Source organism: Conger conger, chromosome 6, assembly GCF_963514075.1.
Source record: "Conger conger chromosome 6, fConCon1.1, whole genome shotgun sequence".
NCBI lineage: Eukaryota > Metazoa > Chordata > Actinopteri > Anguilliformes > Congridae > Conger > Conger conger.
This window is the reverse complement of record NC_083765.1, coordinates 47,868,001-47,940,089: the sequence shown is the minus strand read 5'-3', so window position 1 is coordinate 47,940,089 and position 72,089 is coordinate 47,868,001. Positions and strand designations below refer to the sequence as shown.

Genomic DNA, 72,089 nt, shown 5'->3' with positions numbered 1-72,089 from the left:
ACATTCAGTAAAAATAGAAATATAATATTATTTGAAAAGGTTTCACAACAGCATGTTTTTGTCAGGTAAAACACAGCATTATGCCAAAAAATGTAAATACTTTTTTTTCTGCCAGGTCTCAAGAGGCAAATGTTTTTGCTCACTTTCAGGTGAAAAATGACACTGTCAGGCTGCAGTGTCAGTGGCTCAGTCAATATCTGGAAGCCGCCGGGTTCCTGTTTTTCTGACTCCGAGCTGTTCATTGCTGTCACTGCTTTCAGTCGCTAGCAGGTGGCTGACACATGTCGAAAAAATCCATTACCAATTCTGGGCGACATCTGTAGCTGCAAGGTATGAACATGTCAAATCAAGTTCAGAGATGGCAAGATTCGATTTTCAGTCTCAAATTGAGTTGCGGGCAGCAACAATAGTAATACTGAACATGAGAGAGATTCAGAGTTCAGATATTTGTCTTACTTTGTGTGGGGCTGGCAAGATTATGGAGTCAACTTTAAATACAAACTGAAAACTCACGTATTGTATTCTATCTGCAAGAAAGAAGTGACATAAGTTACTTATATTACTCTATATTCCATTATATTATCTAGGATATTGCTCCAATGAACAGGAATGAATTAATGCGAATTCTCCTGAAATTCATAACGAGGGCCATGCCTAATACATGCTCCAAAGATATATTTGTGTCATTCATTTACCACACTTCTCTACATTCCTTATGCTTCTTGCACAGTCTGCATCCAGATACTGTCACACAAAGAGATCCACTTGAAGAACATGGTCCTGAATCCACAGTTCTGATCAAAGTTAGCTTGTCACTGTGCATCTGGGTGACACTGTACTGTTGGCATATGCAAACAGAGAGCTGCGGAGTATTCATTTTGCTGAGTGCGTGGCCTTGTTTGGAGAAGCCTCCAGTGCTGTCACCACGCATGTTCCCGAATTTGTCGGCACAGCTGGGATTTACTGGCTCTCATGGGTGAGGAGCCTCGCCCAAGGGAACCTGCGGAATGCTGAGGACAGCCACAACAGCACAGCGTGTCTCTTCTTAGCACATATGTTCCCTTTTGGGGCCTGATTGACTAAGACCTTTCGCAAAGCCTTTCAGCAAATGCGAAAATAAGAACACAAGCAATGAGTGGTCCAATGTAAATACCATGGCCAATCATTGGTCATGTTCTTGGTTTTGTTATGATGCATTGTGCTTTGCTAATGTTTCTTTGACACATGCACACACGCACGCACACACACACACACACACACACACACACACACACACAAGCACTCAGAGGCTCTGGTGAAACACTTGATAACTTCCTCACACTTTTCCCTTGGACTACAGATACACTCAATGACCACTTCATTAGGTAGGCCACTACACAAGCTTGTTCATGCAAATATTTAATCAGCCAATCATGTGGCAGCAACTAAATGCATAGAAGCATGCTGACATGGTCAGGAGGTTCAGCTGTTGTTCAGACCAAATGTCAGAATTGGGAAGAAATGTGACCTAAGTGACTTTGACCATGGAATGATTGTTGGTGCCAGACAGGATGGTTTGAGTATCATAAACTGCTGATCTCCTGGGATTTCACACACAACAGTCTGTATAGTTAGCCGAGAATGATGTGAAAAACAAAAAACATCCAGTGAGCAGCAGTTCTGCGGGCAGAAACGCGTTGTTAATGAGAGAGGTCAGAGGAGAAAGGCTAGACTGGTCGAAGCTGACAGGAAGGTGACAGTAATGGCATTTGGCAGACACTTACCCAGAGCGACCTACAGTTGATTAGAATAAGCAGGAGACAATCCTCTCCTGGAGCAATGCAGGGTTAAGGGCCTTGCTCAAGGGCCCAACGGCTGTGCGGATCTTATTGTGCCTACACAGGGGATCGAACCACCGACCTTGCAGGTCCCAGTCCTGTACCTTAACCACTACACTACAGGCTGCCCTACAACAGTGGCATACAGAAGAGCATCTCTGAACACACAACGGATTTAAGTGGATAGGCTACAGCAGCAGAAGTTGAAACAAAAAAAGTGAAAAAAAAAAGTATTAAATACCTAATAAAGTGCTTGAGTGTGTACCCTATTTTATTTATAGGTTCCACTCATATCAGATCTATATTTTCAGTGACACTTAATGATAAGGAAGGTAGAGGATAAGGAAGATTTGCAAGGATTAATATTTTTATTGCTATTTTGAAACAGGTCAGCAGTGTGCTATGTCTTCCATTGACACCCAGGTGTGTCACTTGCACACAAAACATCACAAGATATATGTATACATTGTTAACCCTGAATGTCAAGGATGAAATATATTCCATTATACAGGGGCTGAAGAAATTCTGCTATATGCTTAATGTGACTTCAAACAGCAGCAGCATAGCATAGAAAGTGAACTGAATAAAGTTTGAGAGTGCACCACTTTATACCTGTTTGATGGGTCTGCTGGGTAAACTTGCTGGGCATTGGAGGTTCATTTATATTCAGGAGAGGCAACCCAGGGCTACTACTTTATGGCTCAGAAGCGAGAACATTGTAGATGTATTTTTTTCTTCTACTTTTCCATAAATAAATAACTTACAAATAAATGTTATTAAATGTAATCTCACAAGAAATATATCCAACTAAGTTTTTACCTCCAAAATCAAAGGCTGCTCCTCGGTGGTGGTAGGTTGCCATGTCCTACAAATTCAATAGCATGAATAAGCTGACCATTTTCAGATAGGGTCCTTCTGATCCAGATTCCACAAGATCAGGATTACAGAATCTAGGTTTGCAGTCTTTGGATCTGTCTCTATCTGTTAGTCAAAATAATCCAACATGTCATTAAGACTAATAGACATGAGTGAAAATGTTGGAAAATCATGTTGGTAAATCAGTTTGGATATTACGCCTATTCATCTGCATTAGTAGACAATGCACAGGCCAATGTCAGTCTATCAGAATGTATTGTCTCCCTGGATAATGAAATTAATTCCGAAACACCAATAGAAATAACATCAACTCTTTTGTCTGCATAAGGTTGTTATTGCTCAAAATACCCTAGTTAAAATAATGGTTCACTACAGTATGTCTCATTGACAGTCCAGCTGGTCATTCTGGGTGCTGGGGTAGCATTTTCTGAGGACGTTCTGAGGAAGGACTGCAAAGTTTTTTTGCAGCTACCCATTATTTCAGAATAAATAACAGAATGTATTTTCAAATAACAACAATGGAAAGAATTTACACATTTATATTTTTCTGGCGTTCTTCTTGAAAATATTTCATTGTCCTTTTTCAATAGATATTGTTTTGGAAGGGTTTGTGTTGCTATCAATGTGCAATTGTAGGATAAAACAAGTAATTAGAGATGTGTCCCACATGTCCCTAGGTCAACTTTGAATCCACCCTTTCAGTGGGATCAAAATTATCCTGATTTTCAGTTTCAATACTATAATCTACACTTTAGAGTTTTTAAATGCCCCACAATAGCATCTGATCTAGAGTATAGATAGGATTATATTACAAAAGCCTTATCCCAATGTTTACCATCAGGATCACAGCTTGTAGTTTTGAAATACGTATCCAATTACTGAAATCTTATCCAAAAACATTTTGAAATACTGAGGTCAGGAAAAAGATGAGGCTGGAAGAAAGGAGAAGGGCAGTGAAAAGGAGCATGAAAAAGTAATAAGATGTCTTGAGGGAATGATTGTCCTGATATAAATTTCTCACTTTCATTTTCATGGTTTGGACACCTGAATCCATTTGTTTCATAAACAAATGCACAATCACATGAAACATTAGTCAAGATAATGACCTTGCGTAAAATCCAACCACGGTAAAATGCATAGATACGCAATACTTACATTTACAAGGCACATAGTATTGGTGAAAGAGTTGGATTACCCCAGTGTTTCCCAACTCCAGTCCTCGGGACCCACATGCCAGAAGGTTTTTGTTGTAACCAGTAACTCACACACCTGATTTAATGATTGAACCAATCAAACCACAAAAATGCCCTTGATTAATTAAATCAGGTGTGTGAGCTACTAACAAAAACCTTCTGGCAAGTGGGTCCCGAGGACTGGAGTTGGGAAACACTGGATTACCCTAAAGAGGACTTGGTAAATCCAGTTTTCCATGAAAATGTAAGTTTATTTAAAGGACTGTTTCATTTTGATGTACTATACCTGTAATTTAATGGTAAACTACAGGTGCTTGGTCACAGCATAGAACTAGATTCCAAATGAGTGTATATAATATGATTACAATAAGTGTGTATTTAAGTGCATACCTGCATTTCCTTTGGCCCTGTACAGTGATGTACTCACTGTATGTTTTTTGTTTTTCGCACCATTTTTCTGCAAACTTGTTGTGTGGTGTGTGAAAATCCCACTAGATCAGCAGTGAGATACTCAAACCACCCTGTCTGCCACCAACAATCATTCCATGGGCAAAGTCACTTAGATCACATTTCTTCCCAATTCTGACATATGGTATGAACAACAGCTGAACCTCTTGACCACATCTGCATGTTTTTATGCATTAGTTGCTGCCACATGATTGGAAGATTATATATATATTTATATTTTACATTTTCTTGGATACAGTTGTGTTCAAGCAGTACAACGTCAGTAACCTGATGAACCACTGTTATTAGTAGCAGTGATATTTCTGCATGGCAGAAATACTTGTCAATGCAGTAGTGTAATAGAAAAACAACAGACCCAACTGTCGTTGCACGTTGCTTGTTCTGAGTAATTAACTCACTCATTGAAAGGGGTATGTTCAATATAATAGCAGTGTGGAGTTTAATTAGAGAATTAATTAATTCTGTGAAAAACCAGGTGTCATTAATTGTCCTTTATTAAAGAAGAAGGGAAGCAAATGTTTCACACATTGTTATAAAATATATTTCCTTCTGAATTGCTAAGTAAAATGGCCTGTTCCAAACATTGTTCAGAGGAAGAACATCATTTGATTAAAAAGTTGATTGGAGAGGAGAAAACGTATAAAGAAATTATAGGATGCTCAGCTAAAATGATTTCAAATGCTTTAAAATGGCAACAACAACCTGAAACAAGCAAAAAAAAACAAGCAACTACTGTCAGAATGGCAAAGATTCAGCCATTCATCAGCTCCAGAAAGATCAAAGATATTTGCATTAACAAGGTGTGATACAAAAGTCTACCTAATACCATGGCAGTGACCATAAGTGACCAAACCCGCTGCAGTATACAGCTTTACTTTCAAGTAATACTGTATATTACTTTATGTCAGAAAAACAAAAATCAAACTGAAATCCCTGAGTTAAATGTTCTACTCAATAAATAGCTATGTGTCCTCTCTAGAGTCTATAGCACATATTTGCATAATGCTTGCCAAGTTTGTGAAATGGAAAGTCTATTCCATTGTGCAATGCACAAATACAGACAGATTAAATTAATAAATTATGAGAAAAGAAAGCCCCCCCAGTGTAGATACCACAATGCCTCGGCCCAGTTCTTGGGCTATGGTGGACTCAGAATGGAGTACAGAAGACACTCACTTCACATAGAATAAATGTAATATGAATAGGGCTGGGTATCGTTCAAAAAAATTTGATACCGGTACCGATACCGGTACCTGAGTTTCGATACCGGTACCAAAACGATACTTTTTTCGATACCTATGTAAATAAAAGCACATTTCGTAATGCAATAGCCTGAAAATGTTTTTACTATTATGCAAGTCTTTTTACATTAGTTTTTCTAAATAGAAAGAGTCCAAATGTTATTCATTTTAAGTGTGAAATGTTTATTGTTTCTTTTTCACTTGAACAACTATTAAACTACTAAATTAACTATTAAATATTTAATTAGAACTGCAAAACATGCACAAGTGCAAGTGCAGAAGTACTTGTAAATAAACAAAGTATGTGCATTTATGCAGTTTAAAAATAAAAAAGGCAATAGAAAGTACTTTTAAATTAAATAAAACCAATGTGCAAAATGCAATGTTAAATAGAAAATAAAATTACTATAAAATGGATATTGTAAAACCAAAACAGTGAAGTAAAAACAGGAAGAAGCTTTAGCACGATTAAATGCTTCATTAAATTGGAAGTGTTGCCTGTCTTGGCAGCTACTTTCTTATTGCAAATATTGCATTTTACGACGTCTTCCGTTTTTGTGAAATGTAGCTAGACCTTGGACCGTTGTTGTGACATTTTTTCACTCCGTTAAGTTTACCTCAGATGCGGTCCCGTGATTAGCTGAAGTGTCGCATGGACGCATTTGTTTTTTCACCCTCAGTCAGTCGCTACCTAGCGATCCAATCAGCGGCCACGTTCGATTTTAGAACAGATATGGTGATTGGATGAGAGACGAATTAAAACCTCATGGCAACAAAGGGCAACCAATCAGCAAGCCGGATCAACGAGCATTAGGGGAGTGTCTTTTCCTTGTTTTAAATGCCACAGACACACATGGTTTTCACCTCGCGTATCCGAGAATACACTCTCTCGTGCATTGCTCGATGCGAATGGTTGGCAAATGCTGAACGCTGGGGCAGACCGAGTGCTACGACGTGTATTGTGCTTATTTGTGTCACTTTATGGGGTCATAAATGGGGTCGATACCCCCGTGAGTCAAAGTGACCCGTCGACGATTCACTTTCGCCCTCTACTGGTTCAAGATATATACTTTACATATAAAAAAAAAAGTTAAGTACCGAAAGTTGGCACCGAATGTTTTGACATATTTCGGTGCTCGGTAGTAGCGAAGTGATTCGGCCAAACAAGTACCGACCTTCGATACCCAGCCCTAAATATGAATGCATTTTCTTTTGTGGAGGCCCTCAGCTTCCAAAAATATACAGCTCACAAGAGCCATAGTTGTTCACAGCAATGTAATCACAGTGTGTACTTGGCTATAATGTGAACGTCAGTGAACTTAGTGTGCACATACTGTAGATGTGAATACGGTGTATGGTACGGTACGATATGTATGTTTTGTTAATTTCAGCATAAAGTAGCTGTCTCTGTCAGGTGAAATGGCTTTTGTGAGGTTGAGGTAGTTCAGTGTCCATTATTAATACTTGTCACAATGTTAATTATGCAATGTTTTTCTCTTGTTATCTTTGTTGAAACAGAACAGCACTTAGTACCTCAGATTTTGTAATTGTGTGCCCTTGGCGGATGCATGAATAATTTCACTTAATAATGAATATTGTGATGATGATATTGTGCCTTCAATGACCTCAAAGCTATTTTATTTTAAATAATCTCTGTTGACTAGCCTCTACCTCCTACAGACACCCAGAAATTATCATTGGCAGTCTGCACTCTGCACATTGGGCACTGCTCTCTGTGTTCCGTGTCTTAACTGTTATACAGGCGGCTTGTAAACCAGAGGGGTCCAATCTTATCGGAAAAGGGGTGGTGTGGGTGCCAGTTTCTGTACTAGCCCAACACAATGACACATGATTCTACTTATCAATGCTTTGGTTGAGGATCACAATTAGTTGAATCACATCATAATCTCAGACAAAAACCTGCACTCACACTGGCCGATTCCAGATAATATTGGACAATGTTGAAAACAGAGCTACGTTATCACTTGGGTGCCCACTTCCCTTATCCACAGGAAAGCAAATGGCGGGATGTTATTATTGTTATTATTATTATTATTATTATTATTATTTTTATTTTATTTTTTCTTTCCAGGGTAAGTGCTGTTTCTGTGCTGTTCCTGTGGTGATATGGTCAGTGCAGGCTACCCACAGAGCAGATTGACTGACTCCCATTCACAGAGAAATAACACTGATTTACATGCAGGCAGGAAGGAGGGCAATCCACAACATACTAGTAGTAAATAAAACAATCCAATAAAAACTACCTGAAAGAAAATTGCTTTGAACATAGAATACTTTATTATAATATCAAACATACTACCAAACACATAACTTGTCAATAAAAATACCTTTATACAATACCTTTATCATCTGATGGCTGTTCAGGAAGGTGTAGTGCAATGGTGGCCATCCCAGAGCAGTTATTCCTGAGAGGATTCCCACATAAACCGAAATGGATCCACCCATAGCCCCAAAAGACTCGGGGCTATTGTTTCCCAGCTTTCAGGGTTATTTCACTTCCATTGGAACTGAGGGGGGCTAACTGCTGTACAGCACACAATGTGGGTGATTTGTGCAAATAGAAATGAGAGACCAAAAGGGAAGATGGCAGCAAGCTGATGTCACAGAAGGTGGGGGAAATCACGCTCGAGACCAAGTTGATTGCTTTGACGTTAAACAGGACCTTACATCCACTTATATTCTCTTGTTTCCTGGTAAGTCTGGCCAGATCCACTAAGCCTCTCCAAAGCACAAGTTGGGGATTCCATCTCAGCTATCTAAAGTGGCCTATGCCAATCCATTTTCTGTTGCCTTTTTGCTGGATGTCAGCTAACTTGTTTTCAGAATTCAGACAAAAGACAGATTTTTCTTTTTGGTCTTATATCCACATCTCCCAGCAGGACCTTGGCATCCTGTTTGTGGGCCTCGGTTAAGCCTGGCATCAGATGCACCTTGCCCAATTTCAGTCAAGCGACTATGATGGCCATCTCATGACCTCAATTACCTCACACTCAAACTAAGGCCTCAGCCACAGTCTGCCTACTACAATCCCAGGAAAGATCAATAGTGTGAATTAGATCCCAAAGAAAGCATGGCTTAGTATAGGTATGCTTTTCTATAGGTGGACAGCAGATACTCTTCTCAGGTGATAGATACAGTAAACACTGCAAATCTAGCAGCAGGCATGAAACATGCAGGGCATATATATATGTTTTTTTAATGCAGGTCAAGTGTTTTAAACAATAGCAAAATTATGATGATTTTGATTATGACAGCTGCTACACCTTGTTTCAGGACAATTTTAACTCTACAACACATCCACATTATTCAGGGCAGATAATATAGCTAATGTTCTACGCAGAGAACGCTTTACAGCTGGGTACTTAAGCTAAAGTAATACAGGTTAAGTACCCTGCTCAAGGGTGTAGCGCCGGAAGTCTTGACAACCTCTGGATTCACAACTCGCTCCTTAACCAACAAGACACACTGACAATCTGTGCCAGATTTAGCTCATCGGGCATCCATTTTGTGGCCACTCTGACCTTTCTGTGAATACACTTGGGGGCGACATGACTCAGGCAGTAAGAGCAGTCGTCTGGCAGTCGGAGGGTTGCCGGTTCGATCCCCCGCCCGGGCTGTGTCGAAGTGTCCCTGAGCAAGACACCTAACCCCTTAATGCTCCTGACGAGCTGGTCGGTGCCTTGCATGGCAGCCAATCACCGCTGGTGTGTGAGTGTGTGTATGAATGGGTGAATGAGAAGCATCAATTGTATAGCACTTTGGATAAAGGTGCTATATAAATGCCAACCATTTTATTTTACCATTTACACTTCCCTGAAGGTGTGGAGATGCGAAGGCCAGCTTTGTCTTCTTCCTCAGGTGACTAATCATGAACATGATGATGCAGTATATGATCACGAGAGCAGTGCTGGCTTCATTTAATTAATTGATTGATGTGAATAAACCTTCCACCAACCTGGAATATCAAATAGATTGACAGGGCACGCTCAACCCCCACCACACCCCCTGAAAGCAAGGTTTTCAAAATTAACATACAGTAAATCCTCAAATTGTGTCCGGGATTCTATTTGAAGCCTGGCCTCGGATAATAGCGGGGGGCGTGGCCGATTCGGACAAATAAAAGCCGGCCCCCAAATACAAGCCGGGGAAATATTGCCTACCAGTAGGGCTATCAGTCCATGAGCACTAGAAGACATTGTTTCGATTTAACTCAATGAAATAAAAGAGCTCTTCTTAATATTTTATATTGTTGGTTGGTTTAATACTGTCGCCAATGAAAAGTCGTTGTCCTACACCATGGGTCTCCAGCACATTGCTCTCAAGCTACCAGTCGCTTGCCGCCCCCTTCTAAGTAGCTTGCCAAAGGCTGAAGTATACATTTAAACACAATTGTTGCCGCGAGGCATTTCAGCCTACGAATTTAATAAGATGTAAATCAGGCAAAATTTTAAATTAACTCAATTTAGGCTACTTGGCTACGCATAAGGTTTCCATGTATTTACAGCACAGCGCACGTTCAATGAATGAATGAAATCGGCTGCCTAAACAGACGGGTGGAAATCCCGACACTCTTTCAACTACATAAAACTTAACAGTGAACCATCAAATACCCCCCAGATTTCAATGCCCATCAGTCCCAACATTTAGCAATAGAATCAAACACTCCAAAAGTAAATTAAATCCCAAACCAAAGCGAAAATCTTTTGATAGCCTACCGGTATGCTGCTCCAAACGAAACGCATGTCTCACAATAAAACGCACTTTAGGAAAACAAGATCCTTAACTTGCTGTTATCTCCGCTAATTTGTTATTGTTCATGAAGGCGTGTCTGGCAAGTTGTTATTTTATGGATTCTGGACTTGCATGTGATTTATTGTGTTATTATAAGGAACAACATGCAGTACTTACATTGTGTATAAGTAAAGGTACAGCCCAAGAGCTATCCATCAATAACATCCTTGAATCATAGTTTTCACGTGCCCACAATATAATCAGAATGAGAAACATTACATTTAATCATAGTATCATAGCAACAGATAAAGAAGTTGAATTACACTCCAATGGAATTCAGGAGAAGAGGGAGATACAAGTCTGGGTGCTCAGCATAGCTTGGTCAACTTCCAAGTAACCAAGGCTAGAACAACCATGTATAAACTTTGTGTAATGTCTGACCTGAGCCTTTACCCATTTTATTTTGGTTGGTCAACCCATTTATTCCAGAGCACAGATGAAATGAGGTCAGTGATATATATCACAACCTTAAAAGCTCAATTACTATCTCACATCTCATGGAAGTAATCTGGCATCAAGATCATTGAAATCACTATGCTAAGGTAATTAATTAGCATAATTTAACATTGGCAGGTACTCAAAGCGAACAGATTGGTCTGTCAAAAACCTGGGCAAGATGGAGCTGAGTCACTCAAGGCTTCATAAAGGCATAGGTTCCTTCTTCAGGGACCTGAGGAAGCAGCAGTAACATTGAGTCTCTTCATGGACCACACGGTAAGGCACACATTACCTGCAGTCAATCCAAAGGCACCTGGGAGGACAGTAAGTCACAGGCAGGAAACAGTGGCTTTGGGAAAGGCTGGCTTATGGCAAAAAAGTATGTGTTTCCATTTTACAATTTCAAAATACAATTTCAATGTATCAAAAACAAATAATGACCTACATACAATCCAGCTTGCATACAATAAGAAACTCTTGTACACACGTGTATACAAGCAAGCACACAGATCCTTGGAACCTGGTCATGTTTTCCAGAATATTCCTTTCTTCAACGATAATTGAATATGTCCTCCAGAGGAGGGGCTCCCTCTAAGCAGCCTGAGGTAATGGAGATCAAAGATGCCACGTTGACAGGCTGCTTCTTCATCCATAATTCAGAGAAGCACTCAGTGCTGTTACTGTTGTGCGCACACACACACACACACACACACCTCATGGTAATACGACACTTATGAGTGAATCTGAATCTGATTTAGCAACCTTTTTAGTGACCCGAGCATTATTCTAAAATGAGGTCCTCATCTGCATCTATCATTCAATACCTGTGAGTATCTGCATTCAATGAGGCAGAAAATCTATATTTCAGGTGACAAACAAGATTCCAACTAAGACCAAGTGTGGCTGAGACTGGAATAGAAACAGCACTGAACGACTTGAACTGAAGGCAATGTTTAGTAGAGACTTCCTGCTTTCTAGATATTTCTTTTATTCTCTCATTCTTTTTGAAGTGAAAGCAAAACAGCAGAGGTTGGAGGAAGAGCATTTACGGTGACTCTGAGATTCATCCAGTGATCTCTCAGGGTGGGCCACTGCTGTCCTCTTACCAATTGTTTACTTATCACATTCTTATGCCTTTGAAGACAGAATGTTGCCATGGCACTGAGGACCAGCTGTCGTCATTGCACTAAGGACGTGCAAATAGCATGGCACTGAAAACCAGCAGTTGTCGTGGCACTGAGGACGAGCAAATAGCATGGCACTGAGGACCAGCTGCCATCATGGCACTGAGGATGAGCCATCGCCATGGCACTGAGGACCAGCTGTCATCATTGCACTAAGGACAAGCAAATAGCATGGTACAGAGGACAAGACATCACCTTGGCACTGAGGACCAGCCGTGTGGACTTAATGCCCTACCTGCATTGTCCCATGTTCTGGACATGGTTCATAATGGAATTCAATTATACACCCCCCTCCCACAGGAGAAGGTGTGGGCTGGCTAATCGTTTTTATACACATGCACACACACACACACACACACACACACACACACACACACACACACACAGTCCATTTAGTTTCATTTTCACTGCACAGCCAAGGTTTCCAGAGTGCTTCCCTCAAGGCCTCTGTTTTCCCATGTCCCTTGAGGGTTTTAACTAAACTTAATTTAGTTTTAACTAAATGCATCAATGAAGCAATAAAGAAAAAACACACAAAAGATTGCTAGATCAAACTATGTGGACTCTTCAATTTCAATAATGTATTCTTTATTTGGTTCCCTTTATTTACCAGTGCTGTACTGTGCTGCCACCTAGTGAATAATCCATGAAGCCTAAAGCCTAAACTTGAAACGCTGTGAACCACAGAATAATGCAGAAAAACTGTGCTGGCGTGGAGTCTAACAGAGAGACAAGTGGATCATAAAGATGCAAGCAGGAGGAAGAGAGATACAAATACAGAAAGCAATACAGCAGGAGAGCAGAGGAGGCCAGTAAGTGGAGTGGTGTGGGAGATACTGCAGTACATGTGTGAAAGCGACAAAAATGTACAAATAAAAATAAAAGAAAATAAAGGAAAAAAGCATTCAAGGAGATATACTGTACTCTCTTGGCTACAATTAACACATTTTTTTTATTCATTAATCATTCATAAATTTCAGCTAAATTCATGAATTGAAATGGAGGTAGGCTATAGTCTCCAAATATTGCCTTAACTCATAGTAGAATAATAAAGGAGATGGGAAGACTTTGATCTGTTGTCAAATAATGAGGGCAGCAAGTGGTGAAAAGCCAACCACAATGCAGAATTATTGATGGTTTGAAGGCCGTCCCTGAGCGTGATCGTAAAGACACGTCATCCCGCAATTGGCATAAACAACTCTTTTTTTACCGTATTTTTGGCCGAGGGGAAGTATTCTGGAATTTAAGGCCATATAATGGACAAACAAATGCATCACCAGCTTAGTTACAGATGGTGTGGGGATTGTTAACGCTGAATACATTTTCTGAAATTAATTTTCAAACCATCTGAAAGACACGTGAAGCATGCGTTTTATTCTGGTTATTAAACCCACTAAAAAAATTATGTTGCTTTATGTACGATCTTTCATTTCTTCTCGTTAGGCAAGTTAACCTCCCGTCCAGTAGAGGTCAGCTGCACGTTTGTAGAATGTATTATTATATTTAGTTTGAATTTGCTCTGCGTGTAAACTGAACTCTATAGTTGGTCTAAATAGGAAATGACGTTAGATTCTGTTTACATATATACCGGAGACGAAATCATATTTTTGAGATATAATTCTGGTTTAAGATCATTCATAAACATGGGTGGCTATGGTGTAATGGCCGACGAGGAAACTATTGATTATTCCGTGCACGAAGCATGGAATGAAGCGACGAACGTGTACCTTCTCGTAATCTTGGTCAGCTTTGGTTTGCTGATGTACGCTAGAAAGTGAGTGGACATACTAGTTAGCTCGCTAGCTACTAGCAAAACGTTATCTCGTTACATCTAACATTGCTGACGCAGTGTAATGCAGACAGCAAACACTTTAATACATGTACATCTTTTTACAGGAATAAGAGGAAGATAATGCGTATTTTCACACTGCCTCCCTCTGTGGGTTCATCACCGGAACCAAACTTCTATGACAGTCTGCAGAAAGTGCGGTTACGCCAGCAATTGGAAATGTACAGTATCGGTGAGTAGACCGTAAGGAATACCTCTTGACACCATTATGCACTTTGTTAATCTGTAATGTTAAGTAAACTTGCAGTACTGAAACGGAGATAATGTCTCGCTTTTTCAGAGAACGTGGCCACGCATATACTTCTGTAACGTCATGTGACAATTGAGTAGGTTATTGTACCGATACTTTTTTGCCTCTTCATGCAGCGAGGAAATTCGACCAACAGCAACAGCAGCAGCAGCAGGGTAAGCCAGACAGCGTGCAGCTAACCATGGAGTGAACCGAAGCGACATTTCTGAAGACATCCATCATTCCCTTTTTATATTAGGCCATTTCATTCGTACGACCCTCATTAGCTAGTTATACGTTTTTGATTATATTATGCATCGTGAACTAGGGTACCTAGTTTTCTTGAATGAAACATGTGCCGCACAGTTAATGGCTTATCCATCTCTTTTTCACTGGAACACATTGATAATGTTCTGGCGTTTGGAAAATGACATGCCTGAAGCAAGACTGTTTGTAGTGACGCCACCTTTAAGGACATTTTATATGTCTAATGATAAATTGCCCTTGCGGAAAGGCGACATTCTTTATTAGAAAAAATGTTGTAACAATGAGAAATGATTGCACTGTATACATGGACAATATCGGAGTTGCCAAGGTTACAGAGTCTCCAGGTCCAGCATGGAAGCTGCTTTCCTCCTCTGTGACGTCATTATGCTGAGCTGGAAAATGGGGAGAGGAAGGAAATGATTTTGGGTGAACCGTTTACACCTGTGTAAATATGTTTAATAAAGCTCTCCATACACAAAAATGCCTCAGCAATGCTTTCTGGGTAACCACATCCATTTTTCAAAAACACTTGATGACAAGATTAAATATTCAAACAAAGGAATACAAGCTTCCTTGCAAAGAACATGATAGGGACATGTTTGTGTCTGCCTCTCAAATTGCACTGTGCTTGGTATTTAAAGCTTGTAGGCACATCGTACTGGACTTGAATTTAAACTTTGGCAAGAATATCATGCTCAGGTGCTGTTTGTTTCTTAGTTTGGCTGTGCTTATAACGTGCAAAGTAGTGGGTGTGGAATGGCATCTGGCCATTTACCTGCTGCGATGCAGCGGAAGCCTTCTGTTCTGCCTGGCTCAACCGTCTTTGTAGGCGGAGGTTCTTCTCCTGGTGCTCTGCCATTTGTCTCTCGTACTGTTTGAGCCCAAGTTTTTTTAAAGACCCATTTGATGAAGCTGTACATGCATATCCACCATCTCACGTATGCTAAGTGTGTGTGCTTTAGTGGCAAGAGCAGTTTTACCTCCACAATCTTTTCATGATCTCCCTCCAGCTGTGCCTCCAGTTCCTGAGAGCGCTGCTTCTGCCTCACCAGCTCAGACCTGAAATCAGTCTCTTATCATTCCAAGCACAAGACATTCACATATTTTTTCAGAAAAACTAAATAGTTATTTATTTTCTTAAGCACAATTTAATTGTCTAGTGTAAATATCCACAGTTGGCTAAATTAAGCGTTTTATCCAGAAGATATTACGAATAAAAAAAAATAAAAAAAGATTATCAAATAGGCCCTGGTCCTTATCTATGTTGTGCAGGTAGCAATTTAAATTATTCTTCCCTCTAGGGTCTTTCAGCGCACTTATCCCTGGTTATGGGTATGCAACACAGCATCTGCCAAATGCCATTAATGTAATGTAATGTAATGTCTACATGCTGTGGCTGCTTCCTGCATCTGCTTCCACCTACTTCATGCTGCCCAGCTTCAGCTCGAAGGCTTCGGCCAGCTTGCGCGCCTCCTCCCGCCAGCGCTTGGTGGTCTTCTGCTGGGCCGTCAGCAGGCGGGTGAGCTCTGCTGTGGAGTTGCGACTGCTCTCCTCCAGCTCCCGGACCCGCGCCTCCATGCCCCGCTCCTTCAGGGAGAACTCGTGCTCCATGGAGGAGACCTGGGAGGAAGACGATTGGGTTGAACCGTTCTCATTGCAATGGGTGACCCAAGCAGCGGTTGAACAGGCAGCAGCTGGGATTCACTCAACGTTTGTTGGTGAGTTCAGAAACGGCCATTTATTTTGTGAAGTGTGTCTACTAGCATGGAAATGTGAAGGAGAAATGTCAATTGAATACAGAGCAGGGGTCTGTGTCATGAAGCAGGATTAGAGTTAGTGGGATAACTATGTTGAGTAAAACCCGAAACGGCTTCATTTACTTCAGTCCATGTTCCAGATTTGGATGGACTATCCAGCCAACTCCGTACTCCTGTATCATGATACAGGCAGTGTTTTCTTATTGAAATGGGGGACCCAAGCATCGTAAACAAGTGTCTGCATCTTTCCACGTGCAGGAGCGTAACATCTTGGCTCTTCTGACGCAATACCGTGGGCGCCCTCTGGGTATACCTGCTGCTTGGCCTTCCTCTGCGCGTGCTGGCTGGCCTTGCGCAGCTCCTCCATCTCCTTGCGCAAATGCGTGCCCTCCTCCTGCAGACGCAGCCGCTCCTCGCTCACGCTGCCGCAGTCGTCCCGCGCTCCCGCCAGCGCACCCTGCAGTCGCCGCACCTCCTCCTGGCAGCGCGACAGCTCCTCCTCATACCTACGCCCGGCGACACGGCAATCGCACAAACCTCTGCTCAAGGGGCCTCATTTATCAATATTTCCAGAAACCCGTGTGCAAGTGTATGTGTGATCGGAAACGAAATAAACATTCATGATTCATGAAACAGGAGTAGGCACCGATTTTTTTCGTATCCACGTGTGTCTGTTGATAAATACCAATCAATCGTAAACAAAAAGCTCGTGCATAATTAAAATAAATGGACACCCCTGAAATACGTTATAAGGACCACGGAAATCAATTCCAGGCCATTTAAAGAGAAAATATGAAAAACGTCCTATTAAAATACTGCAGCCTGTATGATGATGATCTGGCTGATGATCTGATTTTTGTTATTTTATATCATTATATGACTGTGTGTGCTACAGCTACAGCTACTTTGTAAGTTGTATTGTAAGTTGCAACATGGCTCAGGCAGTAAGAGCAGTTGTCTGGCAGTTGGAGGGTTGCCGGTTCGATCCCCCGCCCGGGCTGTGTCGAAGTGTCTCTGAGCAAGACACCTAACCCCCAAATGCTCCTGATGAGCTGGTTGGCGCCATGCATGGCAGCCAATCGCCGTCGGTGTGAGTGTGTGTATGAATGGGTGAATGAGAAGCATCAATTGTACAGCGCTTTGGATAAAGGCGCTATTTAAATGCCAACCATTTACCATTTGTGAACATGAAAATATATATGGATACTTATTTAGGACTTAACATCTTCTATGCCATGATGTTTTCTTATAATAGACTTCAACTTGAACTCGCCGTTATTGTCCGTTGTTTATTCTGTTCAAAGATGAACGAGGAAATTAAGATGATTGTCCTGGTGGAGAAACATAAAGCAATGTGCCAAAACTGACGAAAATCCACTGGGATCGAAACGTCTACAATAAAGGTGTATAAGGAGCATATCAGTTTGCAGGCTTCCTTCTTTCCAAACTAACATCTAAATATTAGTAATTAGCCAACTTTTGTTTATATAGGCTACATAAACTACGTATGCGTCACGTAGGACTGGAATACGAAAAGTGTAAAATGTGGAACAGGTAAGACAAAAATGGTTTGACATAAAACTGGAGGCAAAGTTATACAATTATAGGAGAGACGTTACTGTCTGGGATTATCAAGGAGCGATATATTTTCACTATCATGTGCCAGTCCACAAGAAGCTGAGGACGGGAAGCACCTGACCATTTTCTGGAAGTAAGCCATGGTTTAATTTTCTATTAAAGCATTAGATTTAAACGTAATGTAAAGAGAGTCGAATGCTGCCTTCACGTCATATCGGAATGACCGAATTACCACCTTCCGATTGGAAAAACAGTTCACGTCAACCTCGGAAATGAAACGCGAGGCAAAAAAAAAAAAAAATCATTAACAAATTAAGCGGCCACATGCCATGCCACTTGTACACCATGATATTTAAATGTGAATTCGCCGTTACTGTTCGTTGTTTCTTATATGAGCCTTACCAATCGGCTCGGTATTTGAATATGCGCTTTTTCGAAGTAGGTTATACCATGCCCAAAATCTTATGATAGGCTAAAGTAATGTAAAGAAAGGCCAGACATATAAATGACGACCGTAGCAGGCCACGCCCTATTTATAGCAAACCTTTTACGTGTTTTATTGAATTTATATTAACCCCCAACTTAAGCATTAATTAAATCAGGATTACCGGAATGAAATATCATCCATTTTCATGTTGAATCCTGTTGCGTTTTTATATGATATGAATAATTATAACATTCAACTTTCAATCATACAAATTACTCAAAATAGATTTCTCATGCTGTTCTAGTGCTCTTGCCTGTAATGTGGAAAGGGGTCCAATACTCACTCCATCTCCTGTTTCTTCATCCTGTTCTGGGTGCTCTGCAGCGTGATGTGGAGCTCGTCCTTTAGCCGCTCAGCATTCAGGCACCTCTGGTGGAGCGAGTCGATCTTCCGGTACTCCGGCTCTCCTCCCCGGCCTTCCCTGTACACCTGAACAGAGCGGAGTGCTGAAGTTTCGCTCCAGAACCTCAGCCGAGCCAACATTCTCAGCCCAACTCCAGAACCTCAGTCGTGCCAACATTCTCAGCCCAGCTCCGGAACTTCAGCTGTGCCAACATTCTCAGCCCAGCTCCGGAACCTCAGCCATTCCAACATTCTCAGCCCAGCTCCGGAACCTTAGCTGTGCCAACATTCTCAGTCCATCTCCAGAACCTCAACCATGCCAACATTCTCAGCCCAGCTCCGGAACCTCAGCTGTGCCAACATTCTCAGCCCAGCTCCGGAACCTTGGCCGTGCCAATGTTCTCAGCCATGCCAACATTTTTAGGTGTTACTCAACTGCTGAGGCTAAACAAATAAAACTTGCCTGCCAAGGCTGGGTTTCGCAACACTGGTGTTCGACCATGAGTGTTATTATTTACACCTGTAAATTGTATGCATTTATACATAAGTTAGTATAATTTTACCTTTTCTAGTTCTTCTTCCACGGCTTTTCTTTCCCGTGACGCCCTCTCTATTTGCGTCTCCTTGTCAGCACACTCCTTTTGCAGAACAAGAGGGTTTTGGATAAGGGAACATTTATCTACATATGCAGGTATTACACATATATGTAAATATCCATGCTCCATTCATTCTGTCAAGACACAACAGTGAATGAATAGTCACCTGGGTTCATTAAACCTGGGTTACTGTATGTGGTTAGTTTAGGTTGGACCAGGACCATCTCAGCAGAACCAGGAATAACCCCACCCCCCCCACCCCCACCCTACACACTAAATACATCTCTGTTAATCTTTACTTGTAAAACCTTCCTTTGGTAGCATATCTTTGAACTTTTACATTTTATGCGAGAACAGCAGACTACTCAGATCAATATCCAGCTCTGAAAAGGGCAGCCTGTAGCGTAGTGGTTAAGGCACATGACTGGGACATGCGAGGTCGGTGGTTTGATCCCCAGTGTAAGCACAATAAGATCTGCACAGCCGTTAGGCCCTTGAGCAAGGCCCTTAACCCTGCATTGCTCCAGGGGAGGATGGTCTCCTGCTTAGTCCAATCAACTGTAAGTCGCTTTGGATAAAAGCATCAGCTTTTAATGTAATGTAATGTAATGTAATGAAAAGGGTGACACAGCGATCGGCAATCCTACCAGCTGTAGAGCAGCGAGCTCCTCTGCCATTCTCTGTATCTGGATGTTGCACTGTTTTCGCACATTTTCAACCTGAAAGAGAAACGACCTCTGAATAATACATCACTACAATAGTCGTTCACCAAATTACATTTTAAATGGAGATCTTCCATACAAAACTCAATTTAGTCCAGGACTAAGCTTAATTTGTGTCTCGGAAACCAATGCTAACGCATTCCGGTGTAAACCAGAAATGTTTAATGCGCCTGGTAGTATTCAGACAATATGTCTGTGAACAGAACTTATTTTTTATTTTTTTTATAAAATAAAAATATAAGTAAATAGACAAAATTAATAAATAAAAATAGATTCCTATTTAAAGCCTTAAACTTAGCTATGAAGTGCACACTCACTGGGTGATAAAATGAAGAGTAAATTGAATTGATAGACCTGCATTCATTGGCTTAAGAGAATAAGATGCTTTGTAACAGACCAATTACACAAGACTGCCCTTCAGTGCCAACCTTAACGATGGACACCTCTTTCGTTACTGCCCTTCATTGCCAACCTTAACGTCAGACACCACTTTAATTACCACCCTTTATTACGCTGAAAGAAATGAGCGAGGCCTTCAGCACTCAAATTTTAATTACCGTTAAACCAATAAAGGTGCGCATTCAAAACCTCTAAAAGCCCTGCATCGAAAGCCCACTGTTGACTCTCGGTTTTATATCCGTAACGGAAAACTTGTTGAGCTTGACTTTGTTGTGACATTACTTTTACACCTTCGCTGCTATTCAGGGAGATTTACAGGACTAGCGTTACACGCATCACTGGATATGCACGCCCTGCTCATGTACGGCAGTAAAACCTCTCCTTAGAAATAAAAACTTCACTTCCTTACCCACTGTGCGAGTCACCCTTGTGCGGTGTAAACTCTAAGGATGATCTACAGCAGGAGTACCCATGGTCCTGGAAAGCCACGGGGCCTGCTAGGTGCCACTGTCATCCACTTATTCTATCAATTAATGCAGTTGATTAGCTCGCCTTACTCTTACTTACTTTCTTGGGTCTGAACTGTCCCAGTCCACCCTCCACAAATCTGGAACATGGACTCAAGTTAACAAAAGCTGTTCCAGATTTTAGTCAGTGCAGTTATCCGGGAATCCTGCTCCCAGATTGCCAAATCAAAGGCAAAAGCCAGCAAGACCTATGGCTTTACGCCCTATGGGTCCCGGCTTGGGTGACCAAAGCACTGCACTACAGAAAGGACTACACTGAAAATAAGGATGGTAGCCCTTTCCTCTGGCAGTGGGTAGTCTGGGTCAGGTCGACTGTATGGTGGTAATATGGAGATGGCACTGAGAACAGAACTGGCCTCTTTCCTGGTCCGAATGGCAGCCTCCTGAATCAGCTGCTTAATGGCCTCCTTTAGCTTCTCCAGTTCCTCACTCTTCTGCTTCTCCCTCAGAAGGGCCTGTGGGGAGAGAACCATGGTCTCAACTGCTGCAGTTCTACAGGCCTGTGGGGAGAGAACCAGGGGCTCAACAGCTGAAGGTCTACAGGCCTGTGGGGAGAGAACCAAGGGCTCAACTGCTGAAGGTCTACAGGCCTGTGGGGAGAGAACCAGGGGCTCAACTGCTGCAGTTCTACAGGCCTGTAGGGAGGGAACCAGGGGCTCAACTGCTGCAGTTCTACAGGCCTGTGGGGACAGAACCAGGGGCTCAACTGCTGCAGGTCTACAGGCCTGTGAGAATTACTACACTTTACCAGGAGATTACTGCATACTACTAATTCAGAAGCGTCTCAGCAAAAATAAGACATCCAATATAACCTCAGATGTCTTGTTATATTCAATAAAACATCCATAATCTTACATTAAGCCATTCAATAAATGGCAAATAACTACATAGGCATCGTGTAGTCATGTTTTCTCCAGGCCAGGTGTAGGCTGTGCCCATGGGAATACCACGGCTCAATGCTTCACACCACCACTGCTTGCCTCCAGAAGTACATCCCTCTCCACTATTTCCCTGGGGGGAACCCTGACTACTACAGACACAGAAGACCTGCCACAACTAAACATGGCAATGCAGTGTTTGTGTATGGGTTAACACAGGTATGCTGTACTGCAGTACAGCTCTTCAAAGGCTCGACTAGAAACATAAACAGTAGACCTGGTTACCACCCCAAATTACTTTTGTAAGTTTCTTTTTTTTTTTAAAGAGAGACATTTAATGTCGTTACAGTCCAGGGCTTGCCACAATGCAGATAAACTGGTTATACAATTGAATAAAGACCTGAAGCAGGTAGGCAGCAGTGCGCAGGTATGAGCCGAGAGCAGGTGACCTGCAGGCACTGGCTGTCCCCTCTCACCTGGTCCTTCTGCAGAGCCGCCTCCTCGGCTGCCTGGATGCTGTCACGCACTCTGCTCAGGGCCTCGTACTTCTCCTCCTCCAGGCTGGAGCTACGGCCCTGCAGCTCTCCCACCTGCCTCTCCCACGCACTCTGCTCCCTGCGCACCTTCTCTGTCTCCTGGGTGGCCACCTTCATCCTGGAAGGGTGTGTTAAGATTGGGGTAAGACTTGGCCCACAGTTTGTGTTAGAGACAGAGCTATAGTTAGGGTTAGGGTGGGGGTTAGGATAGGATGGTTAGGATAAAGTTTAGGGTAAGGATAAGGGTAAGGTTTAGGCTAAGGGTTAGGGTTATACCAGAAGAATCTCTGGCCTGGGTGGCTCACCTGCTGTCCAGCTGGCTGAGGGCCGAATGCAGCTGATGGAGCTTCCGGTCAGAGGCCTCCTCTCTCCCCTGGGCCTCTAATGCATTATCCTCCCACACACACACACACACACACACACACACACACACACACACACACACACACACACACACACACACACACACACACACACACACACACACACACACACACACACACACACACACACACACACACACAAGATTATTCACAAGTTCATGGACAGAAACTGTTGAAATCAGATAAATCAGAAAAAATTATAAACCCAGAGTAGATGCTTCTGGAAGTCTCCATAACTCAATATTAACAGTCCTGAAGACTGAGCCTTATAGACAAATGACCAGCAGGGCTTCGGCTGCACATGCCGAACATGCTGAATGTGCTCACCCATCTCTGCATCTGGTCCTGCATGCTCTGCATGAGTTTTGTCATTTCCTCCACTTTGGCTGTGGCCGTTCTCAAGTCCATTTTCGCCTGTCTACAAAAAACCTATGTTTAACACACACATGATCTGGGACATAGAGACAGGATGCAAGGAACCCACAGGGGAGGACAGCAGCTGGAAGAAAATGAATCAAAGAGGGGCCTACGGTGTTGCTGGTGGGGTCTATAAATGTGGAGAGAGCATGCGCGTGGAGGATGCACCTGCACCTCTACAGGGGGAGATAAGAGCTGATGGGAGGCCTGCAGGGTGAGGGGGGCGCAGGGGGTAGTTCTGACAGGGGCAGAGGAGGCTGTTATAGGGGGAGGGGTTTGGGGCTCACCTCAGGTGGGTGCGGAGATCCTCCATCTCCATGCTCTGCTCTGTCACCGTCTTCAGAAACTCCTGATTGGTCTGCATGTGACACGACAGGCAGTACGCAATCTTAGGCATGCTTTCAGAGTGTGTTTGTACGTGTGTGTGTGTGTGTGTGTTACAGGCAGTAGGCCCTCTTAGGCATGCTTTCAGAGTGTGTTTGTACGTGTGTGTGTGTGTGTGTGTGTTACAGGCAGTCGGCCTTTTGAGGCATGCTTTCAGTGTGTGTGTGAGTTAATGGTGGTCATGGCAGAGATGTCAAAGAACAGACGCCTTGCACCTCATCAAACATGCATGAGTGACATATCGCATTGCACTCAGCTTTGCTACTGCACCTTCTTCCATCCTACAGGGATTCACTTATAAACATGCAGTTAAAAATAATACAATACTTATAAATATTTTCCCTCTGTACAAGACCCCAGCAAATACAGCAGCAGCTGTTTGATGGGCAGAGAAGAATCCAAACAGACTACTATGCGGAGAGTATTACAAAAAAGAAAGGATATGGATTTCCTATATTAACGTGCAAGATCACACATATGTAATGAGAATACTATATAATGCTGATGTAACAATCACGACTGGTAATTGAAAGCAATAGTATTCTATAAAATAATGAATTAAATAAACAATCCAAAATACCTAATCTACTCTTAAGAGTAATTATTCTTAATTTAGTGTGCACCACCACCAGAGCTCAAGAGTACTGCGGTGTTAGATGACAACACCAAGGTGAGTCACATGACTCGTAACCCAGTGTTTGTGCTCGGTCGCCATCTGGTGGCAGGTTGGGGTTTGGTTCTCACCGACTCCAACGTTTCATTGGCCGCTTGGAGATGCTGGGCGGCTTGCTGGATGCTGGTTAGTTTGTTCTGTAAAGAACGTGTGTGGGAGGATTACTACAGACAGCAGTTCTGACATCAACCAGAAAAAGGCAATACAGAATAATTTAAAGATAAAGGTAACAGTGATGTATACCCTGGTAAAACTGATGTGTTAACCAGGCTAATAAGCAGAAACTACATCTGTGAACAATATTTATAAATATATATATATATATATATACACACACACATATATATACACGTATATATACATATATATATACATATACATACATAAATACATAAATATATATATATATATAATAAAACTTGTCCATAGCACCCTCTGGTGGACACATGGATAATGTACAGTTAAGGCTCATCATTTTCAGAGTTCAGTTTCAGATAAAAAATGTGACTTAAAGAAAAGGTTATAATAATGCACAGTTCAGGGATAAATCTTTCATTGACATTTTAAACATCCTTTCTTTTAACCAAAGGCTTTATGAATGGAACAATGATAGGTTGCATTCCAGGAGATTGGATGCATTGCACCTGCTATTCCATTTAATGACATTCGCACAGTGACATATACAAGAAATAGGCCTAACATTGGCGTAATAACAACGAGTGCATTCATTTCCATAGAATTTTTTTTTTTTTTAAACAGTGAACGGTTCCAGATATGATGCAGAGGTGCTGGCGAACTACAGGGTCTGCTGGTTTCTGTTGTTAGTCGGCACTTAGTTGATCACTTAAATTTTATTATTTTGTGATAGCACTGTTTTAGCAACAACGGTTCTCTGCCACCAAACTCCACCACCATGGTCTCACACCCCCGGACCAATCACCAGATTCCCACTCTTAAAGCTGCATACCCTCACTTACTGACAATGGCAATGGTCTAGAGAACCAAATCTATAATAGATTTTAATTCCAAAAACATTTCAAAAGCAGAGAAACATCAATAAGAAAATCTAAGATCTGGGAAAAAAATCGCTTGCATTCGAACTGTCCTTTTAAAAAAATCCTGGAATCTCCTAGAAAAAAATGACCGACAATGATGAGCCTTGTGTACCGTTGAGACAACATTCAAGACAGAGTGATAAACCTTCATCTGCTGCTGTTCAGTCATATAGATGTGCGCATCGGACGTGGTCTTCTGATAGATCTGCTGCATCCGATACAGCTCTTCTGCAGAGGAACGCCACATCTCCATGGCTCGATCCTTCTCCTGTGGACACACACACACCTGCTGAAGCCCTCACACGTGGACATGACATTCATCATTAATTAAACCACTGGGAACAGTGAAAGTGTGCAGACAGGTAAATTATTTTTCTTTCAGTTACATTACCTTATCACAATATCACTAATATGAACTAATGCAAAGGACCATGACTGCTAATAGCTCCCCCTTGTGGAGAATCCTTTTTAATGTGAGTGAGTTACAAGCCAGGTCCAGGGGCTTTGCAGCTGAATGTGCACCCGATGTCGACTTGATGTCGGCAAGCTTGTTCTTACCCTTCACACAGATGCATACAGGCCACACAGTGGCAGATATGATGCAGAGAGGTGCTGGAGAACTACAGGGCCTGCTGGTTTCTGTTGTTAGTTTCTGTTGTTAGTCGGCACTTAGTTGATCACTTAAAGCACCCGATTACACAGTTAACTCGACTCACCTAGTTTCTTGGGTCTAAAGTAGTCATGTTTAAGGTGAAAGCAAAGACCAGCCGAGCCTGCAGCTCCCCTGTACCAGGGCTGATCACTCTTGTGTGTTTACCATGACCCCAGCCACTAAAACATATCCTATCCCATCAATCGATTTGCATGAAGGGGGGATTTCAAATGTCCTCTCTCATCCCGAGACTAGGTGCCCATGTGACTCTCTCCAGCTTCCTCTGGAGAGGTACAGCGACATTCTGCCCCAAGATGGTAATCGCTACACTGATGTAAAGAAGTGGCAGTATATTCAATGCAAAAGTGTTAAGTGTTACTGCTACATATAACAGTTTGTACTGCATCCATTACTACCCTGCACCTGAACTCCAAAGCACAAAAAGGTTTTACAAGTCGATGGTTGGTGTAAGGCTATTGTTTGCACCACACACACACAAATAAAATCTCCCATTTGGTCATTATGAACAGAAATGTGACCGTGCATATTTTATATATAAAATCTAATGAAGAAAAGCCATTATAACAAAAGGAAAGCAGTCTCTTCTCCAGGAGCACTGCTGAGGCAGAGCAGCAGGTGAGGATGAGTCACACCTGGAGAGAGAGCTGGATCTGCTCCTGCAGATTCTTAACCAGCCCGTCGTCCGTCACAGAGTCCCTGTCCAATCCCGTTGCGGCGGGGAGCCCATGGAGCTGCCGCTCGATGGACTCTCTCAGCTCAGAGTGTAGCCTAGTACAGCAGAAATAATATTACAGAGCCTATCCCAGAATGCAGAGGGTGAGAGGCAGGAGCCTATACCAGCACCCTAAATACACCCTGGACAGGTCGCCATGGGCACTTACCACAAATTATTTAAAGAATCATGTATTACATGATGTTCAAGAAGATTCCAAATAAAAACACAACTAAATTTGACAAAGCAGAGAGGGAAGAAAGAATAATGATGATAAGAAAATTGATAAACATATTTTTTTATTCTCCCTTGTGGTCACAGGTAACAACCCTGTTGAGTCAACCCCATTTTCATCACAAGAAAATAAAATGCACACCCCTCATCTTGACATGAAATTGTATTTGCATTCAATCATGGAATACACTCTACACTCTGGAAAAGGAAAATTGTACCAGTACCGCTCATTCTCTCTGACAACTTCCTCAAGCTTCACTTTCAGCTCAGCAATCTGAATCTGTTGGTTTGATAGCGAAAAAAATGAACATAGATCATAGACTCATAGACTCTCCAGAGATTAAATAACTTCAACAATATTAACTTTCCACCCCATCCCTTACAGCAAGTTGCCCATTTAGACTAAGGGCATCTTCCATGCCATGAAAAATCGTCATGAATCTAGTTTATGCAAAATAAATCCCAGCAGCCTCTGGTTTAGTAGATAACATTTTACATCCCATTTCCATTTGAGCCATTTAGCAGATGCTCTTATCAAGGACAACTTATATCGGTTACACTCCATCACATATCAACAAAGATTATACTGAAGAAATTCAGATTAATTGCCTTACTCAAGGGTTCAACAGCAGTGTCCCACCTTGGAATCAAATCTGCAATCTCAGCAATACAAGCACAGCTCCCTAACATTATCATACACTACTACCTAGTACAAAACAAAATGATAACAAATGGTGTTACCTGATACCGCTGCAGTAGCTCATTCATGTCTTCATTATGTTTATCATATTCTGCTACCAGAGGAGTCAGAATGCTGCCAAACAATACCAAAACAAAAATACACAATTACTATATATATATATATATATATATATATATATATAAAAAACATAACTGTGAATGTGCATGAAAGCATGCGTCTGCCAAGTGGGATTGGAATAAATAAATTACAAACTGGCAGTGATAGAACTTTAACTGAGTATGTTCTTTTAGAAAATCTGTCTCATTAAATCAGGTCCTATACAGTATTTATACAACAAAAATAGTAATGGACAAAAGAATATCACCGCATACAATCAATAAAACATTACTACACACAATTCAAGAGCACAATTAAAAAATATGAACCCCCAAATGTCCCCCTGCTTTCAAAAGTTCTTTATAATAGATACAGAAACCTGTTCCAAAACGAGAAGTAATAAGCTATTTATATGCAGTCATGCACACTGACCTTTTATCAGAGAGCCAGAGGGCCGGTGAATCAGATGCCCTTGCGGTCACTCCCTTGGTGAGACAGTAAAATGTTAAACTTTGCTCAGGTCATTCACATAAATTGCAACAATTTAAGTTCCAAAAAGAAAAAGAAAAAGATTCTGCCAAAGGAGTTTTGTGATGGTTGTTTTGTGGACTGAAAATAAAGCATTGGACCTCTGAACACCATCATGAATGCTGTGACTAATTGCAGCTTGCATGAAATGTCGAACTTCAAAGGATCTTTACAAAGATGCTTTTAAAGAGAAATGTGCTAAACTGTGTTTGAATAATAATACTGCAAGGTTAAAATGTGTTCTAGGGTGCCAGGAGTCTTAAATAACAGAGCAAAGGGAAGGTTCTTTGCATAGTAAAGGAGAAAACACATCTCCTTAGCCCTCACTGATCTTACAGGAGATCTGATATACAATAAGCTGCATGTGACTGCAGAAAGCAGCAATAGTTAATGCTTTGTTTGGAAACTGAGATCTTACAATTTTGCAAAAAAATATGTTGTACACCACTCCCGTATTAAGTATTAATAATGCATATTTCCCAATCTATTACTCACTAACTCAACAACAACACAACCGCAATACCTGTGCAGAAGACATGGGTTCGGCCTGATGTCCATCCTGGTACTTGAGCCTCTTGGCTGCAAAATTTCAAATTGACAGCTACAGTAAGCAGTGATAGAAACTGAAAATTGGCTTTCTGTCCGTTAGCCGAGTTACTCAAAGGTAACAAAAGAGATGCCAAGATCATTTAATGAGTGACTACATTTGGACAACAAGCAGTGAACGGCCACGAATTCTTACCTTCTTCTCGAAAATAATTCGCCTCTGTCGTCATTCCAGCGTCTGTGGGAGGCTGGGATGCAATTATGTATAAGCAAGCCTAATTATCACTTACCTGATGCTAGCTAGCCGAGTAATCTACTTAGCCAGCTGGTCCTTATGTTAAATTGCTGGCACTAGCTATACTATACTATTATATACTATACTAGCTATAATATATTATTCGGCGAAAAATATAATTAATCAAAATATCGGCAGAGCGATGTTAACAACGAGTTTAAGTCTGATTTAAGTTTAGTTAGCTAGATAGCGAATCGGATTTGTTCCCACCGTGGTAGCTAGCTAACGCAATGGGGTGACCCTAAGCCGTTTCTAGGCGTGATACTAGCAAACAGGCTTGCAACTGAAAGCTAACAGCTGGCACTGATTTTTATTACCAGTTCAGCTCTGGTTTATGTCGAATTTGTGTGTAGATAAGAGTGTAGCCTACATTCTCAGAATAGTAGCATCAGATACATATCAGTGTTTTTCTCGGTACAATCTTACTAGTTTACCAGTTAAAATCTTCTAAAATCTGCTTCTGTTCCAAACTTCCGCCGTCGAGTTTGAAGTGAAAAGCTAAGCCAATCAAATGCCTCTTAAATGACATGGAGCGTCGCTCTATTTTCTCCTGCTGGAAACGTGTGTTCAGTAGTATTTAACTTCCTGCTATAGTTGGCTAAAACTCTTAAGTAAATGCAACTTGAAGTTTCGCAAGACTGCGTTTAAATTAAGTAATTTTAGTATGTGACATTCTTTGGACAACTTAACTAGATAGCAAGGTACTGTAACCAAACACAAATGATGCCAAAGTACTTTATTGATCGTTATTTTTATGGTTTTATAGCATCACTGATATATTTAAAAGGCCGCGTGTAAGTTAATCGTTGGAACAAGTTGTAGGATAACCAATCTTCTGTTGCAACTCGCTCACTTAGCTTGATATTATAGCTATGGCCAGTCCAGTTTTTAATAATCTGCTCAGCATTATTGTTTGTCTTTCATGTGTCTTTGGTCTAGGCTACTCTGCTTCTGTAAGTATTGCATATAACCTATTGTTGGATGAATTTTACTTAAACCTAGTCATAATAGCTAGCATATACAATATACGCCACGCTTGTAGCTATATTGGGATGCACACTGATATTACATGATTCGTTTATCTTCTAAAGGTAAACAGTTCAAAGAAATGTTGTAGGCTATATCAAGGTCGATAACAACAGCTAGGCTTAAAAGTGGAATAAGACGAACTGCTGCGTAGTGGAGGGAACTACACCGACTGAACAAGTGCATCGGGGACTTATTTACTTACTCACCGTTGTAGTTTTTACTCTGGCATCAAGCTTGCGTGTGGGCAAACCAACATCTGGCTTACTAGGCTACAGTGTGGAGTGCGTGTTAGCTCAATTAATGAAATAATACGTATATTTAAAATGCATATATTTTCAGATGACCTTTGCCATTAAAGAAACCTGGAACAGCTTGCCTATAACTCACGACCCAATAAAAATAACGTTTTCTCCGGGAGATGGCGGGCTGCTAATGGAAGTGTCTGGCCCATTCTTCAACGATCCACAAGCTCCAACCGGACCTCCCGGCCAGCCATTCCCAGGACTATGGGACTATGAAGGTGTGCGGATAACCGCTTATTTAGCCGCTGCGCGACTCGCAGTATTCTGTAGGAATTGCATATGCACACTGCCTTGCAGTTATCCAGCATAACCACACTGGTCTGCATTTTATCATTGAAGTCTTTGCAAAATGGCATTGTAACGAGTTAAGAAATGCTGAGGTGTGAAGACTGATGTTTCTTGTATTTCTGTGTTTCCCTTGGTTGTCGAGAACCGACCTAATATGATTAAAGCCAATGTCAAGTGCAGTATGCTGCAAATTGTTTATTATATATATATATATATATATATAATCTTATTTCCATTTTCCAGTTGTAGAATCCTTCTTCTTGAACAGCGCCACAGAAAAGTATCTCGAAGTGGAAGTTTGTCCGTAAGTCTCCCCCCCAAAAAAAATAGCATTGTGGATTACCTGGTGGGAGGGGGAGGGGGAGGGGGAGGGGGAGGGGGAGGGTGGATGGATGACTAATGGGTGGCTGATTAATTTGAGGTTTGCCTTTTATAAAAATCTGATTTTATGCATCTCTTTTGGAACAGCCTTTGGAAAAAATATATATACCTGACCCCCCCCCCCCCCCCCAAATCTGTTTCATTGCAGTCATGGTCAGCACTTGGTATTATTACTTTCTGGGAGAGGAAATGCTTTTCAGGTAACCAGAGTACTAAAGCTTATATCCACATTCACACCTATGTTTTCATCATTGTCTGTTCTCCTTCTCCATTGCAGTGAAATGCAGTTACTGCAGCGTGACACTTTTATTTTTATTTTCTTTAAAGCAAATGCTGCCTTTGTCATTCCAAGCTTCTATAAATGGAAATGGATGGACTGGCACAGCACTTCTTCCCTGGAGTTATTTCCCTCCAGGGGTTAACAAAATGAACTCCTACGCCATTCACCGCTCAGAAGAACGAAGGACTTATGAGGCTCTGTATCCAATACCAAGAAATGAAGTTGCAGATGGCCAAAAACCAAACTTGTGAGTACCTTGCATTTGATATTGGCATTGATGTCCTTGTTTAACAGCGCTTGTATGATGTTATGAGTCAGCACTGTATGTCATTACAGGGCTGTCGTGTTGTTTTGAAACTCACTTTCAAAAATACCTTTGCCTAACAACTTGTTCCAGCATCTTGTTTTTTTTTTTGGGGGGGGGGGGGGTCACTAATTAGAATTTAAACAGACAAGAATAAGTCTTCCCACTTAATACAAAGGCATTGCTGCATGAAGGTGAAATTCGGAAGCTATAGCCTATTAGTTATTAATATACACATTTGAATGTTGCTTTAAGGGTTGATGTGATGAGAATCTCTAATGACTTGGCTTGTATTTCTCATTAGCCATCTTCTGGAGTACTTCCAAGATTTCAAACTCCAAGGAATCATGGGAGGAGATTGGGTGCAGCCAGGATCAGACCTTTGGGAGAACGTGCTGATCAGTAAAAAAGCTGAGTGAATGGCCCAAGGCACTTAAAGGGAACAAAGAATAATTAGAGCTGCAGTTCTGTATTGCTTTAAGACTTGTAACACAAAACATAATTTGGTGATCAAAGCTGGTTTAATATAGACTGGATTTCAATTCACTGGAGTCCAAATGTTGTTTATTTAACTCAGGTATTAAAGCTGATCTGGCAGGAACAAGAAAACAAACATGCTTACTAGACTATTTTAAAAAGCACATTATGGAAAGTTGTCTTTGAATTACATACTTATTTGTAGAAAACATATTTTATTCATAAATTTGTAAATTTGCTCTGGACTGTTTTGACAGACTTGACTTGCACTTTTTTTTCAGCTCATGTATTTCTTTGAAAATTAAAGTCCCCATCTGTAACAATGACAGTTTCTGTGTATGTGTCTATGCAAGAGATGCTCTGCGGAAGGGAAAATCAATAGAATGTCAGCTGTGCAAGCAAAACAAAAGGGCAAGCTGCTCTCTACACTTTTTCAATTAAGTCCATGTACTATTTCAGATGGGGCAAGAGGTATCAATGTTGCTGAATATTTTTGCTGCCATGCAACTGAATTGAACTGTATTTTAAATTTGTGTTAGCTTTTTATTATGAAACGATGGACCTGATAAATTAGTCTGAAATGTGTCTGACTTCCAGATCATTTTAGACTGGTATGAAACTCTGGCTAATGAAGTGGGAGTCAACACTCACATCATTAGCTTGCACACTTAGCAGCAATCCTGGGAAAGCTTTGTGGTGTTCAAAAGGGGCGGTAATATTTAATTCCTTCATTCATTTTGCTAAAAAATCAATATGATACTGTCACCTTTTAGAACTCAGAGGGGTTATACACCTAATGCAGGCTTTATGTCTCTCTACCTATATGATTAACTGAAACCGAATGTCTAGCAAATCTTCATAGTGTATTCTTTAAAATAAATTGGTATGAAAAGGATTCTGCCTTGGACAAAACCCGTAAGCTTGTTATGACCGCTCATTCCCTGTAGCAGAACTTATCTGCAAACTCTGAAAATGCTGTCTTGCCATTAAACCACATCGACACAACCAATTTGAAGAATTATACGAGGCCTCCAAAGATCTAGTAGACTTTCTGAATTACTGGAGTTATTCCTGTGCTTAGCACACCAGATGAGAGCCTTGGATCAGACACAGTTTTTGCAAACAAAAACTGATTTTGTCAAATCTCTTGTAGGTACATTTTTGACAGTTTCTGTGGATGAAATGCAGACAACTGGTTGAATCTCTTGCTACTGCATATATTATACATGGCATTGGCAGTGTTAGAACCTAATGTATTCACGGCTATCTTTTAAGAAGAGGAGTCATTTACAGACGTATAAAAGCCAGTGAGAAGGATCATACAGATTATAGTAGCTATGCTATGCCTCTGTTTCGTTTTAGCCAACACCGGTTAAAGGAAGGTAACTGCTCCTTAAGCACTGTCCAAATTTGGGAGAGTCTTTTGACCCCAAATCTGTAGTGCCATATTTGATGTTTAGGAAATCCAAGACACATCCGTTTATTTGACCCACAAACAAATAAAATCAAGTTATACCCTAATTATGTATTCATATATCCGTATTAACTTGATTAATTCCCACATTTTAGAATGTCAAAGCAGCTGGCAAATCTTTCAAGGTGAAGTTAAAGATTTGACTGAAAATCACTGTTGTAAAACAATCTGGACTGTGTGTTGGTTTGTGTCACAGCCAATATCATGATCAGTTAAGTTTGATGAAAATGTGCAACCTCTAACAATTTTGTACATTATTTGCTTATTTGCTTATTGATCTTTTTTATGTCACTGAAATTAATAGTTTAGTTTCAGTGACCACTGGGTGACCACACTTGGTCACACTTGACTGCAGGCAGAACCCCAGCAATTTTACCTGCTAGTCAGTAATTGGATAGTCAAGAAAAGTAACCTCTTTTTAAAGGAATTATTTGCCATACAGGACATGCAGAAAATGAAAACATTATCTGACCCAGCTGATTAAAAACCCTGGGATGTGAATGTGGAATATTTATTCTTCTTTGCATGCACGGCTATTTCTGACACAATGTGACCTTAAGGGTGCAAATAATCCATCAGTAGGCATGAAGTGTCTAACTAAGAACAATTACTAGCTCATTATCATTCCGAGGTTGAGTTGGCAGGAACGATCACCGGCATATGCAGTGCTTCCCCGGGATTCAGGTTTTAAACCCCTGTAGATGTCCCTCAAACTTTTTATCCTCCATTCGAAACGACCTCTGCCCTGATCACTGCTTAACAAGCACTATCTCCCTCAGAGTTGAGTGCTCTTTTCACCTTGTCCTATTTTTATGTGTGATTTATTTCCTTGTTTAAACTCCTTGGCCCTGTGAAGACCCCTCACATTTATCTGGCTTCCAGAGTGACCTGAAACTTTTGGAAATGAGACAAACGCGATTGATTTTCTTGTTCCACGAGCCCATATTCGTTTAAAGTTGTAATCTCTTATTGAGACCAATCCATTTTAATTGGCCCTCTGTGCTTGAAATCAGGCAGTGATTAGACCAACATACTTCTTTTGCTTAAACTCCTTGTTATCACTGGCTGCTGTCTGGTCCTTCGTGAACAAGTGTCAAGGGGTTATAATTCTCCTGTAACCCTTCCACATGTAAAATGGCTAAAAATAATGCAATCAAAATCTTCACATATAACAAGTGCGAGATATCATTATGTCTGTGGTACTTGGGTTTTGTAAAAGTGGACTAATGTCTGCTGCTGTGCAATTTCCAAACTAAAAAAAATGAAAGAGATTGATGCAAGCAAATGCCTTCACCCTTTCAAACAACTTCATATTAAAGTAAAAGACCTTTGCATTGTCTTTTCCTTTCTTTGGAAAGTCAATTTTATTTCAATTGTCAAACCTTACCACTTGCAGAAGAGGAACTAAAATAGTTTTTTCAGAGTGAGAAAATGTGATGGGGACAAGTTAACCTTTTCTTTAACTTGACCTTAAAGGTATAGCAGCAATGGGGTAAATAAAACAAATGATGAGAAGACATCACATTTAAAAGTGGCAAATGATCTCTCCAGTCTATAAAATATCACATTTTGTGTTTTGCCCTTGACATTTTTTATGGATTCTTCCCTGGCTTTGCTCCATAAACATAAACCCACAGTCAATTTTCCACTGTGAAGTTATTGATTTGCTCCAATTTTGTCAGATGAAAGAAATGATTCAAAACCTTAACCAATGCCCCGAAAAACTCAGTTGATGAAAAATACAGCCAGGAGAGATTGACAAAAAAATAAATCTACCATTTCATGTTCTTTTTAAGAGAGAGGGTCGATGCTTAAAAATGAATGACGATACAGTAGATCTACCCCTTTCCAAATGTTGGATTTCCTTTTCCATGTTGGGGAACTGGGCCAGCTTGAGGAAACTTTTTGAAATATTTTATTTTTTGTGACTATTTTATCCCTTATTTTAAGTGTCTGCAGAATTTAGAATTTTTACTCACACTTGTAATGGGAAATAAGAAATCCTTAAGATATCCACATTGCCTTATGTAATCTTCTTTTTGATTACCCTGAATTCAGTGTTTATACCAACAGCTGTTTGGATTACCAGCTGATTTAAACACATTTTTAACAACATAAACTTACTTAATGTCACATTATTTACCTGTGCTTATGAAAGCTTCATATCATGTCCAGTGGTTGCAGTAAACATTAGCGATAACGTGCTAACCGCACCAGCAGTAACTGCTGGGCAGGGCTGTCATGCTGCTGTTGTGCTGTTAGGTGAGCATGCTGTTGACACCTTGAGAGAATTTCATGTCACTCAGTCACATCCAATGAGAGCCCACCTGGCTCCTGTTTTTCAATATGACATGCTCGCCAGGGCACATAAAACTGACAAGGTGTTTCAGACGCTGTCGCTCGTGCGCTAAATGGCCACCCTGTTTCGCTCATGGCACAAACTAGAATAAGAGAGGCTGATCAGTCCTCATTGTGATTAAACCAAAGATTCGAGAAATTAAATGCTTAAATGCAAATTAGACCGTTGTCAAATTAAAAACTGACATTTTAGCGCAAACAGTATTAATGGAAAAATGCATAAGGCTTGTCTGCAAAATAATTTTGTGTAACAATCATACGGACTGGTTTTGCATATTTGAGAAAACATTCTAAACCTAAATGAACTCGTACCCATACAAAAAAAAAGCAATTATGTTTTGCTCCATTTAAAATAATAAAACAAATACTAATGACTTGCTAATTCATTTAATAATTAATTTCATGAATACCCGAGCATCAAGAGTAGATTTTTCCCTGTTAATTTGTTTACAAGCAGGATTGAAGAAAGTGAAATTTTCTGTCAGAACCAAACACATTTTATGATTGTTTTGAAGCAAAACAAATAATACATTAATTGCCAAAGGGCTTCAATGCAGTGTATAGCAATGAAGACAAAAATATATAATGAGCAGATCTATTTAATGTGTTATTATGTGCAAGCAATTATTTCCTCAGAGCATCTGTCATGCACTAATTGAAATACATTTACTGTATGCATCAGCTGCTTAAATGACTGCTTAAACTTAAATGACTGGTAACTCTTTAACTGCAGATCAGGTACCCTAGAAACGGTTTTTATTCAAGACTGACAGGGAGGCTGTACCATATGTGTTTACAAAATGCATTTCTGTTTTAATTTCTTTGCACAATGGCAGCATAGTAATGTTGCGTTTTGTCAGAGAGAAAAGCTTAGGATGCCGTCAGAGGCTCTGTGCATATAACTGTGGGAAGAATGCCAGAATCAAGTAACCTTTGGTAACTTGGTAACAAGAACAACCAAGGTAACTTCTTTGCTTTGATGAGCCTTGGGTTGTCGGGGGAACGGAGCCCACGTTTTGCTCTGTTCCAGCTGACGATGAGGAGCAGAACTTTGTCACAGGGGAGGATGTTTTTGCCCTCTGAAAAGAGCCAGCTGCAGTAGCTCTGGCCCTCACCTTAAAACGATCCAGAAAGAACTCTGAAGTGAATTATTTCAGGTCTGGTTTTTCCAAACGGGATGGAAATCAACGGATTCCACGGATGCGAGTAATATGGGGTTGTCAAAATATTATATTGAATACAAATTAGCCAAATATAGGTCTTGCTCATCTGATTGTATGAACAACAGACAGTAACTGATCTGAACTGAGTAAATTATAAAATCTGGCTGGCTACTGAGGGTAGTGACAGAGGTCATGTGAAAATATCCTTATTTTTAAGTTTTCTTACTTCTGTACTGGCAAGGAACCTTTACGTCGTATTTTCACTGAAAGGAGTTAGCGCGCCTCAAGCACCAATGTAGACCAGACCTGTTCTGCTTAACGTCTGGAACAGCTTAACATTCACATCTGGATGTTTACTGTATTGAGTCTGTGCCCAATAATGTGTGAATAAAGCATATTTAAAAACTGTACAGTCATGTAATGAGTAACCATTTGCCCCAATGTTGTTTTTCCAAACAATTTTTTTGAGACCCCATTGTTATCAGCCTAATCTGCTGTATAATTACTCACTGAGCAGCTCCTAATTGGAGATGTCTTATATGATAAACATAAAAGGAAGTGTTTTCAGATTCCCGCTCTGGGATGTGCAAAGCCTGGAGAGTGTAATCTCTGTCTGCTTCCAGTCTAGCTGCTTCATTATGTGAGGTGCGTGATTAACGCACGCTATCAACTCCTGGATGTGTGCACCAACTTCTAGGACCGTTTTTTCTTTAGAGGGGCCTTAATCACTGAAGCAATGCAGTCAGCTCTCCTGTTTCTAGCCTGACAAACAGGGGCAGGCAATAACAGAGACAAATATTTCCTCAAACACAAATGCCTTTAGATTGTGTGACCATCACTTATCATCCACTCTTTTACATTGTCACATTAAAGTCATTTAGCAGATGCTCTTATGCTCTTAACGTACAAAGAAGTGCAGATCGAACACAGGGACAAGTGTGATGAGGACCCTAGAGGACAGTATGGTTCCGAGTCCTAGTGTGACCATATAGATACAATTGGAACCCTTGAAGAATACATCAACTTATGAACTAGCATACCACGGTTGGCAGCTAGAATACCCAGAGTGCAACAATATGATACAATGTCTAATACAATACAACACAACACAACAATATCTATATATAACTATATATATATGTCCCAATATAATCTATGGCATGCACAAGGCTAATCATGGTGGTGAGGTAGGGAGGGAAAGGTCCAGCCTGAAGAGATGAGTCTTCAGTCTGCGCTTGAAAGTGGTCAAAGACTGCTGCACACAGACAGCAGTCATGACTGAGAAGTCCAGATGCAGTGAGGGGGAGGTGCCAGGTGTCCCGAAGTAGCGGAGAGGACCATAGCCAGCGGCACGGATGGTGTGGTGGGTAGCACTGCCGCCTCACAGCAAGGAGGTCCTGGGTTCAAATCCCAGTCGGCCAGGGCCTCTCTGTGTCAAGTTTGCATGTTCTCCCCGTGTTTGCGTGGGTTTCCTCCCACAGTCCAAAAACATGCAGGTTAGGCTGATTGGAGAGTCTAAATTGCCCACAGGTGAGTGTATGAGTGAATGGTGTGTGTGTGTGTGCCCTGCAATGGAGCTAAAAGACCAGGATCAACTGTTTCTTCTTTGACAGATCCAGAGAGTGAATAAGGAAATATCTAAGAGGGCAAAATTGTTGTTTTTGAGTCTCATATTTCCATTTCCATGATCCTTTGCAGCCTTGACATTGCAATAACCTTTGGTGTCAGTTTGGAGAGGACTTCAGTGGGATGACAGCAGTCTGATAGACGTTACATGTGTCACACTGCAAGGATGTGTCGTACCTACTGTCTATGTTTTGTACTGATTTTTATACGGAAATGTCATGTTATAAGGAATTAGGAAACTCACTCACAGGTCAATATTAGGAACAAACTGAACATTGGCTTGATTGTGGGGGGGTTTTACATGTAAAACCCCACGCTAACCCAATGACGGAATTTAGTGAGGGCTAAGGTATCTGCGTGTTTGTCCTTCTGGTGTTGCTGAAAGTAAGTTAGTAGGGTTCAATGTTACTGACCGCTATGCGGAGAGACTCAATTAGCCAATAAATAAACCAAGTTACAAAGACAGTAACCACTCTGCCTTCCACTTTCTACTGGTCCAGGCTGACCAATAATCTCCACTATAGGGCCAATAAATCTACCTGCGTTATATCTTACTTCATTTGAATGATAATTTAGATTAGTTACCTACCTTTGCTAGATGTCTTATTTATAATTTAGACTTGATCGCTATAGGAATCTTGTACTGAGATGTACTCTCTGAATAGTCCTCTGCTGGTTCCGCCGCATGCCACATCGGTTGTTATATGCATGTCTCACGAGCTGGCAAGATATCTGCAGTCATTTCAGAGGTCGCAGGAAAAGGTACTTTTGGGTGTGGCTGATTGCAGCTCAGGGACCCAAGAAGACCACCATTAGCTACAACTGTTCTCAACATGAATGAAATACCACGCTGTCGTGAGCCACGGACCCCTTGCCGAGCTCAGACCTCACGTTCCCACGAGCAGTACCTCACCATGAGGTGTCTCGGGGACAAACTCTCTTTTTCTTTAAGTACTCCGAACGTCCTGGAGCCCTGGTAAGTTCTACTGAACTTCCAGCCCAGTCTCGAAGTGAAGGGTGTGATGCAAATCTGGTATACGATGTCCTGTATTCAATGTATTCCTCTAAAAGAACCTTTATCACATATGATTATAGTAAGATATACTTTATTATAATCAATCAAAAGAATAGAGTTATACAGCTTACAGGATATATATCATCTTTCAGTTTGCTGATCACATGCAAGTTACATATACCCCTTTAGCTCTTTCTAATTTACCTTTCCACCATGATGTTAAAATTCAAGGTACACCCCTCAAATACCCATCCTCTTTGGCCTTAGCCTTATCCTATAGCTCCCCCTTCTGGACGTTTAAAAGAAACTATTCCTAGAATAATATATTTATCTAAACTCTAAAAACTTCTCTACATTTTTCTACCTTATATTGTACCTTAATGAGAAATTAAAGACATAAAAATAAAATGAAACTTATAAAGTTGAACTTCTATGTGCTACTTTTCCTACTTATACAAGTAATATAGATTATAATTACCACTCAAGCTTGATTATAGTTGTTCTGTGTTGCTCTTTCGACATCAGTCCTGTTGCCACAACTCTTGGGCTGAGTCCGCACCACGTACATCACTCTGTTCTCCATATCCAGATCCTGGAGTGGCGCGCTCCCTCTGCTTGAAAAAAAAAAGCTTGACTACAGCTGTCTTGCGTTGCTCTCTCCTCAACAGCCCTTAGATATCTTGTGAAGCAAAATTCTAAGATGCTTTTTTCTTTCTTCTCCTTCTTTTTTCCTGCTTTTTAACGTCTTAAAGCTCACTCCTTATATATCCTTAACTTGTATAAAAGTGTCCCTTTTTTTGATAAGAAATGTCCCCAGTATACCGAGTGGGAAGACATTTATCTCTTATGCAACTTTTTTAATGAACATATTCATCACTATTGTTTGTCTCACTGTCATTTTCTCATACCTCAAAGGAAGTTTCCCCAATACTTTATCTCATGTGACCCTCTGGTTGGGAGTTTCCACCATCTCAGTATACGAGTGGAAAAACACTAGCTCTTATGTAATTTTTAATGAACCTATTCATCACTGGTATTTGTCTCCCTGTCATAATCTCTCCTTGGACTCTCTCCAAACTTTGACTTCATACAAGCCAGAAGTTAGTGCCCTCCACCATCTCAACACACTCTTCAGGTGCCCCTCTCCGCGGTGCCTTAAGGGATCTACAAAGGACATCCAGCTAATAGCTGAGTGTAAATAATCCCCCAACTCCTCTACAGTCAGTCCTTTGCATCTATCCAATAAATTATCAGATTATAATCAGGAAGGCCCTTAAAGCCTCTTAATATTCTTTCGGTATTGACATCCCTTCCGTTTTCCTTATCTTTTTGCTTTAGCCAGGCATTGTGCTCCTCCCCTGTAGGGTTGGGGTATTCCCTGACTGCTCGCTCAGCATGTTGAATCTCCTCCAAGGTTATGCTGGAACTCATTCTATGCATGGCCTCAGTCAGAACTTTAACCTTGCTCCTTAGTACTCTAAATCTAAGTCCCACAACTTCAGACTCCTCCGCTGACAAGTAGGGCTGCTCATTATCTCTGAACCGCATATTTTTCCTCTTACGGGCGTTCTTGCTACCACCTCAATGGCGTGTGCGAGGGGTTAACAATGCATTCCTGCCTAACCCATCCCCCGTCAATCTCTCATCAGGGGGCTTAGGGCCGGGTCCTCGACAACGTGGAGGCGAGTGACCCTAGACCAACTTGAGGGGGTAACAATGCATTCCCTGTGTAACATTGAGTGTCAGTAAAGGAAACTACACAAATCAAGTATAACTATTTATTTCACCAGGCAGGTTACTTACTAAATCATATTCAATTACCATCTGGCATTTATAACCATTTGAAATTTGGAGCCAGGCCTCCCTAGGCAGCGAGATTTGATCAGGGGGGTTGAGGCACATGGCTTTCACTGGTACAGAATTCCACACGGTTTTCCCTTGGTTCCTGGACGGTTATGATGTCCTAGGTATGCTGTTGCAGAAAATAGACCATTGCACCAGTTGCACTGAAACAATCAGAATAATACCAAACATCAATATAATCTAAACTGACTTTGCCATGCTATTTATGCATCATTTCAGTGAAACTAAGGAATGAGGGAGATGTGAGAGGGAGGGAGTAATGAAGGGGGGTCCAAGAGAATAATGTCTGGGCCCAGCAGACATTATTCCAGTGCCGTAAAGGATGTCGCACCCTGATAGAAATGTGATAGGAGGGGGATTTACAGGGGTTTCAGGAAGACAGCTGTTTTGGGAACAATGGAGTTTTTCCCCCACAGTCTCCCTTCCGTATGGGTGCTGAAAAGATCGGGGCTAATGGTGTATGCTTCTGGGGTTAAATTACTTTACAGCCACATATTGCCACCGTATGAGAGGAAGCCAGCAAGCTGACCAGTGCACTGAGTGACAATACCAGATTTTAATAATTTCCGCCTTACATACACATGGGCAATGAGAGAGTTTTGTAAAATAATATCAAGTCTGTCTCTCAAAGGTAATATTCAGACTAGTTATATGACAAGGTTCTGTCTGTACTTTACACATGTACCATAACTGAAAACAACAGACTACTCTGAAGGAACTGTGGGCTGTAACTGCTTCATTGGAAGGATCAAAATAAATGACTAATTAAAAGCATCCTTTCACTAGATGATTAGCATCGTATTTGGAGCTCAATTTGTTGCACTGCTCATTTGCTAATTTAGTCATTTACTACCCCATTTACTAATTACGGAGTGTTAAACATCTGTCTGCAAAAATCCACTGAGATGAGGCTATTCAATGGAAAATCAATTAATAGTTAATCAAGTCATTTAATTAAGAGTAAATTACTAAGAGTTGGTCCAAATGTGAGTTTTTTTCCCCCAAAATTCTCCTAGCATAATTGTACAGCCATTAAAGCAATGTCTGGGAACTGCTTAAAATTTGTTACCGCTGTGACATTGATCTTGAGCACGACATTGAGCACAACTGTAGTCATTTTTGAGGATTTTAAATCTGCATTTTCACTGTCAGTCAAAATGTTTTATCTCTAAGTATCTATGGAACAATTGTGTTAATACTTCTGTCTTCAGGCTAAGCCAGACTCTATGTTAGTTATGTCTTGCTTAAAAATAGTACATAAATGAATTGTTAAATATAATATAGGCTAAAATAAACAAATCATGCACCAGATGAATAACTAATTAAAAACAATGAGTTTGTTCTCCAGAGAAAGAATGCAAAACTTATATCCACTCAGTGAGCACCCTGTCTGGCACCAACAATCATTCCATGGTCAAAGTCACTTAGATCACATTTCTTCCCCATTCTGACATTTGGTCTGAGAAATAGCTGAACCTCTTGACTATGTCTGCATGGTTTTATGCAATTAGTTGCTGCCAAATGATTGGCTGATTAAACATTTGCATTTACAAGCTGGTGTAAAGTTCTCAGTGAGTGTATATAGTTAATATATCAGTGCATTTACTCTCTTTAGTTGCTGCCAGCCAATCACCTTCGATTTGAGTCAAACTTTGAAATGTGGAGGAGAAATTTCTTATCGGGAGAAATTATACTGTCCTCTATCTTATTTATCTGCCCAATGTCATTTCTGCTGCCACTCCAAGTTAACGGCATGATGCAGATAAAGTGTTTCTGTGTGCTCCGGTCCAATTAATTAGGATGGTTCAGTTTCGACGTTTGAAATTCCTTCATTCAGATTGGGAAATTGCCATATGCAGCATTGCCATATGCATATTAACCTATGGACGTATAACTGCAATTCAAAGTGGGATTACAGAAGACACTTGCATTGCCACCACAGACCTGATCTTGCTGCAGCATACGTGATATGTAAGCAGCATCATGCTAACAAAGCAGCCCTGTCAACATTGTGTAGTTAGTTAATCTCTTTTATCCTTTCCAAAATTCAGTCGCTGGAGGCACAAAGCAAATTAAAAAAAAAAATGTATTAAAAAGATGCTGCTGCTACAAGGACGATAGTTGGACTGAAGTGATAACAAAGTTAGCAAAGATAGAAAAGCATAGCATCAACTGGTACCTAAAGTCAATGGCAACATTAAGAAAATAGGAATTGAAAAATGTTCCTGTCAAACACTCATTGTTTATTTTGCTGAAGTGGTGGCAGGTGGTTTCTTATTTTGATTGGTGCACTTTTGATTTAATGTTTTTAAGTGACTGCTCATTGGGAGACAGCATCATCAATTTGTCATGCAAACCGCCCTGTGTGGTGGATGAATCCTATCAAAGATGAGCTGCAAATTCACGACTGACTGATTAAAAAGCGCTGCAGCAGTGCCCCGAGTCTCCGCAGGATCCTGGCACAAAGTGAGGCGGCTTCTGGCGCCCGTGTGCGTGTAACACGCGAGGCGATCCTCGAAAGGGACTTACAGCTGTGACCTGTCAATCACCAGGCCCATTAGCCTGCAGTCACCTGCCAATCAACCATCTTCGATGGGGGGAAAAGCAAAAAAATCTGTCTCGCCTCACAATTTCTTGATATTGCAAGATCTTGGAAACCTGCATTATTTTATTATTTAACAAAAGTAATGTGTTTACTGTGTGATGAAAGGCAACGGGGCTCTGATCTGTGGTGTTGCAGGGGAGGCGAACGTCCCAGGGTGCCAGGGTGGGGGAGGTGGGTGGGTGCACGTCACCGACAGGCAGCAGCCTTGTGATGAAGTGACAGGAATTAGGCGGCTTGGACCGGTTTTATGCACGGTGCACTGGGGATTGTTTTAAGGTTACTCAATCCTTGCCTCCCCTTAATTACCCGCACTCTGAGCATAATTATGCATGCCAGAGGAGCTGGGCAACTGCGTGGGGGGATGGAAAATAAATAAAGAACGAGCTGCTGATAAGGTCTTAATGTAATCACACAGACAGGAGTCAGCAATGCATCACCTGCCAGGGCTGATAAAATACTCTATCTGCCTGCGGGAGTGAGAGAAGGAGGTGAACAGGTACAGGAACACACGTGTGAATGTGCAGAATGGAGGAGTCTTTGGCCTTGTGTCTTGTAAATGGCCTTCCTCCCTGTACTCTCCTGTCCCTCTGCCCCCCCCCCCCCCCCAGGGGCAAGTTATTAATATTGTGTTTGTTTGGATAAGCAATAGTGCAAAGCATGACAGGTTTTTTATTCCATAATTTGACTTATCTGTGGAAAAATCTAATTTTCATTTCATCAGCGTGAGGGCATGTTCCTTCTTCTGGCACAGTCTTTCACACACTCCCTCTCTTCTGCTTGATGAAATCACCCCCACCCAGCTATTTTCTGTTATTATATGAAAAAACTAAGCTTCATTTGCCTGCTAGAATAGGCCAGAAGCTGTTTAGTTAGGGCCTCATTTCATATACATGCATGCACATGTATTTAAGTACTTTATATATTTTGCCACAGACATAGTCTATTTGTCTTATATTGAAGTAGGCATTCCTTATTTTTTGACATGCATATATTTCACATATTTTACCATAGTTTTCCATGTATTATTTTTAGAAAAGGGTCTGTTTCTAATGAAGATTTGCTTCTGAAAATCTGATACCCGTGTGCGAGCCCTTGCTTTTGGAAAGCTTGTTTGTAATTATTCATGGAATTTTCCATCACATGCTGGTACCATATAATGTTATGACTGGGACTCATGATAAGGTTACAATAAACATAGATGATCAATACTTTATGTCTCTGTTATGGGTGAAAAGGGCATTCCTGACAACCGCAGTCAGAGACAAGTGCAGGCGGGAAGGAGGCAGTGTATTAATATTTAACAGGGCCTGAGATGCAGCCAGACAGTGAGCAGTATATGAATTATCCTCAGCGCCGCCACATAACATGTCAGGCCTAGCACCGTGTGAACATGAAGCTCATAAAAAATGAAACTGTGGACTGTGGGCGTCTGGTGCTGTCTGGCCCTCCTGATTTAGACCCGGTGTGCAAATCCAGACTACCTCATGTGTGTTTGAAAAACACTTTAGGATTACCAAGAAAGCAGGACTGCCTAAATGGTTTGCCCTTTCATCACAGAAAGGAGGCAGCCTTGATAGGGTAGCCGCCCACAAAATGTGATGAATCTAGAGGGTAGGTGGGTGTGATTGGTCCCAGTTTCCCATTAATGGGTGAATCAGAGACCTGCATGCGCTTTACCTGTGATGGGCTGCTAAATGGTTGAATCAGAGGCCTGCATGTACTTTAGCTGTGATGGGCTGAACAGCCGTGTAACCAATCCCACTGCCTGAACCGAACTGATGCCATTACCCCGGCCCACAAGCGCTCCTAGTCTCCCAGCGCCGTACGCCTCCAGCTAATGAACAGCTGTGATTGGACAAACAGGGCTATTTTCTCTTACTCGGGTTTAGCGGCGCGCCTTCCCGCCATAGCGCTGTGCTGTCCGGCACCCCTCAGTGTCCCATTAAAGAGCGTCGCCATAGAAGGGCCCGGAACCACACGCTGTTCCTAACTCTCTTTCCAGAAGGCGAGGCTCTTCAGTACTGAACAGGAGAGGCCTTATGTCAGAAAGGCTGCATTAAAGGGCCTGGATTTGGGGTATGTTCATCAGTTCAAAGCACCTCCCGCTGCTGGAACCTCAATAAGGGCAAGCATCATGCATTGTGTTTGTACGGCACTTTTCTCCATCCCAAGAACACTCACAGTTACATGAGTTACATGGTATAATACATTATCACCATGGTAATGACAATATCATAATAAAACAGCAAAATTACAGGTTATGAATAAAAAGCTAACAACAAAGGCAGCTGGGGTTGTTGGGACAGTGACATGGAATTTATAATTTATCTGGTGGAGAGGTGCGTAGCTTAGTGGAGCTGCGCTGATGTGTCTCCTCTGCTGCGGTGGAAGGAGGGTGAGGATAAGACATTGAACGGCCTGCTGGAGGTGTGTTCAAGCTGACCCAGTTTGAAGAAATTAAACCATTCAAATTCAAAAATGTCAATCTTGAAATGGACAGAAATGAAAGCAAACATGTGGGTGTTGAAGGGAAGCTATGGAACTCATGTTGAGGAAAACACCCATGACCACAATTAATTGTTTTAAATTGTATTTAATTCATAATAATTATTTGTCATAAGGTCTCATTAAAAACAGGTAGTATTAATAATATAGCATTCCTTCAGAATGCAAGAATGAAATGAACACAGAAAAAGAAGCAAACGTGCAGTGAGGTATTTAAAAGGCACACAGTGTTTTGGTAAAATCTGTTCCTGAACTTGTTTTTGTCTGGGTATCATTTGCCAGACAGAAAGGGTGAAAACAATTTAAAATCTTGGTTATTGGGGGTCATGGACAATTCCTACGACTCTGCTGTTCCCTCTAGTATAATACATATATTCTATTGAGGAAGAATATGTGGCAATTATCTTTTGAGCCGTCCCTGCAAACTTATCTTCTAAATAGATAGATAGATAGATAGATAGATAGATAGATAGATAGATAGATACTTTATTTATCCAGAGGGAAATTTTAGGCATCCAGTAGCTTATACATACACACATATACACACATATCTCACACACATAAAGGTCAAATAGACTATGTAGCTGAATTACTGTACAATTGGGGATGTGTCTAGCAACACTGGCAAGATACTTTATCCCTGAGAAAATGTCCCCTTTACATGGAAGGCAAGCGCTGCAGTCTGTTCTGTCCTTGAGGTTTGCTTGCAGATGAGGTGTTCTGAGGATGCACATGAAATGTCAGTGATGCGTTAAAGTCTCATGGTCACACAGAGATCTTTTTCCCCTCTCTGTGCGTATATCACCCACAGGGGAAAGGTTGGAGAAATGATATTCAATTTTTTCCAACTCAGAATTTTATAAACTGAATTAAGAACCCATCAGGCTCCATTAGCAGGATCTGCGGGTAAAAGGCGAGATGGGAGTTTAGCATAATAATGTATTCCCTTGATTTGATCAGTGTGGACATTCAGCAGGGACACACAGAGCTAAAGTTGTGCCAAGGTCTTATTTGGATACCCATAATACTGCCAGAGTAAGAGCCCAGAGGATTTGATTAAATGTTATTTTTGTATTCATTATATTTAAATTTCCTTTCATTTCAGTAACTATAAGAAGGGCAACTGCTAATACTATCATTTTCTTAACAAAACAAGAAAATAAATTAAAGTCACATTTAAAACCAAAAAAGCATTTGCAGTTCTGTAAAGCGCAATGTTGCCTGTTTAACATTCCCCTTCTCCTGTGGTTCATTTTCAAATACTTGCAGGCTCATTATTATAAACACCCAACTGAAACAAAAAAAAATATTGAAATCATACAGTATGAAAAGATAATTGAAAGTTGATTTTTTTCTGCATAATTTGACCAGTGATAGCTCTTGAATTTATTTGAGGGAGAGCAGTAGCAGGGTTGATGAACATTCCTCCATGCCCCACACCTCCTCCCCCCTCAAAATCCCCCCAGCCCCCTGCCACACACGCTGAATTGTGCATTCTGTTGATAACTGCGAAAACAACAAGGCGGCCTATCTTTTCTTGTACATGACTGATGTAACCTTTCAGCTGGAGATCAACATTACGGGTTCTGGCCTGCGCAGGTCAGTGGTCATTATGAGAATCCCCAAAACAGAACAAAACAAACAACCAAAAAAATATAATGAAATAAGACTCAATGGCCTGTCACCTTATTCCTCCATTTTGCCAGGGTTCACAAAACACACTACAAAGGCAACAAATTGCATTACCTCAGGGTAGACTTCCCTAAGGATTCTACATTATTAAACCGAATGAAATGTGTTGTTTATTTCCACCTTGGCTATGAACAAGCAGGCACATGCCTTGTTAAAATTTTATATTAAAGAGGGTGCTTTCATCAAAATTATTCCTCATACAGCGAAGGCTATATCTGAGTCATATAAGCCTATTGCTATTCAGCAGAAAAAAAATTGCCTTCAAACTCTCACTTCTATAATGGTTCTATAAAGTCTGCTAACCCTTGGGTATTTTCTCGGTGTATTTATTTACTAGTCTACTAGTAACTTTTACTGATTTTGTTTTTTATTTGTCATTTTTATGCTCTATTCCTTCTAATGTATGTATTTTCTGGCTTAAAGTTATAGAGAATATGTTTTTATCAGAGGAAGTATGGGGCTTGAAAAGTGCTTTCATATGTTTGCCAAAGTACATGCAGTCCAAGCAAGCGCAGCTTGTTGTCTTTTAACAATGGCGAGAGAATGATTTAAGCTCACATTCCATTAACTAGAGAGATCCTTCTGTAAATATCCAATTGCTGAAAAACAAATTGTTTTGTTTCATTTCCCCAAGCTAGGTAGCAAGATGCCGTGTTTGTCAAACTTCTCATAAAATACAGTATGTTTTGTAATTGTGCCCAACATCATTCACTCTAACATTTATATTTGGTGCATGCTTAATTATGTTAACACATGTTTGCTAGTTTCTACAAATTTAATACACTGACTGTGCTTTAAGATGTGTACTCATATAGAAATGTGATTTATTAGAATATGTATTATGTATGTAGCAAAATTAATTAATTCAAGATTTATAAGTTATCTGAACTATATCCTCTGGGAATCAAATAACATAATATGTGAATTAATGATAATTAATAAGTGAATTTAATGACAAAAACATGGAGCATCCATAAAATATTTTTAAAATGTTTTATTGAATAGCACTTGTTTCAGTAGAATATATGGCTCTTGTAATTAAGACCATAGATATGCGTCTCCTACAGGGCACAACGATGGGTTTCTGGGACATTAGAATGCACTTTCAGGTGAGAAACAGAGGGGGGGGCTATTCAGCTGCACTTGAAAACATGGGGGTTCCCTCTAAATCATCATGGTCACTTGTAAATTTTTCTTATGTACATTGCATGTGTCTGTGAATTCTCACGCTTGCATTTGGAAAATGGGCTGCTGTTTGCTTTAAGATTGTATTCATAAAGTAATTTCATAACAATAAGCTGTGGTTCCTCACACTGCAAGGAGATTTTTTTTTCTAACCAGCATCTTCACCCAGCATGGGCCTTCTGACGACAGTATTTAAACACAAAATTTAACATGCAAGACCCATTGGTCTTCCTGCTGGGACTTATTATAGTCACATAACCTCCTATGACAAACACGTATGAATAATACATTATGTTTATATAACGGTTTTATTTTGAAACCTCTTTTCAGTGAGCCCAAGTCTAAATGAGAAAGGAGGCAGTCTCAGGTAGCTGAAAATGGCTTTCTGTTCCTACTTAAATGCTTGCATGTGAATAGTCCTCTCCGTCACCCATTGTCACGACACATCATTAATCCCAGATATTTGTAATGTGCCCTAGGTAAAGTAAACCATTTTCCCAGCACATCTGTATTATAACACTTAGGAAGGGCACACTTAAATGGCCAGGGAATGGTTCTCCGCTCTGCAGAGAAGCCAAATAAACACTAGTATGAGTACTAATAATTACACATGAATAGGGACAGTTAAATAGCGACAGAGTTGATAGAGAGATGGAAAACAAACACAGATATAGCACTCCACATAGAAAAATATTCAGTGTAAAATCAGAAATAGATACATATTGTCCCTACTGGACTCTGTGACAGTTTAATCAACACTTCTATGCTAGTACTTTGCTACGAAAATTGAATTTCATGAAGATTCAAAGATATTCATCCTATCTACCAGGCCCGTGAAATCTTTGAACTTTGCACATCTTGCATAATAGTTTGAACATTTTGAGAAAAAAGATTCCCATGTTTAGAGATTCTGTGTTAATCTGTCATACAATGCATTTTAAATATTTTTCAGAGCTTTGGTAGGGCCGAACATGTGGATATAAATAACAATAACATATGAATTGGTATTTGTCTTCAATATTTAACTGATTTGTGAGCCAGAAGGAGAAAACACGTTGTAATGGACATTTTCGTCCTGTAAATGAATAAACATTGAACAATTATACTTGTGAGATATTCCTTCCACATTTTGATCCTCCCACAGATTCCCGGATCATATGGTAATTTAACTGCTCTGCAATAGTCTGTAATTGTTTCCTGATTTTAAGTGTAGATCTTAGTGTACATCCCTGTTCTGGTCTGCTCCATACTTTCATCATATTACCTTTGAGGATTTAGTGCTGCCCTATCTCACGGAAGCCCAGTAGTAACTAATCAGTTTCAGAGTACCTCAGAAATACAGTGTAAGTGTAATTTCCCTGATCAGGTTCAAATGTTGACACCCTATTGCATCAGCATGCCTCTAAACTTTGATAAAGTTAACAAAATGTGTGTTAAACCAATTCAGTCTCAGAGCACTCAGAACACATTTGGATGTCGTACATTTGATTCCTATTGGACTAATATAAACTCTGTTAAAGTAGATTTTTAAAATTTGGCATCCAATATGTGGCTGAGTATATCTAAATCCCACTCTAATTTGGGATACCCAATACTATTTATAGCCATGTTCATCCCGCACTGCTGCTTTGGGAGTGTGAAGACATCCGTGGTTCTCCACTTTTCACGCTGCAGGCCATAGCCAAGCTGAATTACCATTGAGTCAGAGGAAGGTATCCCTTAGGCAGCTTTGGTATGCAGTCTGCGGCTGGCCTGCGGGGGTCACTAGAGAGCAATGAAAAGCAGTTTCCTAACCGACCGAACAATCACGTCCCCTTGGCAACATAATAACAAATTATTCATCACTCTGTGGGGCTACCGGCCATAGTTGGGCACTGGCAGGGGTCTGGATTCAATCTCAGACCATGGGGCTTGTCCATGCAAGACAGCATGGTGCCTGATCCAAATGAGCTACCCAGCAGCACTAAACTTAGTTTAATGTGTGGTGTTGCTGGACATTATCACAAATGGTGCCAAAGAGAGGGAAACTGTGTCAGATTAACAGAGACTGTGGGACACAGACATGGCTGAAGCATGGGGGCAAACACAGAGTTGATGTTTATCAGTGTTAAAACCTCTGCCTGAGTTCAAAAGTTGAAATCCAATCTCTCATTGCTAAGCTAACCCAGACGATTGCCAGTGTAGTCTGTGTAGGGTAGCCAGTGTGTGTGTGTGTGTGTGTATGTGTGTCTCTGAGAGAGAGAGAGTGTGTGTGTGTGTGAATGTGTGTGTCTGAGAGTGTGTGTGAGCGTGTGTGTGTCTGTGTGTGTGTGTGTGTGTGTCTAAGAGAGAGAAAGAGTGTGTGTATGTGTGTGTCTAAGAGAGAGAGTGTGTGTGTGTATGTGTGTGTGTGAGAGTGCGTGTGTGTTTATGTGCATGTCTGAGTGTGTGTGTGTGTGTGTGTGTGTGTGTGTGTGTGTGTGATTGGCGTGTCACTGTGAAGCTTAGCTTTTCCCCAGGATTGTGTGGGTGGGCTGTCGTCAGAGAGACTGGAGAGCAGCTTGTGCTCTCAGATGGAGATATGGTGATGGTACACCTAAAAAAAATACTTTTCAGATTCGAAATGATAATTTCTGAAATATGAAAATTCATTTCTCACCTTCTCATGAATGAAAAGTTTCAGTATGCAGTAAACCTACACCACTACACAATGCTGGATTCCTAACTCTCCCCAATGCATGCTGGGATAGATTCCAGCCCCCCAAAGACCCTGACCAAGAATATATGCATTAGGTAATGGATGGATGGATGAACTCATGGTGGTATTTGTCCAGCAATTGTCTCGCACTATTCTCACTGAAATAGGTCCGTAACCAATACTACTATTTTTCTGCTTGCTTTTAGCAATTTTACCCCAGGTTTGCCAAAGTATGGACTCCTAATACATCCTTGAATTCTTTCACTTTGAGCAGAGAAGTAGAAGTTTTACTTTCTCACACATTTTGTCCTGATGCATGTTTGATTTAAAATGTGTGACAGTGCGTCTGTTCAGTCCAGATAGCTCAGAACTGGCGAGAAGAAACCTTGGCAACATGTTGAGTGTGAAAGTAGCTTTGGAGCAGGAATTAACTTGGAGATGAGAAACAAACCCATGTGTTGAGACTGACTCAACATAAAGGTCCAGCAGCAAAATGGATTCCATATCTGAAGAAGCACCAAATAATTTTAGCAATATAGATGCACCGTCAAACTTTACGTAGGCAGTAAAGCAGTAGGCACCAACTCAGCAGTCCTGCTCCTGAAGAGCAATACTGCCAAAAAGCAAACTGTAAGATGTCTCTGTGGAATTTACATGGTGGGGGTGGCGTGGGGGGGTCCCCATAATGACACCTTTCCCTTTCTCCACTCTTCACTTGGAGATTATAGCTTCTTCTCAGCTGGATATATATTAAAATCTATTCAGCACATCAGCATTTCGTCTGACAATACGTCGCCTTGATATGTTTGAAATATTCCAAACCTTTCTTTGTCTTCTCTGCGTTTGTTTAGTTCAAAGTCTCCAAACTCCTGTTTATTTACTCTCTGAACTCTGAGTGTAGGTGGATTTCTGCCAAGAGAAAGTGTAGCTCAAGGCTCCCTCATATCTGTGATGTGAAACCCAGGATGCGGGCAGTAGCGAGATGAGCCTTTTCTCAAAGCTGAGGTAATGGAAGCTGACAGCTTCCTCCTATTCATCTTTTCTTTAAATAAGACAAAAGGAGAAATTAACCTGACAGCCTTAACTTGATTCTGTTTTTATAGCGCTCCATATTGAAAAAGTCCCATGGCAGCTTGAGTCGAGACCTACAATTACACTTCAAGTATTCCATTTTATAATGGTCTGCTTGCTGATGTAAGGTAACCTCTGTAGTACTGAGGTCCATTAAGGGAGATGTTGGGACAAACTAAACCCAGAACAAACCTGTTTACATTTTTATGCAGAAGTAAATGTACAGCAGCTATAGAAAAAAGTAGCACACTCAATGTCAATTTCTCAATGTCAGAGATCTTAGCTCAGTCAAAGGTCTCTGCAAAGCCCTTTTAATTGAGGTACGAAATTAAGCAGGTGCTTCTCCACAACAGAATTAGAGGCTAACTGGATGTTTTTAACTGAGTCTTAAAAACAAACAAACAAACAAACACATTGTAGCACTTGCTTAATTCCCTAATACAAAGTAGAGGATAGCAGATTTGTTGACTTGTGGCTGTAATTTCTGAAACCACCGAGCTAAGCAGAAGAGCACAGTAAGTGAGGGACAATCTTGCCTGTAGTTGTAGCCAAACTGGCTTGATGTATCTGCTGAAAGGTCCAAACAAAACAATCAAATAAGCCATCACACTGGTAGCTAGGGTTCCCTGGTGATTCATTACAGGACATGATGACTCCTCCATTTCAGGAAATAAAATGGTGGCCCTCAGCAGTGTCTAATAGTGTCTAATTTGCCACAGAAATGGACTGACCTGGACCTCTGGCATAACTATTGCTTTAGGGTTTGAGAAAATGACAGGATGGAGAAATGAATGTTTATCAGACAGGAACATATATATGTGAATAAAAGCCCTTTATACATTTTCACTGCTAAATCAATTCTTACAGAGGACAGTACATGTGGTCCCTATTGGACTCTCAGTGATCATTTTATTAGGTAAACCTGTACACCAGCTTCTTAATGCAAATATTTAATTCAGAATGGAGAATAAATATGATCTAAGTGACTTTGACCGTGGAATGATTGTTGGTGCCAGACAGGGTGGATGGAGTTTCTCAGAAACTGCTTATCTCCTGGGACTTTCACAAGCAAGTTTGAGTTTGCAGCGAAGAGGGCATCCAGTGAGCAACAGTACTTTGGGCAGAAGCGCATTGTTAATGAGAGAGGTTAGAGGAGAAGGGCCAGACCGGTCGAAGCTGACAGGAAGTTGACAGTAACACAAATAACCACGTTACAACAGTGGTAGCAGAAGAGCATCCCACACATTGCATCACTATTCTATATTCTACGTCGCTTCATTGTACGTCGCTCTGGAAAAGAGCATCTGCTAAATGCCTGTAATGTAATGTATTGTAATGTGGATAGGCTACAGCTGCAGAAGACTTCATAAGTCTAAAAAGTCAAATAAATACTTAATAAATATACAAAGTGTATGTGCTGTATTAGAGTATTAGAGTGAATTAACACTGGGCATTTTATTGCGAGTGCATTACATTTCAACACTGCTATCACAGATTACATTTTGAGATACTGCTCATTTGTACAGCTGGCTATTTACTGGATATTAAGTAATGCAGGTTAAGTACCTTTGCTGAAGGGCACTGCAGCAACACCCCAGCTGTGAATTGAACTCACAACCTTTGAGCCCAGTTCTCTAACCATTCTAGAGCACCGCCATCCCTACAGTGCGACTGTCTCCTCTCATGTACAGTTAATACTTTCTCTGAACATCTTCTCTCTGTATCGTTCCCATTGCCCTTTTGTGAAATATTTATTTCACACATATTTGGAAAGAGGAAAGAACTAGAAACATAGCTAAATAAATTGGATGGTTCTGGTAAAATTCTACTCTCTCCACAGTAGGAAATCTTTTTCTCTGCCTTTGAATGTGAAAGGGAGCTGCCATTTTGCTGGTGACCGCGGTCAGTTCTGTGTGTTACCACCGTGATGAAAACGGACAGCAGTCACTGCAATTGGCCCCATGCTGTGGTCTGGAGGGTCGACACCAGGTGGGGGGGGGGGGGGGGGGGGCGGAGCCTTTTTTGAAGACGGCTCCCGACCTGTTTCCCATCTGCAGGCTCCGCCCACGCAGAGCGAGAGCTGAGCTCAAGAACCGCCAGCTGGACAAGCCCCGGCGCTGCGGACGGGTGGGCAGTGGCAAGATCATGTGATTTGCACTCAAAAGGCACTTAGTACTGTCAGTTAATCCTCCCCCAAAAAAACCCTACTCAAACACATGTCCCCAGATTATAATAAGTAACCCCAGCGGCAGGTTATAGGAGGCCTGACCCAGACAGACCCTCACCACCTGTCCGTTGGCGGAACAGCTGAAGTGGCCCACTGTCTCGCACCTCCCCCACCCGCTTGACACGCATCCTGTCTAGCCTGGGCTCTTCACTGACGATGCCCTGAGAGGCCTGTGGGATTGGTAGCTTTTCGGCACACCGTCCCCGCTAGGGAGAAGCGGAAAGCGTCAACTGTCAGGGATGCCTCTTTCTGACTCTGTCCTGAGCATGATTGCAAACCGAGTGCGGCTGATGGGTAATGAGCTTTGAGATGGCCTGTAGTGTAGTGGTTAAAGCACATGACTGGGACCCGCAAGGTCGGTGGTTCAATCCCCGGTGTAGCCACAATAAGTTCCGCACAGCTGTTGGGCCCTTGAGCAAGGCCCTTAACCCTGCATTGCTCCAGGGGGGGATTGTCTCCTGCTTTGTCTGATCAACTGTATGTCGCTCTGGAGAAGAGCGTCTGCCAAATGCAAATAATGTAATGTAATGTAATGAGACAACACCCCTTTTTTTCTGTGCACAAGCTGATGTTCTGCCTGCCCGATGGAACCTGGCTGTCCCTGTGGAGAGAGCGGCATCACTCTTGGGATGGGGTAGAGAGACGCAGTGGCAGCCATCTTAACTGTGCTACTTTTATCTGTTTCGCCTGTTTTTTCCCTTTTTTTAAACAGGCTGTTCTATTGAGACTGGGGCTCCTCTTTTGTAGAGGAGCTCTGCAAACCACATCATTTTACACTAGTCTTGTACCCTGCTGTACTATAGACAGCTGCCAGTTTCTTTTTGTTTGTTTAGTTTTTTAACGAATGGCTACCTCAAGATGGTGCGCTCCTGCTTCGGGCAATGCATTCAGGGTGTTGTGTAAATCAGCTGGATGGACCAATCTGCGAGGAGCATTACAGGGTCCCTGTTGTTCCTTTCCAGTTCAGCTAAAGTGCGCGGGCGATCCTGGCAAACGGGCGCTTCGCATTGTTAATGGTTGAGGCGAGGCGCGACAGCAATTGTGCAAAGGAAGACGCCTCATAAATGCAATTTGTTATATTTAGTGGTGGTGTTCCAAGTTAAAAACCTGCACGCCCTGCTTAATCGCTCACATGTCTCCCAACAGGCATCTGCTGTACCGTGGGCTGATGCCCCGCAGTAAGATGCTCTGCGATCCGACGCGTCCCATTGTGAGGTCACTAGGGCAGCGCAGATTACCCGCCCCATCAGGAGTGTCCTGCCCGTCTTGGTTTTGGTTTCCTTGGTTTCAGGATGCGATGAGGCCAGACATCCCGTTACCCAATCCCGTTTCCTGGAGATATGCAATCCACATCCTGTGATGTTCCATTTGCAGGAAACCAGTGTGACATATGTTGTTCCTTCTCTCCCTCTCCCCCACGATCTCTCTCTCTCTCTCTCTCTCAGAGAGAGAGAGAGAGAGAGAGATGGCTGGTAACCAGGCCAAGGCCACCAATAGATATTGAAGGATAATGTCACCAAGGTTCTGCCAGAAAGGCCAGAACAAATCAATTATTATATTTTTTGTCTAACTGGGAGAACAATCCAGCGTTACAATCCAGATCTCCTTTAGCCACAGCCATGCAGCACTTATCATGTTTATAGCTGGATGATCTGACCGGCCTTGTCATTGTTAGCCCCTTCAGTTGAGCTTCAGAATATGTCAGCAGCGACTGAATTATGTCCGCTGCGTTGAAGACAGAGGGAAATGTGCACTCTTTTCCTCTCCTGCAGGAACGGGAGCATCTCCTGACGTGAGAAGCGGGCGCCTGCAAACGATAGATGGCACTCTTGTTCTTCAGAGAGCACTGGGCCCAAGCTTCATTTAATTACATTAGAGCAGGTCAGCAGATTATAATAAAACGGCAGGATTTTAACCAGGGCTACTATCTTTCTCCCCCTGCTCTCTCTTACTCTCACATACTAGAGTGACTCACCTGACCGGTACATATGATAAATTGGGATGGCGTTGCGTTGGCAATTGTAACAAGGCTCTTTTTAAAGAAAAACAGAAGCCAGGCCATTTTCTGCCTGTAAGCTTTGGTGTAATATCCACACGGAGTGCAGATGGACGAGTGTGAGGCCGTGTTCTCTTCTGCGACAGCGTTCTGTTAAATGTCAGAACTGAGTGTGTAAAAACACTCTTTTTTTGTTTAATGACCACGAGAACCAACACGGGTAGTTGCAATAGCCATGCTAAATGTCAATTGGCACCTTCGCAATAATGAGTAAGGCCTTTCCCATGAGGGAACTCATGGTTTGCGCACGCTGCCGCAAGGGTTTTGCGAACAAATAAATAAATATCTGTTGTTTCCATTTTCTCCCATACGCGCAAACAAAGAGAGCTAAATGGATTGCGCTCCTAACTGGCCCTTATTTCAGAACTAATCCATCTAAGCAACACAGTACTGAGCGGGCAAGTGAGCTCTTTGTAATAAGCCACTCGATCAACTTCTGGATATTGTTCTTTCACTGTGTGATTAATAGTCGAGTGAAAGTGATTAATGCTTCAGAAAAGCCGGCAGTTTTGGGGTGAGCCAGGAAGGTGGTTTGGGTGAGTTTTGAGTCTTGAATGGAAGTGAAGGGGGTTTTTAAGTGTGCAATTCAGTTTGGATTCCTAAAACCTTGTGCAATTAAGTGCTGTGTACACTGGAGTAATTACATGGCGAAGCTGGGAGACGCGGTGTGTAGAAGACTCAGAGGTGGCGGCCGGGGAATTCGCCTTAAAGACGACAGTAATACCGCAAACAGTGGAGGATCGGAGAGAGAGTGGCGGATTGGCAGGAGGGAGCAGGGGGCCGTGACAGCCCTCAAACGAGCATGACGGCATTAACATACAGAGCAGGGCCTGGGATGGCCCATGAGAGTAACGCACCTAAGAAAAGGAGCACAGTACCGGGGGTGTCTGAAAACCCCTGGGACCCTGCCACTGCCACTGCAAAGCCCCATTATTCCTCCTCGTTTGGCGCCGGTATTGCTTGGCTGGCACTGCCGAGCCGAGAGGAGGGTGTGGCGTGTTTGTTTCCCCCGCTCTGCTCTCCCCCGGCGGTAAAAGACAGGGGCGGGACGGCAGACGGGCCACGTGGCGCACAGCCTGCCGAGCGCGTTAGCCTAACGTTGTAGCAACAGATGGACCCCGCTCCCACCATTCAGATTGGAGGCGGGCGCAGGGGGGTCGTTACTGAGAGCGCCTGTCCAGCTGTGGTCTCCGTGACCGCCAGAACCGCTCCCCTCTCGGACCGTCCACAAGAACCGCTGTGGGCTCCAGTCTCCAGGCGTGGAGCAGGCCCCCAGTGGCTGTAGCTCCTGCCATTTCTGACACCAGACCACCATTACCTGAGTTGCTGGATGTACAAACTCTAATTCATATCTCTGCCTGTAGGCAAGGTGATGGCTGGGTACCCTGTGTGGGTATCTGGATAGAGGCTGTAAAGGGTACATAGGGTCCACTTGAATATGATATGCATGTTAGAAAATACATTTTTAAAACTTGAATGTTACTTTCATGTACTGTAGCAACACACACCACAGTACCGACTGTGTGTGTGTTTGAATGTACTATTACTACATGCCATTGGACACCAGTACACAATGAAACCCACTTAGTCATTATCTTCTGATTCCTCATAAAATATTGTGACATGGCAGTTTCAATTCCTTCCTCCCGCATTCTGACTGATGTACTGTAAAATATATATTCATTTTTTTACAGCAATTTCTCAAACTTTCAAGGTCATTAGATTTGGAGACTGCTGAACGCATGAATGCTTCCTCACTGACAAGCTGTTAACGTCAGATGCTCCATAAACATAGCCGCCAGAGAATTACGGCCATAACGAAGAAGCCTCTTAAAAACGTTCCCTACCCTTTTTTACAGGCACCGTTTATAAAGCACAGCAGGCAGGCCCATGGAGCCCAATGGCATGCATTGACACTGTGCTGTATAGATTTACTGTGCGTTCACTTGAATATGAAACTCGCAGAGGAAGGATTCTAACTGCATTAGAACGCTGTACATTGTGCGGTGTGTTTGATGTGATGTCTTCACAGCTGCAAAGCTCTGCCTCAAATTCGACTTCCTGTAGTAGATTACCCCCTTGCCATAGCAATCATTGGGAACAGGCAATTACAGTTTTTAAATGGAAAGGAGAGGAGAGACTGAGAGAGAAAGCAAGAGAGAGAGATGGAGAGAGCAAAAGATGTTGAGAGATATAAAGCGGATGAGGTAGAGTGAGACTGAGAGAGCAAGAGAGGAGGACGGAGGGAGACAGACAGAAGGATCGAGGGAGGGGAAGGGAGTACTCCTCAAGGCTAAAATGACCTGTAAACAGATTCACATTGAGGTAATTAATATCAGTCAGTCACTCCCAGCCATGTGACATGTGCAGTGAAGCTAAGCGCAGATTTTCTGGTTCCGGGTACACTGAAAAATAGCTTTTCAGGTGCTTCTTCTGACCCCAAAGGTCTGTATTTTTAGCTGTGCAGGAGAATTTGTGACAGATAATTGCATGATGACAGCTATATCATATATAAAGTTCAGTCTTCAGTTTTTTGCATCTCTCTCTCTCTCTCTCTCTCTCTCTCTTTCTCACACACACACACACACACACATACACACACACACACACAGTGTTGATAACATTGAGGTAAGGTTTAAAGCTATAATCCACCCTGGGACAACGGTAGAATATCAAATATTTAATCTCACTGTTTACTTTTTCTGTCTATTGTGTGGCTTATTTTCTCTAAGGTTGATACATAATGCAACCCTGTTGTTTTGGCCTCATTTGGCTTTTGCAGCCAAAGGTCAAAACAGATCTGTCGTACTGATTGCTGGAATCAACATCTCATGTTTAGAAATAAATGTAATTAATTTCCAACTGCAAATGAGATGCAAAATGCTTATCCACAATCCGCCTTTTCACCTTGATGATGAGCCAACTTCAGACCAGAGCGCTGAAGCCTTGGCAAGAAGGCCTAATAAAAGGCAAGACCCTGAGATGCTCAAGTGAACTATTATAAGCACTGCAACATTCTGAGATGCCAGTGAGACATAACGTGAGATGACTAGAGTAGTTATTTTAACCAGAAATCGTTCATGTATAATTTACAAAGGAGAAAAAAAAAACAGCAACTAGATTGCTAGCACATAAAAAATTGCAGATGAAGCAAAATAAAGCCCACAAGGAATGCTCAGCATTGCATATCTTCTGAAACTGACCGCTGAGCTCAGTGTCCCTAATGGACAGTGAGGCGGGCTGGGGAACAACAGGGAGGCAGAGGCGGGCGTGGGCAGAAGGTGGTGGTGGGAGGGCGGTGCCACCCCTGTACCATCCCTGTCACCGGGCCCCGGCGGTGAAAGGAGGGTGGAAGACCAGCAGTTTTTGCTCCCACGAGGAGCATGAGTTGCAGTTCCTTCCACATACGGTCATGAGTGCACGCACATTCACCTGTGACAGGTACAGGTGAATAAAACCTCTGCCCCCACCACCACAATATGGGCATGCCATTCGGGGATTTCATCTAACACAATAAAAGAATGCATGTAACTCCCAAATAGCTTGTGCTGCCAGAGGTGGTTTATTACCTGATTATTCCAAAAAATGCATATTAGTTTTTGTTGCAGGTATTCCTTTGGCACATGCTACCTGCGACTGCTGTGCTCAAGGAAATAATTACCAGCATAATTTAAAAAATGTGAAATATTAGTTTAAATGAATGAATAAACATTATTAAATAAATCTGGTATGTATAGCCTCTGGAAACATACAGTACTGTGCAGAAGTGTGTAAAACCCCACACTAACCCAACAACAGAATTTAGCAAGGGCCGAAGGTATCAGCATGCTTGTCCTTCTGGTGTTGCTGAAAAAATATTAGTAGGGTTAAATATTAGTGGCCCCTATGCGGAGAGTCTAGATCAGCCAATAAATAAACCACGATACAAAGACAGTAGTACCACTCTATTTTCCGCTCTTTACTGGCCCAGGCTGACCAGGAATCTCCACAATGGGGCCAATACATTCACCATTGTTTATCTGACTCCATTTGAATAATAATTTAGATAGTTATCTACCTTTGGTTGATGTCTTATTTGTAATTTTGACTTGATCGCTATAGGAATCCTGTACTGAGATTTACTCTACTGAACGGTCCTCTGCTGGAACCGCCGCATGTCACATTGCGCGTTATGTGCACGTCTCACAAGCTGGCTAGATATCTGCAGTCATTACAGAGGTTGCAGAAATAGCTACTTTTGGGTATATCTGTTTACAGCCTAGGGACCCAAGAAGACCAACAAGCTATGGCTGTTCTCGACATGAATGAACTACCACACGGAGGCGAGTGATTTACCATCAGAGGTCTACGGGTGCTATACGCCGTGATACATTAAGCGTAAATTTACATCCTCCCAAGACCAACTCGAGGGGGTAACCAAGCATTCCCTGTGTAACATTGAGTGTCAGTAAGCGAAACCACACAGATCAAGTTTTAACAATTTATTTTACCAGGCAGATTACATACATAATTACACTCTCGTTCCAAATAAAATATACATAAAAGTACTACAAAGGAAACCAAATTACGGAGTCTTAAAAGTCATACCTGGTAATAAAAGCTACATACGGGAGTCTGGCTACAGACACCCTGTACATAGAAGTGATGTGCACGGTGTGCACGGGAGTCTGATCGCATCCTCCTAGTGTTATGTTCCTGTGTTCTGTCTGTTAGTTTATCATTGTGTATTATTGTTATTCTTGTTATTTATTATTTTTCATATTCATGTCTGGTGTCCTGGCGGCACGGATGGTGCAGTGGGTAGCACTGCCGCCTCACAGGAGGTCCTGGGTTTGAATCCCCATCAGCCGGGGTCTCTCTGTGTGGAGTTTGCATGTTCTCCCTGTGTCTGCGTGGGTTTCCTCCGGGTACTCCGGTTTCCTCCCACAGTCCAAAGACATGTAGGTCAGGCTGATTGGAGAGTCTAAATTGCCCGTAGGTATGAGTGTGTGAGTGAATGGTGTGTGTGCCCTGCGATGGACTGGCGACCTGTCCAGGGTGTATTCCTGCCTTTCGCCCCAATGTATGCTGGGATAGGCTCCAGCCCCCGGCGACCCTGTTCAGGATAAGCGGGTTCAGATAATGGATGGATGGATGGATGGATGTCTGGTGTTCTGTTTATAGTCATTAGTCTTCCCCTGTGATGTCTGAGTCTGAATGTTTACTAGCCCAGTCACTCCCTTGTCTGCGTGCCCCACTATTCGGGTGTTTACGGTAGTTCCGGGGTTCAACCTTCCTTCCAATCTTGCATTCCTTACTTCCTGCTTTGTCTCCATTTCATGTTTGCACATAGCACTAATATACTAATCCCAACTAACATAGAATTTGTACAGTACTAATTATACTAACACACTAATATGTTTGTCAAACTAACAAATTAACATTCACTAGTTTTGGGTATTTTTATAAATCACATAACTAACTTACTAACGCATCTCCAGTTTCAATTCTGTTCTGTAACTCCGCCTCCCTATTCTATCACTGATTACTTGCTTAGTTTCAGCGAAGTATTCGCACCTGTCTCTCAGTATCTCTACATCTCCTGATTCTCTGCAATTGTCTACTCTCTAGTCCGGAACCGTTTGTATTACATGTGTATCATTGTGAATCCAGTCCGCGTTTTCGTTTCCCCCTCGTTATTGTCCTATTACCCTTTCATGTGTCTCACCTGATGTTTATTTGTTAGACCGCCCTCACTCCCATGCCCCACCTAGTTTGTCTCATTCCCCTGTGTATTTATACCTGTCCTTTTCAGTTGCACGCTGCTAGTTCGTCTTGTCCTGTTTTCTTGTCCTGAGCCCTTTATTCCTTCCCCCCAGTTCTAGCCTCCTTGCTCCCTTGCCCTTGTCCTTGCCCTTGCCCTTGGCCTTGCCCTTGTTCTTGAGTTCTTGCCCTTGTTTTTCTGGATTTCCGGTTTTGACCCCTGCTGGACTCTTCTTTCATTGTTGTGGATATCTGTACCTCTGCCTTTTGGACTGACCCCCTGGTTTTTGACCTTGGCCTGTTTTGTGACTACGTTCTGTCTGCCCCTTCACCTGCTAGTAAACCTGCCATTTTCCACACCCCTGTGTCTGCTTCTGGTTCCTCTGTCCTCCCCGCCGTGACACCTAGATTGGTCTGTCTCCCTTGCTTTTATGCCAAATCATATGTTTGAACCAGGTGGCAGTGCCATAAATCAACCTGTAGGGGTGGTCAAATCTGGAATTTAGACCCCCACCCTTGGGGTTGTTAAGTAGGGAAAATGAGATGATTACCAGAGAGGACATGCAGGTTTTCCCTTGAGTTACTGAAACTATGGTTTATTAAACTCCATTTGGTATGAAATGTATCTCATCCGATTCCTTGAATTTACCGGATCACATCCAAACCAAACAGATTACCCTTATGTTTTATTATGATGTAGTTGTCACAAAAAGTCCACCATTAACCCAGGGGAGAAGTTTAGGGTGTAATGACAGAGATGTATTTGAGAGTTTTTGTGACAACCGTATTATGTAATAAATATGTGTTGTGCCTCTCATGGTAATATACCTTTTGGATAAACATGATTTGAGTGAATTAAAGGAAAGGAGACAAAACCCCAGATTGCTTGGTTTCTTCTCCTTATCTCCAAAATCCAGGCCTTTGTTCTTGACCCTAAAAATGGGTCAACCATCTGGAATTTAGAGCCAAACCCCCACCAGGCAGTGAGACCTTGGTCAGGGGGTTAAAACAAATGGCTTCTACAGAGACAGCTTTTGCCCAGTTTCCCCTCGGCTCCTGGACGGTTATGATATCAAAGGTAGACTGTTACAAAAACTATACCATTACACCAGTCGCACTGAAACAATCAGAATAACACCAAAAATGACGATATTCTGACCTGGGTATAACATGAAACATCTTCATGCCATCTCCAGTATTCCTGTGCCCAAAACCTGCAAGGAATGTGAGAGAAGAGGGGCTCCCCAGGGGGCCCAGGAAGACTCCACCAGGAACCCCACTCCCACAGGCATGTGTGCCAAAAGGTGGAGGCTAAAGATGTATGCTCCTGGGGTTAAATGACTTTACAGCCACATATTGCCACCATACCAGAGGAAGCCAGCAAGCTGACCAGCGCACTGAGTGACAATGCCAGATTTTAATAATTAAAAAAAAAAGTGTTAGGCACCCTCGACTTTATTATATATATGTTTATTTATTTGTGTGTGTTAGTATAAAAGAACACATTTGAGATTTCCAAATATTCATTTTCTAAAAGATTGAATTTTATAGAGACATTTTTGTATTTCATTTTTAAAAGTAACATATTACTGTAAGCAATTGACTACTTTTAACATAAAAACTGGATCAAAGCTGTCTGAGATCAGAAGCAAGGAGCCAACCAAAGTCTGCAGAAGAACTGTGGCAAGCTTGGAACAACCTCCCTGCTGATTGTCTTATAGAACTGCAGGACCATGTTGGCTATCTCAGAGAAGTGATGCAGTTTTAACGCCGAAGGGTGGTCACAAAAAATATTGATTTGATTCAGTTTTTAACTATTCTGCCAAATGACTAAAATATAATGTCAAAAGTACAGTCCGTTTATTTAGGACCTTTCATTGAATTATTTTTGAAAGAATCTTGTCTGTACAGAATGTTATGCAGGTGCCTAAGACTTTTGCACAGTACTGTAACATAACTTTAGAAATTACTCTAATAATCAAAAATATCCTTCATCTCACAGAGACATGTCTGGGCCTGTTGAAAACACACTAAAACTCAAATATAATTAAATGAAATTGAAATAATCCTTTAATTGTGATAATGTTATGGCATCCATTGTCTGTTATGGGCTTTAGACTAAATGATTTGTGCAGCCTTCATTTTGATTTCTCTCCTCTTTCATATCGGACAGGTTCTGAGGATGGTGTCAAATGGTGTCAAACATCTTCCTCATCTGCTGGATGTGGTATGGATTTAAAGGCATGCTATGCAGGATTTGTAGCCTTGCTGTGGTCTACTGTTTAGAACTCCTGCATCCTCATCCCCACCCACTCACCTCTGTTTTTGTATTTCTGCTTTTATGCCATTTGTATTTTTATATCTCTTTTTTAGTGATAGCTGTCATCATCGAGGAAAAGCAGCTGCAAGGTTGACTCTGGTTTTTGAATGAGCCTTGTTGGCTTGTTGCTTCACTGTGAAGAAGAAATGCAGGCAGAGAAGCACAGATTTGGCCAATGTGCGCAAAGACAGAGATTGCCAGTGCATCATAGATATGACTGAGGGTGGTTATTTTATAATACTGTATATTCACGGTAAGTCCTGCATAATATGTCTTTAAGTAATAACTGAAATACATACTGCAATATCTACGCATACATAATTCCACATCAAACAAATAGAAAATGAGTCAATATAGAGTCACAAACACACCAATGACATTCAATAGATAATTATTTTGCATCATCATTCAATTGCAAACAGTTGCATAGGATTACTCTCATTCATCCAAGCACGCATGCATGCACTCTCTCTCTCTCTCTCTCTCTCTCTCTCTCTCTCTCTCTCTCTCTTTCTCTCACAGACACACACACACACACACACACACACACAGTGACATGCATTTAAATGTTTCAGAATGATCCGTTTCATTCCAGACGAGTTCTTAAGGCAATCCCAAAATCCACATTTGGCTGAAGTGAAGACACGCTCAGTGAATCCAGGTATTGTGCATTCAGTGCACCCGCAGACTTAAGCTGAGATTAGACCTGCCTCCCAGTGGGAACAATACTGTGCTATTGTCTTTTAAACTTCAGACCTCTCTTTTCATGTTTGAAGCCAGATTTTTTTTTCTCTCTCCTTCTTTCTGAAATCTCACTCTGGCATCAGAGGCGACGCTATGGCATGTGTGGAACGATGGCTGCCTGTGGATTAAAAACCCCTTGAACTAACGTCAGTCTAACTTCCCCGACTGCATTGCACGAGTCCCCTGATACCAGTGCCCACCAGCAGGTGGCAGTGTAACACTTTCCTCCCACTTCTCATAAGACGTTTCGGGAGTGATGAAATCAAATGATATGTTCGGGAGGACAGTCGAGTTTCCAAAAAGAAAGCAGGTCCTAAATGAATTTCCTTTTCTTCTTTTAGAGAAATGAAGTACCGCTTTCATCAGGGGAGGAAAATGAGAGGGAGCGGGGACATTTGAGACGGGTTCCTGCATGGTCGACAGGGACGGTGAGCTGCAATGTGTAACAGGATTGCTTGGAGGCCGGATTCCTCTTGGGCCTGAATTCTGACGTGAGTCGGGGTACAGCATTGATTGTCACACGGTTGGCGGGTGTGTGACTAACAAGGGGGGCTGGGGGGGGCACTGAGACTGTGATGGGGGTTCACTATATGATGCTCTTAACTGTTGCCGAGGGTTACTCCATGGCACAGGGAGACTATGCAGTAAAGTGCTGCCAGCTTCCATCCTTGTTGGCTCTGGGCCGTTTTTTAATGTTTACTCTGGAACTGAAAGGGGAGACACGCAATTATTTTTGGTTCTTTAGTCATGTGGTTTTGAGTTGTAGGAGACAGATAAATTTGGGGTGGGTGGATGGGTGGGGGTCATAAGTTTAAGTCCCTGACAAGACACCTCCACTTGCACCCTAGGGTGGAATACCTTGGTTGAATACCCTGCCTCAGTAATGGAGTCCTTTTAATGGGCCCTAATGCAAGGAGAACTCATGCTGCACATTGGTGGGTAGATGATGTTACATCTATAGCAGATCCACAGAGGGGAAATAGTTTATTGCCGAGCAGAGGGAATCACAGCGCCATCCTGTACACCCTGCTTTGGACAGGGGCAATTACAGAAATCCTGTAAAGTGACGGGCGTTTAGGTGCAGAGGACGCACCTCGCCACAGCTGTGACGCGAGCTGCACTCCGTCTCTCAGACCCATTAGGCCAGGACACGCCGTTCACCTACGGACACTGCTGTTTGAAGACGCCAACTGCGGTAGTTAACGAGCGGCTTCCGCTGTGCCCGGACCCCTTCTGCCGCCCCCCCCCCCCCCCCCCCACTCCTTCGCTGGTGGCCCCAGAACCCACACCATCCTGGCTGGTCCACACATCCCCCCGATCGAAGCAACACCCCACTGGGCTTGTAGGCTGAAGGCTTCTACTGTTGCCTTGTTATCGATTAGCCACAAACATCGGCAGCAAACAGGAAAGAAAGCAAATTGGCTTGACACGCAGCCTTCCCTGTGATCAAAGCCGCCTCACCCCGCGACCTGCTGTGACACGCCGGCCTCTGCAACATGCCAGGTTTGGAGGCGCTACCCCCCGCTTTGTTCTCCCACTCAGGTCTCTAACTGCCAACCCAGAGTTCCCTCCCTCCCGCCGAATGCTGGATATGCCTGAGTACAAACACACTTTTGTCATCTCTCTGATAATCTTTTTTCATCTCTCTGATAATTCTTCTTTTGCTGCTTATTTTCTTTAACAAGGTGAGGTTACCTGCCTTTGGTTATTATTTATTGGGCCACGGTGAAAGGGGGCGTGGAGCTTACAAAACCGCCGCTTTGATATTACAGCACTCTGCTCGGCAGGCCTAATGAATCTCAGTGCGGTGGGCAGTTCATCATCTCACAGTATGATCCCTGTTACATTTATAAACAGGCTTGTCAGGCCAGATCATATGTGTGCAATCCTTAATAAATCATCCGTCCAAGGTCAGGTCAGAGTCTGGCCCCTGCTCGATCACTCCACAATCCTCTCTGGCATTAATAAAGATGTTGGACTTCCATAGTACCAGTGAACTAAAGTAGCTATTGGCATTACATTTTATGTATGCACATGCTATTTTCTATCTTCTTGCAAAGAATGTCTCATTACTCCAGTGACCTCTATACTAATAATGATGTAATAGGACTGAAAGAATGTGAGAAAAAAAGGTATACACTCGAATGAAGGCTTATAGCCTTCATTCAAAGGCACTAATTGAGCATCCCATTGTAACCATTGGCCATGATAAAATGACACATTATATTGTGTGATTGGAACAAAATACTGGTGAGGACATTTAATTTCAGAACTTGGATTTTGGACTTCTACTTCCCATTTGAATTGCTTGTATTTCTTTCTTCTTCTAGCATTCCATCATCACCATCCCACCTTAACAATAGATCAATGTAAATTACATTGAACATGATTAGAAGTGTCACAGTGGCAATATCCTATTCAATTAAATTCCAGAGCCAGAGCCAGGGTATCGTTTGTCTTACAGCAGATGGAATAGTAAACGTGCATTATATTTTTGTATTGGCAGTCATTCACTGCCAAAGAAAACAAGTGTTTTAGTCTTAATTAGACTGAAAATCTTTTTTATATATATTAGCTTGTTTTAACTGAACTTTTCTCACTCAATTGGCACATTTTGTCTTATCTAATAAATAAGTGCTAATATAATTTCTTGTTGAATTTGACTTACTTTTACATTTTTGCTGTGCGCTTTTTACACTTGCTCTTGTTGCTTGAGCATGAGGGACAGGCCCGTGTAGACCTCAGTCCATGCAGCTGCACTTCGGTAAAGGGCCTTCTTCAGTTAGCCTGTCACCTCTGGGATACCGTGTGCAAATGCGCCTTTCCAGGTGACAACATTAACCCGTGACAGGGCTCCCAGCGGCCAGGTCCTATTAGAGGAGCCCTTTTCTCCTCTAATCATTAAAGGTCTTAGCTTCCACCCTCCCCCTTCCTCCGCAGAACCTACTGAGAGAAGAGAAGGCCAAATGTAATTTAAAAGGTGCTTAAAGTGCAACTCTTTGTGGCCTTGAAGCCCATGAGCAGCCATAATTGCTGCTTAGAGGAAAAGTGGCAGAGCTCCCAGGGACTGCTCACAATGGGGAGAAGGAAAACAACGCGTCTCCTGAATGCACGCGAGCTGCGTGAGATCATTTGCACCATAAACAACGCCTGCAGACTGGGATTTCCTGATCATTTTTTTTTACGGTGAAAATGATGCGAGACGCCTGCCGCCCCTCTCTCTATATTCGGCTTTAAAACACGTTCCTGCAAATGCTTGTGGCCTCGCTCACAACAAATGATGCATTTTATTCCCTGGAAGATAATTGCTCGCTGGTTTCAGGTAATTGTTTAACGTCAGGGTATGGTGCGTCAGGAGCGCGCGTCCCACAAAGGGCCCGCACTTGTCCAAGCGCATCGGCGGTTGACAGGATGCAATTTTTTAAAACTTTCCAATCATCACCTTTACATCCCAACTTCAGAGCCTCTCATTTCCTTAGTATGACTGAAAACAAACTGCGTACCTTTCCCCGGAGGAGGATAAGTCCTGGAGAAGGAGACTGCGTTTCAAAGGACTGTCTCCCATGTAGAAAAAGCTTTGAGAAAGGTTAATACAAAGTGCTTTCAATCCACGGCAAACAGGATACTTCAGAAGCTTGCATGTGCTCAGTGTCATTTTCATGCATTTTGACATTTTTGTTTTGCATCTTTCAAATGTCAAAGAATTTAAAATGAGTTTACTGTTATTTTAAAATACTGTGATTTAGGCATACCTCCTATGTGTCTCAAGGCAGAGATAGGGAAAGTGGAAAAAATGAGTGATAGCAGCAAGTTCTCATTAAAAACACGTCCTCAGAAACCGCCGGACTTCCGTCAGTCCCTCTGGCACTCCAGAGGTAACCCATTCACACTCTTGGGACTCAATTATTGGTGAAGATGCTTTATATTATTAGCATTACATTTCTGGTTTAATATTCAAGACTTTTCCTGATTAGAAGCAGTAGATGCTCTTGAGATAGAGGGGGTAGAAAAAAAAACACTTCTTAAAGAATGCGTTGCTGTTTTCCTCAACTGCTAGAAACGAAAAAATTTAAAGCCTGAGGTTGAGTCTTTGAAGAGAAAAAGATATTATTTCATTTTTTCACTGAATCAGACTCCTTTTTCTTTATTTCATCATGTGATTTATCTTTTTTCATTGGCTGTGGGTTTGAACATTAGCTCATTCTGTCCATTACCTCTCCCACATCCCCAGATTAAACTTCAATAAAGTTCTATTATTAAAGAGAGTTGTGTGCACACGTGCGCACACACACACACACACACACACACACACACACACACACACACACACAAATAGTGACTTATTTTTAAATTACACCCATCCCACAAAGGCACATTTGCCTGAATGTGTCTAGATGTTATTTATTATTAAGAGCTGACAGTGAGCCCTGTGCAGTCCATTTGAAATGGCTGCTCTGACTTTGAAACCATAGTACCCCTTTTAAACTCAGGGCATGCATGCAAACACATCCTCGCTGAATGACCTTTCATTCATATTGAATCCCGATTGTCTAACCTGCATCATCCGGACATGCAGTATTCCTGTAATCCCTGATATTCCTCAGTAGAATGGGGTCTGTATGCAGCGCTGGTCCTTTAGACCATTAAATGTGTGACTGCATTTTTGTATTTGCTGTTTAATTTCACTCATTCACACCATATCACTCTCTATTTCTGGATCATTTGCTCAGCGAATTCTAATTTTTCACTGCTTATCTTCGTCTTCAGGATACTGGGTGACACTCAAGTATACCTGATATCAATGCAAGCTATATGTTTTGTGCAAATTCATTATGTGATTTGAAAGCCTAATTATGTACTTCCTTATCAGGGGGACCAACTGGTTGCTCGCTTCAGCCTTGTTATTGAGTAAATAACTCACCCCTCCTCCTTGCAAGAGTTATTTCAATTGCATTAACCTTCAAATACATTCTCAAGCACCTCATATTTGGGATTAATATGATCTCACTTAATCTTGTTGACTCTGTCGGGCAGAACACAATTCCATGTTCCTCAGGAGGTCGGTCCACCTGACGGATGACTAAATTTCCTTGTTTGGCACTAATGCCTCCCCCCTTGGCACTCCTGCCCCCAAACGTGTTTCCATATCGTGTATGCCTGGTACCAAAAGGGGCATGGGTCTACTACAAGCTGCTGCTTTGAAAATACAAGAGGACAAAAATATTACATTTTGAGCTCTGTTTCTTGTACTTAGGTAACTTTTCTTGCTTTTATCCTTGAAAATGCCATCCCTCTCTTCTGGAGTTCTCTTTTCCATTTTTTATGTGTGATTTAAGAGCTTGCAAGTGGTGTCACGCATTATGAATGCAACATCACCAATCTTGTTAAGCAACGCTTGTTGAAGCTCAGCTTTTGAAACCGTGTCAGTTAATTCTCTGCATATCTTTGTTACACCTTTTACAGATGTGCGAGCAGACACTATTAAACAAATGGTGTCTTTGAAATGAAACTGTGGCTAAGTGCTGCAAAGCATTCTTCAGTTAGAAGTGAAAGTCAATACTTTATAATGTGACACTTCACACAATGACACCAGTTACTTTGAGCTGAAGGAAAAGTGATTAAACAGAAAACCTGGCTAACTGCATGCATTTGCGATGTGCTTCTATGATGGGAGAGCTAATTGGATCTCATCAGCTGTTTTATGTTTGAAGGTGTTATCAGGTGTACTTTCAAGCTGCCCTCTGTGCTACTGTATATTGGTAATATAGGCACTGATACCTTGGGAAAACATTGACCGAAACCTAATGGAT

At 41.8% G+C, this 72,089-nt stretch overlaps 3 protein-coding genes across 6 annotated transcripts; 2 read left to right on the top strand and 1 right to left on the bottom strand.

Moving 5' to 3' along the window:
• Positions 1-13,578: 13,578 nt before the first annotated feature.
• On the top strand, positions 13,579-14,855 carry smim19 (small integral membrane protein 19). The gene is made up of 3 exons (XM_061245392.1): positions 13,579-13,803; positions 13,926-14,050; positions 14,245-14,855. Exons 1-3 carry the CDS (start codon positions 13,589-13,591, stop codon positions 14,316-14,318), a joined length of 414 nt encoding a protein of 137 aa, XP_061101376.1. The 5' UTR covers positions 13,579-13,588; the 3' UTR covers positions 14,319-14,855.
• On the bottom strand, positions 14,556-30,149 carry sclt1 (sodium channel and clathrin linker 1). Of its 3 annotated transcripts, XM_061245386.1 has the most exons (22): positions 29,330-29,388; positions 28,797-28,848; positions 28,578-28,633; positions 27,959-28,011; positions 27,469-27,541; positions 26,952-27,007; positions 26,414-26,549; positions 25,254-25,376; positions 24,125-24,190; positions 23,284-23,354; positions 22,910-22,997; positions 22,502-22,596; positions 22,137-22,314; positions 21,139-21,237; positions 19,782-19,853; positions 19,102-19,176; positions 18,480-18,625; positions 16,445-16,637; positions 15,798-15,994; positions 15,355-15,433; positions 15,150-15,245; positions 14,556-14,766 (listed from the first exon to the last, which is right to left on the bottom strand). In XM_061245386.1, exons 2-22 carry the CDS (start codon positions 28,828-28,830, stop codon positions 14,704-14,706), a joined length of 2,049 nt encoding a protein of 682 aa, XP_061101370.1. In that variant the 5' UTR covers positions 28,831-28,848; positions 29,330-29,388; the 3' UTR covers positions 14,556-14,703. The 3 variants fall into 3 exon arrangements, with proteins under 3 accessions (XP_061101370.1, XP_061101371.1, XP_061101369.1); XM_061245387.1 differs by lacking the exons at positions 28,797-28,848; positions 29,330-29,388 and adding an exon at positions 30,131-30,149; XM_061245385.1 differs by having other exon boundaries at positions 28,797-29,409.
• On the top strand, positions 29,007-32,279 carry c6h4orf33 (chromosome 6 C4orf33 homolog). Of its 2 annotated transcripts, XM_061245389.1 has the most exons (7): positions 29,007-29,596; positions 29,835-29,848; positions 30,264-30,444; positions 30,758-30,818; positions 31,044-31,095; positions 31,223-31,422; positions 31,784-32,279. In XM_061245389.1, exons 3-7 carry the CDS (start codon positions 30,264-30,266, stop codon positions 31,896-31,898), a joined length of 609 nt encoding a protein of 202 aa, XP_061101373.1. In that variant the 5' UTR covers positions 29,007-29,596; positions 29,835-29,848; the 3' UTR covers positions 31,899-32,279. The 2 variants fall into 2 exon arrangements, with proteins under 2 accessions (XP_061101373.1, XP_061101372.1); XM_061245388.1 differs by lacking the exon at positions 29,835-29,848 and having other exon boundaries at positions 29,014-29,596.
• Positions 32,280-72,089: the final 39,810 nt, after the last annotated feature.

Bases quoted from the DNA above. Each gene is read 5' to 3' on its own strand.
- sclt1 (XM_061245385.1), bottom strand. From the start codon at position 28,830: ATGACGACAGAGGCGAATTATTTTCGAGAAGAAG. The intron at 27,542-27,958 runs GTCAGTGTGCAT...ATTGTTTGGCAG, and splicing joins CTCTGGCTCTCTGATAAAAG to CATTCTGACTCCTCTGGTAG. The intron at 26,550-26,951 runs GTACTGGTACAA...CTGCTGTACTAG, and splicing joins GTTGTCAGAGAGAATGAGCG to GCTACACTCTGAGCTGAGAG.
- c6h4orf33 (XM_061245389.1), top strand. From the start codon at position 30,264: ATGACCTTTGCCATTAAAGAAACCTGGAACAGCTTGCCTATAACTCAC. The intron at 30,819-31,043 runs GTAAGTCTCCCC...GTTTCATTGCAG, and splicing joins CTCGAAGTGGAAGTTTGTCC to TCATGGTCAGCACTTGGTAT. The intron at 31,096-31,222 runs GTAACCAGAGTA...TTTTCTTTAAAG, and splicing joins GGAGAGGAAATGCTTTTCAG to CAAATGCTGCCTTTGTCATT.
- smim19 (XM_061245392.1), top strand. From the start codon at position 13,589: ATGACGTTAGATTCTGTTTACATATATACCGGAGACGAAATCATATTT. The intron at 13,804-13,925 runs GTGAGTGGACAT...ATCTTTTTACAG, and splicing joins TTGCTGATGTACGCTAGAAA to GAATAAGAGGAAGATAATGC. The intron at 14,051-14,244 runs GTGAGTAGACCG...CTCTTCATGCAG, and splicing joins ATTGGAAATGTACAGTATCG to CGAGGAAATTCGACCAACAG.